This window comes from Meriones unguiculatus, chromosome 12 (genome assembly GCF_030254825.1).
Source record: "Meriones unguiculatus strain TT.TT164.6M chromosome 12, Bangor_MerUng_6.1, whole genome shotgun sequence".
Classification (NCBI taxonomy): Eukaryota; Metazoa; Chordata; class Mammalia; order Rodentia; family Muridae; genus Meriones; species Meriones unguiculatus.
The window spans coordinates 30,840,037-30,900,984 of NC_083360.1; the positions used below are offsets into that span (position 1 = coordinate 30,840,037).

General features: G+C 52.6%; 1 long non-coding RNA gene across 1 annotated transcript; it reads right to left on the bottom strand.

The window, feature by feature from the left end:
- Nucleotides 1-34,571: 34,571 nt before the first annotated feature.
- On the bottom strand, nucleotides 34,572-39,830 carry LOC132646801 (uncharacterized). Its single transcript, XR_009585068.1, has 2 exons — nucleotides 39,374-39,830; nucleotides 34,572-37,958 (listed from the first exon to the last, which is right to left on the bottom strand). It is a non-coding gene; the product is annotated as an uncharacterized LOC132646801 (long non-coding RNA).
- Between the last annotated feature and the right edge of the window lie 21,118 nt (nucleotides 39,831-60,948).

Genomic DNA, 60,948 nt, shown 5'->3' on the forward strand with positions numbered 1-60,948 from the left:
GCGCTCACAAAGGAGGCGGGCGGCCGTGGCTGCGGGCTCTGCGGCAAGTCGGCAAATTCAAAAGGAGCTGAAGCTATTGCCCCAGAGAACATGTGTTCTCGCTTTCTTCTCCTTTCTCGGGCCCTACAGTATTTAAAAGTCAGAATTGACCAGTGTAGCTCCGTGTAATTACAAAGATCCCCTTATCAGAGTCTCTTTGCTGGCGCCTGGAAGAAAAGGCCTGATCCGTGGGCTGTCTTGGCCTCATTTACATGCACGGTAACCCGGTGGCCTCTGGTAATCACCGAGGACTCTCCTGCACTTGGGCGGTTCTTTCTGTCCTGTCTCCAGCCACCATCCTGCCGCAGCCGCTCATGTGGGGATGCGGGGGAGGGGTGGCAATCTGGGATGCCTGCAGCAGCCTTTCAGGCTGGTAGAGCGTAAGTATCCACCACCACCCCCCCAAGCTGCCCTGTCCTCGGGCCTGCTAGGTTGATCCGTGGACAGGTGGCAATGTGGCCCTTGCTTCCGGCCATGGCTCTCTGTGCTGCCGAAGCCCTTTCAAAGCTGGTTATCTGCCCTGTGGCAAAGGGTCCCAGCCTCGCCAGGGGGTCCTGATCTAATTACGGGAGAAGAATGTCTCACCAAAGACCCAACAGCATGATCTCTGGGAATTGTGTGGACCAGGCTAGCCCTGCGAGCTCTGGTCCCAGCCCGGAGGCCTTGGTAGGCCTCACATGGCCAAGCGTCAGGTCTAGGCACAAACAGGAGGAGCTGGCTTACTGGGTGGCACGCTGCTGTTTGCCAAAGTATCTCCTCCTTTCTGGGGGCAGGGCATCAGTCTTGATTTGGCCACGGGGGCTGCCCTGACCCGTCTGCTGGGTGCCTTCTCTGCTCGGCAGCCCAGACTCTGCTGCAGCCCAAACCTGGCAAGAGCGCCACCCTGGCTCCGAGAGACCTACTCCCAATGTGCACATGTCCGGTGGCCGGATCTCCCGGGCTCCTCTGATCCAGAACGGGACACACATTGAAGACACCCCCCACCCTGCAGCTAGCATTGACTGTGGAGACCAGGAATGCCCACCATGTGTGGGGCAGCAAGGGCTGATCTGCTAGCGTGTACACAGCACAGGCGCCTCCAGCCAAGATCACTGGAAGAGAGGCGGAGGCTGGGTGGGGGGCTTCGCTCTGCTCCCACCAGTCCTCCCACCTCTAGGCTCGACAAGAGCCCCCACTCTCCCACCCTCTGGGCTCCGGGAAGCGTCTAAAATTAATTCTTGTTCCCTGGCGCCGGTGACCCCCGATGTACTCGGCCTCCACGGTGCTCGTGAGCAGCCGGCTCCGCGTCTTATCTCCAGAGCGGCCTCATTTGTTACTTCTCGCTGAATACACCCACTCCCATTATTTCTGTAATTCTTGGCAATAACAGCCCTTCCCCTAATGAAACCTGCATTATTGGAAGGTTGCTGTTCTGACCCGGCGGGGATTAGCCATGTACCCTGTTATTGCTACATATGTAATTGTATAATTGATTTTAAATTTTACTTTTGTGTCCCCACATCATAAAGTAAGCAGCCCATTAGCGAGAGAAATATAATTAATATATCTCTATGGGCTCCCACCCCAGGAGAGGCCAGTGGGCTGTGGGCACAGGACTGTGGGGCAAGGATACGCACCTTGGCCACCTGGACCTGTGTTTACCCTGCCTGCTGGCGCCCCCAAGCAGGACGGGGTCCGGGCACTAGCTCTGTGGGTGGCAGCCTCGAGTCTTGACAGACTTGGAGTTGGGTGTAGAAGGTAAGGGCTGGGTTGGAAGGGGAGGGCACCTTGGCCACCTCGGAAGCCACATGCTGCCCCAGGCACCCTGCACCTTGGAGGCGGCACCTCCCTTATGTCCAGACACCCTGGGTTCCTGTTTGTCCCTGGCCAAAATTCTGTGCAGAAGATCCGCAGGCCTCAGGCAGAAGAAATCAGATTCTCTCAGAGGCAGTGAAGTAGACCCCTGCCTTTCACAGGACCTCCAGACAGGCAGTGCCCTTGGGGTGGCTCTGGACGCCATGCTATAGGCAGATAGCATTGGTCCAGTCAGACAGAGAAGCCAGCAGGAGAGTCAGGCGCAGGGAGGTACTTGCACCCAAACACACCTGGGACTCCCAAGTTAATTTCCCTTTAATCCCAGCACTGGGGAAGCAGAAGCAGAGGCAAGCTGCTTTCTGTGAGTTCTGGACTAGCCTGGTCTACACAATGGGTTCCAGATCAGCCAGGGCTATACAGTGAGACCCCATCTCAGGAAGGAAGGAAGGCAGGAAGGAAGGAAGGAAGGAAGTAAGGAAGGAAGGAAGGAAGGAAGGAAGGAAGGAAAAAAGTAGACAGTTCATTCAGTTTTGTGTGTTACCTGAGTGTCCCCACCTGGCTATCCCAACTCTAGGGAAGTCCAAGGCTGCTGTGCTGTTGATACGACAGGAGGTGGGAATTGGTCTTGACATCATCCGTCTGGTATGGGAGGCCCCTCAGTCCTGACCTTCCAGCAAGTATGGCTCTAGGGAGCAAAGCTAAGATGTGGGTCTGCCATTGCTAGGGCATTGTGGGAAACAGAAGTTCCATTAAGACTGGGTGACATGTTATGTTCACAGAAGGAGAAGGGCTGTGATGGGATTTCAGGTAACAGGCATCCCGAGACACTGGATGAACGCTGAAGAACCAGACGTGGAGCCAGACAGCAGGGTTCAGGGGTCCTGCCGTTGGGCTCCCAACACTCTATCATCTCCACCATCAGAGGCCTGTGGAACTTTCTGCCCTACCAGCTGACTCCCACCCCCAAATCTCAAGGAGGTATGGGTAGGCTTGGTCGGGGCTGGGGCTGGGGGAGGGAGAAACTGCCTACTAGCAGCAGTGCCCTCATTGTGTTGTCTAGTAGTCTCAGATTACCCAGAGTGCCGTTCTCCCCAGGCCAGCCTGGCACGATGCCCTTGCCTGATGTGTGGGCCGCGCCTGTCACCTGCAGGAAGTGGACTGCCTGAAGAGCCATAAGTCACACAGGGCAGCGCTTATGAAGATGGCTACTGAAGGGCGCGCTTCCCCGGCGCGGGTGACGCGGTGACAGGATCCGTGTGCAGGCGTCGGCCACTTCATCACAGAGACGGAGAGCCCCAGTGGAGATTGTTCTGCTTAAAAAATGTGGCAACTTGCAAATATGTTTTTAGAAGCAATTTTATTACAAACTGTCCCATCGGGAGAATTATGGGGCTCTGTGTTCATCCCTCAGGAGCTGCAGCACGGGATTGTTAGGGGAATTTATTCCGGGGAGCCAGGGAGGGGTGGCTGTGACTAAGGGCTCTCAGCCTGGGTCCCTCCAGGAACAGCCTCAGCCTTCTACCAGCCCCTCCAGTGCCCTCTGCAGGATGCCTCTGAGTCCCTGGTCCCTCTGTTTTCTTCTTAGTTGGTGCCCCAATGGGGGGGGGCTTGAAAGAAGACTGTGGGATCAGGCGGGGGGCTTGGGCTCTGGAACATGACATCCACAAGTTGCCTCAGAGGAAAAGGGGTGTCTCCCACAGAACACCCCAGGCCCCTTTGCTGGGGAGCTGGAGCCTGGCTGCATAGACTTTGACTCCCTCCTCTGACAGGTAAGGAGTTGAGGCCTACAACCGCTCACGGCTCCTTCCTTGTTCTCGACCCCCTGCCCTCTGGGTAGCAGAATGGTTCTAACAACTGGCCACTGTACTGTCCATCAGATGGACCGCTCTGTAGTGGATGAGGTTTCGGGCTTCCCTCCCCTCCCTCCCCTCCCTCCAGGGTCTTTCTAACCACTTGCTTTCAGACAGCTGCTCATGGGAAGTCAGTGCGGTAAGGAGCAATATCCTGGCCAAGAGGCAGTAAACACCATGGTCTGCAGGCAGCTGGGAAGGGAATCTGTCACAGACCGGCTTGCCTACTCATGAGCAGCAGCTTGCAGCCGTGTAAGGTTTGTTTTCTACGATTTCAGGGCAATTGTCATAGACCAAACAACTGTTCCCGTCACCAACACCATCACCACTGTTGCCGCCAGCGCCACCACCATCATCATCATAACCACTTGCATCTCCACCGGCATCACCAGCTTCATTATCACAAGTGCCACCATGATCACCGTCGTCACCAGCCCCACCAACACCACCGACATGTCCACCATCAGCACCATCATTATCATCACTATCACCTCCACCTTTGCCGCCATCCTCACCATCCTGGGCATCGTCACCAGCGCTACCATCACCATTGTGATCACCATTCCCACTATTTGTACCATCTCCACTATCATCATAACCGTCGTTATCAGCATGGCCGTCATCATTGCTAACGCCACCATTGTCATCGCCATCATCACTTTCACCTGAAATCACTAATGCCGTCATGACTTTTTTTTTTTTTTAACTATCGCTACTATTATTCCTTTTCTGGCCTGCAGTACTTTACACACCCACTTTGTAATAATCAGAAAAGCAAGGTGCCTCAGCTCACATGGGGCCACCCAGCTGACAGGTGACAAAGACCAGGCTTGGGGCAAAGTTTCTTTAACGTCAGCTGCTAACTGAGTTCCTCTCTACAACTCAGGATATTTGTTTGGTGTCCAGCTTCCCTGGGAGACAGGCAGAAGGGAACATGGACCAGCAGAGAACAGAGGAAAAGCAGCCTCCTCCTGAATACTGTGGCTGGCTGCTTCTCGAGACCTGGAGAGAGCTGATCCCACAGTCCCACCTCTTTCCTGTTCTGGCCTCCTACAAGACACTCGGGAGTTTTCTTCTGAGCCAGAAATGTCTACGGGCAACCTTGGCATGCAGAGCCAGCCAGGCTGGTTGTTACCGGATCCCAGCCAAATAAGATCCAGGATTCAGACTCTAAGGGTGATGGCCCAGCATGGGCTCAGAGGTGCAGGTGGGGTTTTGGAGGAACTGAGACTGTCTTGGAAGGCTGCACACGGCTAGAGCAGGTACCCACACTGGCTCTTTCGCTTTGATCCTTCCAGAGCCATGTCCCCTGTGCTGGGGAGCAGACCACCAGGTGGCGCTCACCTTGCTCAGTGACGAGCTCCTGCTTTCTTGGGGACCAGATCAGCTCACAGTGGCTCAGGCCCAGCCAGCGCAAAGGCATGCGGGTCAGAAGCCATGACTCAGCGAGCAGACCCTGTTCTTGTCCAGGGGCTGGTGTGTCTGTCCATAAAGGCTGGACCTGGGTGGGCTTCTGGCTGCCGACATATGCCCTCCTGAGCTCCCCTATGCCCTGCGTACCGGCACTGGGTTCTCAGACCCCTGGAAGGCTTGAGGCGATCTGCTGGAGGGTGCCTGGTGTGGTACCTAGCGAAGGCATGGATGGCTGAACAGCCCACTTTTCCATTATCACTGTCTCCCATTACCTACAGAAACCAGGCTGCTTTTCGTCTGGCCCTCGGGCCAACATTGCCTACGAAAGCGGCTAACACGTGTCCCCTTTAACCAGGGCCATTAATTGATAACACTTAATTAATCTGCCCAGGAGAGAGCTCAAACGAAGATTGTGTCCCTTGGAAGCCACACGTATTGACTTTGTTATTCCAATTAACCGCCAGGCCAGAAGGGTCTCGGGAGAGAGGTTTAACCTTTGCATCACACCGAGCTCGCTGCCGGGCTGGACTGCTCTCCTGCCAGCTGACCAGGCAGGCTTTTCTTGTGGTGCCCACCTGGCCCTCCCACCAGGCTGCAGCCACGCTCCCACTCAGGATTCCGCGTGGGTGGTCACCTCCAGGTCAGTGTGGCTGCCCATTGGAGGAGCTGCTCTCTTGCAATTAACCCCCTTATTTGGGCCTTTTTTTTTCTTCTTCTTCTTCAAAGAGCAATTAGATTTCTGCAGCCTTCGGAGAAAGCAAATGACCCGGAACGAGACACCTTATAAATCAAGCCTTGAGGGTGGGTGAATCCCTGCCGTGGCAGGTGCCTGGCTAAGAGGTTGCCCTGAGTGAAGCCTGTGCCCACAGAGGCGCTGTCTGTCCTAATAGGAGCCCTCTGCTCCTCTAGGGGCCAGGAGTCCTGCCCCAGACAGCCACGCCCTGCTTCACTGTGGGGCCTGGAGCACAGGAGAGACGTGAAACCAGGAAGTCCTTCTTGCCCCTCGCCTCCCACCTCCTCTCCCTGCAGCCCATCTTGGGCACTATTCCTTGTGGATACCCAGTCCCTGTAGCAGTACTCCGGTAAGTATGTTCTTTACTGCCGTGCAATAGAGGTCAAGGGCAGCGAGGAGGGTAATCATCTGCTCCACAAGGCCACAGGGGGTCTGGCCCGCTGTGGCCACAGGCTGCCTGAACACTCCAGGAGCATCCCGAAGATTAGTCAGATGACATTCAGTTGCCCATCCTTGGGCCTGTCACCAGGGTGGAGGAGATGGGCCCCCAAAGGCTTGGCTCACACGCTTGCTCATAGCCAGAGCAGTCTGCTGCAGACTCATCATGGTAGACAGTATCCCCGAGGGGAGGTTTAGCTACTGGACATGAGGTATGGGCTTCTCAGGCTGCCTTCATGTTGGGAGAGGGTGTTGGGAACTCCTGGGTGTCTGAGAAGAGCAAGCTTCTAGGGAGAAGTCTAGCAGGTAAGGCCTGGGGCTGGCCAGGTTGGGTCAGGCCCACCCAGGAGAGGTATTATATCTCCCAATATGGAAAGGTTTTATCCGTTCATTCACTGGTGAATGAGAAATAAAAGATGGTCTACCCGTGGAATATTATTCAGCAATGAAAAGGAGCCTAGGGACTTAGGATCAGCACAGAGGGATGAATCCAGCTACAAATCTGCTCACTGCCTGATGGAAACAGGAGTTTAGTACAGGAGGTCTGAGGGACGGGAGCGTAGGCAGAGTAAGCGAGGGGCAGTGGCTCCCTATCGGGAAAAAAGCAGTGTGCTAGCTACAGCGCTTTGTGAGCATACTTAAATATCTTAATTACATTTGTTTATTGTGTATGCATGTGTGTACACCATGCTATGTGTCTTAGAGAACAACTCACGACAGCTGGTCCTCTCCCTCTTCTAACATGTCGAACCCAGGGTTCGGACTTAGATCATTGTCAGGCTTGCTGGCAGTAACAGGACAGGAGCCTACCGCAGAGGGCCTCTGAAAGACTCTACCCTGCAGGGTATCAAAGCAGATGCTGAGACTCATAACCAAATCTTTGGCAGAGTGCAGGGAATCTTATGAAAGAGGGGGAGTTAGTATGACCTGGTGAGGACAGGAGCTCCACAAGGACCAAATATATCAGAGCACAGGGGTCTTTTCTGAGACTGTTTCTCCAACCAAGGACCATGTATGGAAATAACCTAGAACCCTGCTTGGATGTAGCCCATGGTAGCTCCGGTATCCAAGTGGGTTCCCTAGTAAGGGGAACAGGGACTATTTCTGACATGAACTCAATGGCTGGCTCTTTGACTTTCCCCCTTTCCCCCGAGGGAGGAGCAGCCTTGCTAGGCCACAGAGGAGGACATTGAATCCAGTCCTGAAGATACCTGATAAGCTAGGGTCAGATGGAAGGGGAGGAGGACCTCCCCTATCAGTGGACTTGGAAAGGAGCAAGGAGGAGATGAGGGAAGGAGGGTGGGATTGGGAGGGAATGAAGGAGGGAGCTATGGCTGGGATACAAAGTAAATAACCTGTGATTAATATTAAAAAATAAAAATTATTAATAAAAAAAAATTACAGTGGTGGCACATGCCTACAATCATAGCACTCCAGGAGGTGGAGGTAGGCGGATCTCTGTGAGTTCCAGGCTGGTCTACAAAGTGAGTCCAGGACAGCCAAAGTTCCACAGAGAAACCCTATCTCAAAAACTTAAAAAAAAAAAAAAAAAAAAGAATCAAAACAACAAAAAACAGTTACAGAACTACACAACTTCAAATGACTAACTTTATGCTGTCTTCATTTTAAACTTTTTTTTTTTTTTTGGCTTTTTAAGACAGGGTCTTTCTTTGTGACCTTGGCTATCCTGCAACTCACCATGTAGACCAGGCTGCTCTCTCTCTCTCTCTCTCTCTCTCTCTCTCTCTCTCTTTCCAAGCTGGTCTCAAACAGAGATCTTTCTGCCTCTGCCTCCGGAGTGCTGGGATTAAAGGCATGTGTCACCGCATTCAGCTTTCAGCTTTTAACTCAAATTTAAAAGGCATTAAAAATAAAAGAGCTAGAAACTGACAAAACTTTGAGCAGAATTGTGTGTGTGTGTGTGTGTGTGTGTGTGTGTGTGTGTGTGTGTGTGTGTGTTGCTGGGATGGATGCCAGACTCTCACAACTGGGGGCACAGAGCTCGCCGCTGAGTCACAGCCTAGGCCTTTCAGCAGGTAACTGCCACAGATGGTTCATTAATAGCGATGAACAGGTATGAAAACACTTGACAGCACAGATCATCTTAGTGCATTCACTTAGTGTATCAATTAGATACCAACCACATCCATTAGAATGGCAGAAAGTGAAGACTCAGGCTCTTGCTTGCTGGTGGGCAGTTTTGGAGGCACAGACGTTAAGTAAATGGCTGCTCCCTTTCTTTCTTTCTTTCTTTTTTAATTTACGTGTTTTTAGTTTATGAGTGTTTTGTCTGCATGTTGTCTGTACAGCAACCATGGAGGCCAGAAGAGGGTGTCAGATCCCTTGAAATGGACTAACGACAGTTGTTAGCTGCCATGTGGGTGCTGGGATCGAAACCTACATCCTTGGACAGAGAAGCAAGTGCTCTTAACTGCTGAGCCATCTCTCTAGCCCCAGGGGCTGTTTCTTAAAAAGTTACACATACAGGGGAGATGGCTCAGCAGTTAAGAGCACTTGCTGCTTTTCCAGAGGACCAGATTTGGTTCCCAGTACCCACATCAGGAAGCTCACAACTACCTGTGACCCCAGAGGATGCCTTCTGGCCTCTGCAGGCACCTACGTGCACCCACGTGGTGTACTCAAACAGACACACATCCACATAAGTAAACATAAAATAAGTCTTTTTTTTTTTTTTTTTAAGTTACACGTTCATCTACCGCTTTATTCAGCAGTCCCTGGAGTCGAAGGCACAGATCATCACAAAGAGCTAGTTCAGAAGTTCACTTGTTTTTTTCTGTAAGAGCCCCAGCCTGGAAGGTCCTCATGTCTGTCAACAGAAGACATGATGGCCAGACCGTGCTGCTATGAATGCTACAAGGGATGAAGACCAAAACTGAAGAGGCTAGAGGGCAAAGCCTAAAATCCTAGACAGAGGGCTTGACCCCAGAAGCACAGGGGGTTGTGGCTGCTGGGATGGGGCAGGATGGGGCTGAGGACTTACGGTTTGTGGAGTGGCTGTCAGATCGTATGCCTCTTTCACTGCAGATCATGTCAAAATCATAAGCTTCGAAGATGGAGATTTGTTGTGTATAAGTTATATGTACGTAAAATTAGGCTTTTCATTTTTTGAGACCGAGTCTCGCTGTTTAGTCCAGGCTGGTCTGAAGTCCAAGATCCCCCTGCCTTCACCTCTCACCTGTGGGCCAAGCCACTCCTCCTAACTGGATAATATTTAAAAAAAAAAAAGAAGTTGCCCTGTGACCCTTGGGGGTGAGGGGGGCATGGAGAAAGCTGCCTGGGCCCTGCCCTTTCTCTGTCCAGGAAACACCTCCAGCCTTTTGATGGTCTTGGCCCTGCTTGTTCCTCCTGGTTCTCAGGAGCCATGGGATGAGCATGTACGAAGATAAGAGGGTCTTGGCTTAGTGTGGACAATAAGTACCCTAGGGCAGCTGGGTAGGAGGAAATCCACACAGAATAATGTCCTCATGTGATAGAGCCTGCCCAGGATGGAATGGCTAGAAGGAAGGCCAGACCCCCTGTATAGACTTTGGTACAGGGGTCCAGGCTCTGAGTGTGGCCACATCCTGCCACTGTCCACTCCAGGGCAATCTCTGCTGTTCCTTCCTCCAACATACCAGGGATCCTGTCCCAAGCTGGCTTCGAGCCTCAGCTCTGCTGGAAGCCCTGGTGTGTGTGTCCCGCCCTCCGTGACTGCAGTTTCCTGACTGCGAAGCAAGACTCCAAATGTATCTTGACTAGGCCACCACAGCTCCCCAATAACCCCTTCCCACTCTACCTCTCAGATGGAGGGCCTGAGATCCAGAAGCCTCGAGCTCCCCGAGGTGCTGGCTGAGAGCAGAGAAGACCCGAAGTCGATAGTTGCTGAACTGCTCTTCTTAGGGTCCAGCCCCAGGAAAGGTCTCCAGATAGGAGCTGCCCTTTCCCTTAGTCCTCTCCCTGTCCCAGATGACTTCCCATTCTCCAGCCTAGCTTATGACCATGTTGGGTATCTCCTTCAGTCAGCCTATCCTGCTGTCTGTTGTCCTGTCCAGCCTGCCACAGTCTAGGGAGGCAGGCTTGCCCCAGACAGAGAACAGACACAAAGTGTGAGAAATTGAAGTGACAGGGCTGCACTGATAGCTTGCTGAATGAGTGAGCGATGGGGGCTGGGAGAGACATTTCCATTTATATAGTGCCTTTGCTGGGCTGGGCCAGGGCACTAGCCACAAGTATGGTTCGGCTCAGGCTGGTTCTTTGGCCTCGATGGCCAGACGTAGGGCAGGCCTGGCAGGGTGGGGTGGCTCACAAGGATCTCCCTAGGCCTCTCTAGAGGGCCTAGCCTTGCCCACCATGTCACTCTACGTGATGTTTGTGAAGCTGCAGGCCAGCTGTAGGCCATGGCAATCTAGAGGGCCTGTGCTGCTCATATAGGCTCCTCAGAGCTGCTATGCTCCACACAACTGGGTGTGGCTGGCAGCCAAACTGAGTTTCCACACCTCCCAAGACCTGAGTGTGATGTAGCTGGAGATGCAATCTCTGAAGAGGTGATTAAAGGGGTGCGACCTGGTCCCATATGACAGGTGCCCCATGACAGAGGCAACAGAGACATGGGCACACCCTGAAAACACACTTGTATAGGAATGCTAATTCCAAACATGGCTGCTCTGGCAAGAGATCACATCCAAAGACCTTCTAGGTCTGTTTGATCCAGCTAGAATACAAACACGCCTTTAATCCAGGAGACGGAGACAAGCAGATCTGAGTTCAAGGCCAGCCTGGTACAGAGCAAGTTTCAGGAAAAGAAAAGCTTAGGTCCAGCGTGGTGGTACAGGCCTTTAATCCCAAACAATGAAGGTAAAGATAGTTTGTAGAAGGAAGCACCCATGTTTGAAAGTGATGTCTAATTGAGAGGCAGAAAAGGTGACGAATCAGAGAAAGAGTTGACGTCTAACTCTTACAAGAAGAGAGAGGAAAGGGAAGTTACTTAAGAGACAATGCAGAAAGGAGAAAGACAGTTTTACCAGGAGAATTTTACAGAGAGAGGTTAAATGAGAGAACAAGCTAGACACAGGTGAAGTCAGAACAAGACAGAGAATGAGAAGGAGTCAGAAGATTAGAAAAGATTGTTGGAGTTAGTTTGAGGCCAAGCAGAGCAATTCAGAGAGAAGAGCCAGATTGAATAAGATAGCTAGGAAACGAGTTTGAGCCAGAACAGCTGAGTTGCACCAGCCATCCCAGAGCTCAGTAATAACAAGACAGAGTTATTATTAAGCAGCAAGTCTCAGAAGCTGAAAATATTCTAGGCCTGGGTTAGGTTGTAGGGAGGTTAGATGCTTCCGGGACTAGGCCTAGGTGAGCAGACGGAGGCAGTAGTCCTCCAAGAAAACCATGGACACAAGTGAATAAAAGTTACTTTTACACACGGAGACCATCTACAAGTCCAGGAAAAAAGCTTCGGGGAGCCCAGCTCTGTCTGAGCTGCAAAGACTTCAGGCCCTGCTGCCCAAACCAATTGTGATGTGAGTTCTGTTCTGTGTCAACCCTGAGAGGTAGAAGCATCCACTGAAAACACCTTTGACTGTGGCACTTGAGCAAGGAGATGGAGCATGGCATGAAGAAACCTAAGCCAACACCACCCAGAAAGGAAGACACACAGAAGACGAAATACTTGAGGTGAGCTCAGCAAGAACAACGCGAGAGGGGCTGAAAAGATGGCTCAGCAGCCCGAGCACTTGTTGCTCTTGCAGAGGACTTGTGTTTCTTTCCCAGCACCCACAAGGTGGATCATAACCATCTATAACTCCAGGTCCAGGGGGTCTGACATACTCTCTGATCACAGGTACCAGGTGCACACTGCACACACATACATGCAAGCAAAACACACATATGCACAGAATGAAATAAATCCAAAAATAAAATAGAACAGTGGGAGCCCCATGCAAAGCCAGCTGAGGTGAGAGGCTCCACAGAGGATGGTGGACAAGGAATGAGCAACAGCCATCCCTGGAGAGACGACCAGAAAGCACTGAGGGAGTTTGGCCCTTTGAAGTCAGACAGGCAGAAGCAGATGGTTATTCAGGAATGGACATACCGACAGGATTCCTATGGAGCTAAATGCTTAAGAAGGATAGACAGGAGACAGCAGCGGGGACCTGGGGTACCCTCAGGCAAACCCCAAAACCACAGGACAAGACCATCTGGCCCTCTCGAGAATACAGAGCAGGAAGCTGAGCACACTTGAGAGTCTGAACATGCTGCAGGAGGCCTTTCAAAGCAGGCCAAAGTGGGTGACATAGGTCAGAGGCTAGCCGCCTGGCTCTGCCCTACACCCATCACTCTTAATTCAAAACTAAGCAACAGACAACACCTTCCTTCCCAGGGAACCAAGCTCCCAAGAAATAGTCAGGCACTGTGGAAGACTGGCAGTGGCAGGGGTCAGGGTTTTCTTCTTCCTCTCTAGAGTAAGTGTGTGTATGTTTTAGTCAAGCGTCTATGTTTGTGTGTACAGGTAACCATGGAGGTCATAAGAGGATGTCTGGTTCCCTGGGACTGGAGGCGAAGGCTGCTCTGAGCTCCCTGATGTAGGTTCCGGGAACTTAACTCCCATCTTCTGAAAGTAGCAAGTGCTCCTAACTGCTGAGCCATCTGTCCAGCACGTCCGCCACACCTCACTCCTGCTGCCTGGCTTAGCTAGGGTCTCACTATGGCTCCCAGGCTGTCCTCAGAGTTATGATCCTCCTCCCTCAGCCTCTGGGATTATAGGTGTGTGCCATCACGTGTGGCTTGGTGTGGTCCTGTTTCTCCTGCAGGGAAAGAAGGACACGCCTCCCAGGCTAGCAGAAACTATCTGAAGCCAGTGACCCAGTAAGCTGGTCCCCTAAGACCCTGACCCCTAGCTGAAGCATAGTGTATGAGATGGCTAGACACGGGGGGGGGGACTGAGCGCAGCCTACTGGCTCACCGCCGTCAATCATCTCTGGGTCTTGCATCCAGAGCACCTGTAAGCAAGAGGCTGGGCCACCTTTGGAAGGGGTGTGTCAGGACTCAGCACCACACGTCTAAATCTCTCATAGAGCCGGGGGGGGGGGGTCCTATAGTGACCCAGGGAAGAAGCCCTACTCCCTTCCAGTCCCTGTCCTCAGGCACTGCACCTCACACACACACAGGGGTCCTGTCATCGGAGGGGAGCCACTCTGAAGCTACCCTCTGCACTTCAGGGCAAGCATCTCCCTGACTGTTTGGGACCAAATCCTTTTGTCTAGAGCCTTGAGGAGGTACCAGCCTTCCGTCCTCCAGGGCCTGGACAGCTGGAGATTGTCAGAGCTTTGAGGTCTGGAAGCATGGTCCTGGCTGAAGAAGAGGCTGGTGGTAAGGGGGTCGAGGGCTCAGGAGCTCCCACGTGGCCTCCCTCCTCAGCCTTAGGAGGGCTGGATGAGCAGAAGGCCCCTGGTGGGGACCTCACCAACACTTTCATCATTATCTGTTCCATCTACAGGATCCTCCTTTCTGAATAGGGTTGATGAAGGGAGAGCTCCCCAGCTGGCCGACAGGGGCACCCCCAGCTCGATGCCTCTGAATGGCTGCTGGCAGGCACTGCAGCTCCAGAGCCGTCTCTGCCCCCTGGGAACTGGCTGGGGCCGGGAGGGCCGCGGCAGGCGGGCCGGGGCTCCGCAGCCCAGAGAACGCTATTTAAATGCTCCATTGGAGAGGGATTAAAGTTTACGCAAGGTCACCGAGGGTGTGATAATTATAATCACAGGTTTTTGGCTCCACAATGACAGCCATTTGTTATTTCCACTCGGGCAGCTCCTACGGCCCAGAGCTGGTGACAGGCACCGACTGATTTAGTAACCCGAGCCTGAGCCCCTCCCCTCCAACCGCAGTCTCCACAGCCCCCACTGCTGGGGGCCCGCCACAGGGCCCACACCCCCAGGGGATGGCCAGGTTTATTATGGGATGTAAGGGTGACTGGTTGGTGGCTACTGAGAGAGGAAGGGGAAGTGGGGGTGGGGTGGGGGTTGTATGTATGTGGGGGGTTTGTGGGGTGGGGGGGTTGTGGGGGGGTGAGGACAGAGCTGATGTTGGGTCCACAGATTGGGAGTGGGGCTGCCGAAGTACTGGCTTCAGGCCTCAGTATGAGCCTGCCAACCCTTGGGCCTCAGGTTTTCCAACTATAAAGGAGGATGAAGTAACTGCCTCAGCTGGGGCCACAGTTAGTCTAATTTTTAGGGGTCCCATTAATAAACCTGGGGGACCAATGGTCAGAAATGGGGGGTCTGTTTACTATGTTGATTGCAATGTCACCCTGGGATTGAGTTCACTTCTCCTAGTGGATGTCTGGCCTGGGTCCACCCAGCTTCGTTGTGGTTGTGCCTCAGTCTCCCCAAAACTAATGTGGAGGTTATGGACTTGGGTCTCAGGGAAGAAGAGCCAGGGTGCAGTCCCCCAACCCTTTCTTGCCAGGCTGTGCCAAGCAGGCAGCAGGTGGATTCCTGCATTTGGATCCCTGAATCCCAGCCAGGGTCTCAGTAGATGTACCAGGAAGGTCATGGGCTGAGATGGACAGACATGTGCCAGGGGACCAGTGTCTTCCTGGACCCTGCTGCTTCAGCTTTCTCTTCTAAACTAGGCATGTATCTGTGAGGAGCAGGCTAAAGAGGTGGCTTGCCACAGTCGTGCCTCTGATACCAGGGAAGCCTAAGACCCTGGCAGATTCTGGCCAAGACCCACAAGCCTTGTAGAAGAGGAGAACCCCAGACATCACACCTGGGCCCTGCCTGTCTCCTGCCTGTTGCAAGCTGTGATTGATGCAGCATTTTTGTTTGTTTTCCCAGTCAGAGGTAAGAACGCTTTAATATATATTAAATGGTGATAAATGGGGGTCCCGGCGGCCAGCCTGACGTGGCATTTGTCTTAGAGGGAGCGGCATAAAAAATGGAGGCAAAGCCTGAATGGGAAGCCTGCCATTCCAGAACATTCTGGTTTGGGTATATATGCGAGGACTAGCCACCCTGCTTCATACCCATCATTCAGGCATCACAGTGGTCAGCAAACCTTCCAGCTGGCCCAGGATTCGAGCTGGCCAGACCAAGAGCTCGTGGTCCTAGAGCAGTAGCTGTGGCCCTGGGTCACTGGCCAATAGCTTCTCCTTAGTCTACCTGCCCAGGCTGGTCATCCACCACACACACACACACATACATACCACGAATGTCTCAGTTGCTCTCCCTCTCCCATATAGCACAAAGGAACCTGCCAATTCTTAGACTAGATGCCCCTCCAAGAGTAGGACAGCCCTGGGACTGATTCTAGTGATGCATTCTTGCCATCCTTCCCAGGGACTCTCCAGATCTCTTTCTCCATCTGACCATCAGGCTGCCTCTTCATCTCTGACCCCTTGAGAAGCTGCTCCAGAAGGCCTAAGCAACAGTGGAATGATGGGGACACAGAGTCTGATGGGGACAGATAGCCTGTCAGAGCCCAGTGCTATTGGATGGCGCTGTTGCCACCAACTTCCATACTGTGGGTGATCTAGTGGATGAGGTTAGCCATGCCCTGCCAATCCCCACACTTGGGTCTGTGCCCTGTCCTGACTTGGATATTCAGGCGGGCAGGGCAGGGATAGACTAATTTCACTGGCGTGACAGGAACCAAGCTTAAAGGTGAAGATGTGGGACCAAGCTGTGCCTGTGAGGACAGTGAGAGGAGACCAGGCAGATAAGGGGACTGCAGGATGGGCCGCCGTCCTTCACAAGAAGCCAAGTGGTAGAAAGCGTAGACAGAGGATGTGGGGTCCTGGCTGTGCCGAGGCCTCTCTAAACCATACTCAGGATGCTGTTAGGCTCAGATCCCCAAATCCTACCTGCCTCACACACCAGAACTTCCGTGAGTGTGACTTAGAGTGCCCTTAGGGATTGGTGCTACCTCGAGGAGGAAGCTATGCCACACACATGCTTCCTCTAGGCTAGGCCTCAGTTTTGTTTTTTTTTTTCCTAAGCCCTCCTTGAGGGAAGAACTGAGGTCCCCATAATAGGAGGCGTCTCTGGAGCCCACAGAATGCAGCAGGCCAGGCCGGTGACAGCAACCGGAGACGCTGGGACCTCAATTATCGCTTGTGGACTGGGAAATGTCAGCAGCGTATCCTAGGCGCCCCCAGCACCAGGCTAGGGCCTGAGGCGGCGACAGCCCCACTGTAGAGTGACTCGCTGGGAAATCACGTAATTGCCCATTGCCATGCGGTCACCCTTGACCATCGTGGGGACAGCCATCAGAGCAGTGCCAAATGCAGTGTTCGGGAGCTCAGAGCACCCCCACCCCCACCACCAGGTGACGTGCGGCTCTCTTGGACTCTCTGCTTGCCGGTGCTGCATCATGGGGCTGCTGGGGGGCTGGGCCCATTGGCTTAGGCCCCAGCAGACCGGGCTCAGCATAATAAATGCTTCCCCACGACTCTCCCAGAGAAAGTTGGTGAGGAGGCGGCAGGAGGCAGACCAGTGAAAGTGGGAGCAGATCCCACCATTGAAGGGCAGGTTCTCTGCTGCCTGATCAAGTATGGCGACTGGCCCTGCCTGCTCATGGTCTAGCTCCTGGCAGGCTAGCCTTAACTCTGTTTCAGGTACTGGAGTGTGGAGAGCCACCAGGAAGAAGCCGCTTCAGTGTGGGGACCGTTCAAGACCGCTGTGACTTGTGGCAGTCCTGACCCAGCAGAGGCTGGGCTGCTTGTCATCTAGGGCGTCACACTGCCTCGACTTAGGGTCACACTGAGCTCCAGTGCCACACGGCTCCTGCTCTCACCCTGGCTCAGAGACTCTGACCTTGAAACTCAGGAGAAGCCCTGAGAGGCAGGGAGAGGATGTGCTCTGTATAAATTTCATGCTCTTCAAAGTGACATCTGTCTGCCTGGGGCTCTCCCAGATGCTCCGTTAGCCTCCCAGACACGTTCGCCCCACCCCCGCCCAATCACCGAAAACCAGAAAAACTCTCATCGCTCGCGCTTGCTTCGAAACTTTTAACATCTCCATCTTATCACACTCGTTATTTATGTGTTTCTGTTCAGGGACAGATGAGACAAGACAGAAAATCCACCGGCTGAGCTCCTTCAGCAGAGGCAGAGACCTGGAGGAGAGGCTGCAGGGGCTACCAGGAGGGAGGGACCGGGACACCATGGATGCCCAGTGCCTGGGAACGGGGACCTATGACACTCCTTGGCTTTAATCCTTCATGCCACAAACACAGCCCCATGCTTGTCCCCCGTAACCGCCCCCCCCCCCCACTGTCCTGGGTGACAGCTGGGAGGGCAGAAGAACAGGAAGCAGGCTGGAGGTCAGATGCTCTGGAAGTGGCCTGACGGCCCTTGGCTGGTAAAGCGACCTTGGCAGTGGGCAGAGACCTTGCCTTGACGCCCCTCCATAGCTGTAACAGCTACTCTTCAAGCCCTTGGAATTAGGTGTGATGGGTCCCCAGGCTCACATGAATGTGAGCTGTTTGTCCCCAGACTTGATGCCAAGGGCCACATAGTAAGGGTCCTTGGGGACATGTGGGTAAAGCTTGAATTGAAAGGTCCAGGCCTGAGCTGTGTGGGTCTTATAGGACATCTCATGTGTGGGGAAGGGCAAGACCCCTTAGCTTCAGACCTCCAGGTAATTTAAAGACAGGAGTTACAGATAAGCGAGATCCCTCGGTAACCAAGACACCAAATGACACTTCACGCCTACCAGCCTGGCGGAAGTGGAAAGTCCAAATCATGCCAAGAACTGCTGGGGACAAGAAAAGGGGGGCTATGGGGACCCAGGAACCTACGTGGTCAGTAGGTAGCAGTCCTGAGCCAAGGAGCACCCGCCAATAGCAACTCAAACCTAGCTGGTGTTTTCACAGTGCTGCCGGGGAACAAGGGCCTCAAGCCTACCCAACAAGTGCCCTGCCCCTGAGGCACATCCCCAGCCCAGATTCAGCCGCTCCCTTCTTGTTTTTTTGTTTGTTTGTTTGTTTGGTTGATTAGTTTTGGCTTTTGAGACAGGCTCTCTCTGCAGAGCCCTGGTGTTCCTGGAAATCCCTGTGCAGATCAGATCCACCTAAAGGCAAGCGCCACCGCGTCAGGCCTTCTCTTCTTGTTTTATGAGGCATCCTAGTAACTCAGGCCGGCATGGAATTTTCCATGCAGTGTGGCTCATCGTTCCCGTCTCTGCCTAGGGTTTCCAAATGCTGGGACTGCACTACCATGCCCGGTTTTTACTGTCTTGATTGACAGAAGGTCAATCAGCAAAAATGAGGAGACTGGGGGCACACAGGATTATAGTCCTCATCCCCCTTTTTGGAGGCATCAGTTACTAAAGAAGCCATATATGGGCTCCTGTAGCAATTCTGCAATTTCTCCCTGCAGCAATTTTGGCTTTTTTTTTTTAATGGCATTCCCAGGAGACAGAACAGTAAAGTGTGTGATGGTCACAGCACCTAGCACCACGTGGCATGGGTCAGATGGCAACTCTACCCTCAGTGGGGACTTGCCCTTTAGATGATCCAAATCCCAACTGTGGAATCATGTTGTGTTCCTTAAATTCACATTCTGAGTCCACACTGTGCCCCTGCCTGCCTCGGAGTGGGTCACTGGGAGCCAGGGCTGACCAAGGAAGCATGAGTTGTCAGGGTGGGCCTCACTCAATCTGACAGGGTCCCCATTGCCAGAGAAGAAGGCACGGAGACAACAGTTACCTGTGAGGCATTGCCACTAAGGTACCAGAGACTCCACAGGTGTTCCAGACCCCCGTGCCTCAGGGATGGGTTCTCCAAGCAGGTCCCTGTCCAGAACACAGCTCCTGGCTCCTCGAACATGCTGAATGAAAGCAGCCAGCCACTGTAGAGGCAAGTGCTTGATATTGAAGGACTCTCACACCCCAGGGGACCCAAAAGGTCTTGGCTGGGGGCTTTCCTTGTACTATTGCCATCATGGAGTCTCAAGGGTACCGCAGAACTTTATATCTTTCTCATGTCCGGCATGGGGTTCCAAGCAATGCGTAGTGGGGTTGGAGGTCCCTGATGTTGGTCTCTGATGGCACTGCCAAACTGCCAAACAAGAAGCAGTGTGAGGCCGGGCTGAAGGGTGTACCTAGAACACAAACCTCCCATAAAATTACCGCCCCCAGCAGCACACCCTCCGGCATAGATGATTAGTCCCCCCCATACCACACGGTGACCCAGGTCCACACAGAACAGCCAGGCCAACTGCGCACCAAGCACACAGCTCTGTGGACCATGGCCACTGTCAGCCGTGACGTATAAACTAGAGGCAAATGCTGCCAGTGACGCAGGGGGAGGCCTGTCTGTGTTGGCTGGCTGTGGCAGGTGACTGCACACCTGGCCGGCCACTCTGCTCAGGTGCTGGGGCGAGCATGGGAAGCGACATGGTACAAGGGGTGATTCAGAGGGAGAAAGGGAAGAGTTGGGCTTGGATGCCGGCTCAGACAGGGCCCTTCTATGACCATGGATGATGTCATCTCTTGGCTCGAATCATCCACCTGAAAGACAGGGACAGTGATACAGGCCAGCCCTGCAAAAGGTGGCATGAGAGCAGACTGCCCTCCTCTTCAGACAGGTAAGTGACCGAGCAGGGTCAGCCTCACTCCTGCTCCTCTCAGACACTTCCTACTTGGCAGGTGAGCCGCTCTGGAGCGGGGACAGGCAGGTTCGTGGCCTTGAGCAGGGAAGCGGGGAGAGTGAGGGGTCAACATCGGTAAAAGGGACTGTTGTCTCAGAGAGAGACCAGGAGATGGGGCTAGTAGTCTCATTGATCAAGTAACAGGGCCCCAGCTCCCAAGGTTATGAAAGCAGCTTCCTGTTTAGTCAGCCAAGTGGGCCAATGAAGCTTGATTCAGGCAAGGTTTGATCTAGCATCGGGGGGACGTGCAGAGGTTGTAAGGTGAGTTCTAGGAGCCCGGATGGGCTCAGAAGAGTTCAGGGAGAGAGCTCAGCAGAGTCGTGTGGATACTAGAGCCCACAGCAGTTGAGATAGGAAGACACCCCAACAGTGATGTGGTTGAACCCCATGTCTGGCATGTAGGAGACCAGGCCACTCCCATGGATGGGAAAGGGGGTGTGGCCACTAGCTCCCAGGAAGCCCTGGAGAAGATGGTCCTATAAAGGGATAGCTTGTCATTGCTGTGCACTGCTTGAGCCCAGCCCTTCCGCTTTCGTGAGTCTGGTTTTCCCTCGTGGGGAGTGGGTTGGGTCCGGACTGACAAGGTGACTCAGGGGTTCTGAAGGAACAGTGTGGCAAGGGTCATACTCTGCCACAGATCCTCACATGGCCTGTGGTAGCCCCAGGGGGGAGAAGACACCCCATAGCCCTCAGCCTGTCTTATGAAGGCCAAACCTGGGCTCTGTGGGCCGGAGGCTTTCTCTGCCTAGCCAGGAGCAAGCCTCGCTGTAGCCACGATGGCTTGTCCTGGCCCTGCTCAGCCAGCCCTGTGGAAGATGCCCTGTCATTTAAGGGGAGGGGCTCTCTGCTCCCTGGTGATCCGGCAGCAGGGAGCCCCCATGCGGCCTCCCCACACTGCTGAGGGCCCTCTGTGAGGAGCAGCACCACCAACTGCCGCGAGTTCATTACCTCCTCCAACGCGATAAGCCCTCTGATTGCTGCATTAAGGGGCAGAGCTGCAAGGTTATAAATTACAGGACGAGCTCAAGAGCCTGTCTCTCCAGGGCCAGTGGGAGAAGTTAATTATTTTTATGGGCCCAGATAGGGCATGGGCAAGCGGAATGCCCCAGGTCCTGACCACCTAGCTACTGCCCCCTGCTCCCCTTTCACGGGGACCCGGCCCAGGCTTCCCAAGGTGGCACCGCAGCACTAGGCCGGCCCCTCACTCCTCCTGCCGAAGCGTCGGTTAATGGGAACTTGGTTTGCTATTATCCCTGCCCTGAGAGGAGTGGGTTGAGCTCGGTGCTGAGTGGCCGGTGGGACCATCAGTAACCCTGAAGGATATTCAGCAATCTTTTTTTCCCCCAATTGCCCACCGCAGCCTATATTACAAATACATAAATCATAATGTTTCAACAAAAGCAAAATTTAATTTTCTCCTTTCAGCCGTTATCTGGGCCGGGTGGTATATGGCAGGCTGCGCCCGGCTCATTTATTACACGCGCTGAATGGGTAATGGCAGGCCCGTCGATTGCAGCTAGCTTTGTTAGGCCTCTGAATGTGCCGCGCTGCCGTGGAGGCCCAATCTCCCCGCATCTGTAATAGATACACACGGTTCTATTATTCCTTGCCAGAGCAAAATTAAATAGTTGTGTGTGTGTGCTGGGGTGGGGGCCAGGGCGGGGGAGGCAGAGGGCCAACCCAGGGGGAGGCTCAGCGGCCTCCACCGTGCCCCTCACCGACGCTGCAACCACAGGGGGTCCCTGCCCACCAGCAACAGCTCAGGGGGTGGGCAGCCAACTTCCCCAGTCACAGATACAGTCAGAGGTGGTCTTAGGTGGGAGGCAGCCATCCTGCCTCCATGAGTGCTTGGCTTCTCACAGGGACCCCTGTGACAAGCTCACTTCAGAGATTCAGAATGGGATGCCCGGGACGTTGCTGCTGCCCATGTCAGCTTCGGACCCCCTAGCTGAGTCCTGACCGAGGCTGCAGCGTCTGCCCATGTCTTGCTAACTGTGCCCCTGGGTCAGGGTGATTGAGAGAGGAGTTCTTGCTGAGCTTGCAAAGAAGGGTCTATAGTCTCCCTTATTTCTGCCATTCACCTAGCATGGAATGCCCTGTGTGTCCCAGGGAGGTGAGCCTTGCCCAAGGACCCTGGAGAATTCTGTCAGTGGTACCGACGGTCTGACCTCTGCACCTCTCCAGGTGTGCAGAACTGTGGATGCTGGACTGCACCTCACCGTGACGCTCCAGCTCCAGAGTGTGGCCTCAGGCAGTGGCCCACCAAGCAGGAGCACGGGTTCTAACACAGCAAGGTCATTCCTTTGCCCTGTTTCTTTGGGCATGTCTCAGACACACTGGGGTAAAATCGACTTGGGACAGGCTGACAGTGTAGGCTGTCTTCACTGACCGCTGACCCACTCTTCCTACTTCTTCAGATGGACTTCAGTTTGCCTGGCACTGAACTCATCGCACCCAACCCATCGCAGCCCTTAACATGGGCATGTGACCAGCAGGGTTCCAAGCAGGGGAGGGAGAGGGCCATCTTTGTATCCCCGTGCCCTGGGGACATAGCTGGCCATGCCACACCTATCCTTCTCAGCATGGACAGTGTGCCATTCTCCAGCCTGTGGCTGTCTGTCCATCCAAGTGAGTTTGTTGACCCAGTCCCTCGGGCCCCACAGGACCTCACTGTCTGGGGCTTCTGTTCTCACAGGAAATGGTTGAGGGTCTGTTGGTGCCAAGGACTCAGTCTCCATTCAGAGGAGCTGAGTGAGGAGCGGAGGGAGCTCTGCAGTTCCATGTCTTGTCTGGCTTACATCTTAGGGCCATGGCTCAGGGCAATGATGAAAAAAAGACACTGTTTATGGACACACATACAGTGAAACCAGAATTGGGCAGGTTTCTCAAATGTTACAGCCAAGGCCTTAACCTGCTGCCTTCCGGTGTTTAGATACAGCACAGGGGAGGGGTTAGCTAGCCTTGGTTGAGTCTTTGTGAGCAAGCAGCCTCAGGTTTCATGCGCAGGGGCCTGAGTTTCTGACTAAGCTTGGCCATAGAAAAACATCTAGGTCAAACTGAGTCAGAAACCCACTTCTGACAGGTCTTCCATCTCCCTGGGGCAGACTTGGGCAGTGACAGCATGGCCAACCAAGATGCCCATCCCCATCCCCAATGCCCTATCCCCATGCCTGACTCCTTCAGTGAAGGTTTGGTCTCAAACATGACTGACTTCAATGCACAGGGGGAAATGAGGCAATGAGGAGGGCTGAGGCCATGTGATGGGGTAGGGGCAGGTTCAGGACCTTCTCTGAAGGAGACCCCCTGGGTTTGTCAGCAGCCTGGGTGTACAATGTTAAAAGAGACAGCTCAAAGGTGAGTTCATCTGTTAGATATTGTGAAGGGGCCAGTCCTGCAGATTCAAAGCTACAAGATCTCCACGATACAGGGCAACAATGGGGTATCGAGAGGAGTGATGCTGAGGTTCCAGTACTGTTAGTGTAGCAGAAACAAGGTGTCTCAGACCAGAGTGTATACTGTGGGGCACACTGTGACACACTACAGCTTCCACAACGAGATGTTTTTCCTGTTGGGGTGGGGGAGGTTGCGAGTACGAGTGGAGGGAGAGATGAGTGGGATGGGGGGTGCATGATGTGACATTCACAAAGAACCAATAAAAGATAAAAAAAAAAAAAATGAGTTCATGGTTCTTACACCGTGGAAGGCAAGAGCTTCCCTTCTGAAAAGGTGCCAGAGCTTGAGTTGAACCTGGTGATTGTGTGGAGTAGTCACAGGGTTTATGATAGACATCCAGGGAGCATGCCGGGAAGGAGACAGAAAAGGGCATTATTGCGTGTGGACAGCGTCCAGGGCTCCACAGCCAATGAATGATGTAGAAGCAAGAAGGGCAGAGGCTTCACCCTGAAGACTCCACTTTCAAGGAGTTGTGAGGACAAGGAGACTCAGCCTAGGAGTCAAGGGTAGTAACGGTAGAGGTCATGGGGCAAGTCACTGAGAGCCAATGAAAAGTGTGGCGAGGGCCGGGGCGTGGCTTCCAGGGCTGAGACCTGACCACTGGATTGTGAACCCAGGAAGTCTTTGGCCTTGGCAATGGTGATACCAGTGGAACAGCAGAGAGGAAACTGATAGCAGCAACTTCAGAAGAAGTGGGCATTTTTCTCATACCCAATGGAGACCAAAGGTTATACTGTCATTTTACTGGGGAACTAACAAGAAAAAGATGCCCATACCATGAAGACAGGAAGATCTCGAGACACACACTCAAACTCATTCAAGAAGAAATGAAAATAATGAATCATCCTAGAGGCATTAAATCAAATTCAAACTAAAACCTTTCTCAAAATATAAGTCCAAGACTACATGATTTTTTGTCACATTTATTGATTATGTATACGTGTGTGCACGTACATGTCGGTACATCCAGGCCATGATGCATGTTATGGGGGTCAGAGGACAACCTGCTGGAGTCAGTTCTCTCCTTTCAACATGGAGGTTCTAGGGATCACTCAGGTCCTGATGCGGTACTGGTAATTACAGTGAGTAATTAATACTAAATTAATGAATCATGAATACTAAATTATGAATACTAAATTAATAAATAAAAGTAATAAGAGAACCCAGATAAGAAAGAAAGAACTAATAGATACAAAACAATCAACACAGGAAAAGGGATCCTAGAAGTAGCTGGTAGAACTGGAGAGGAATCAAATTTTGCAAGGCTGCTGGATATAAAACCAGTATTCAAAACTCAAGTGTATTTCTGTGTTGGCTGGCCTCTTTGTTGTAACAAAGTGCCCCACAAACGAGAAAATAAGGGTTTGTTTGCCTTTCAGTTGAGAGATTTCAGCCATGATCACTCCGTTTCTCTGATTTCAGCTATGGGGAGGAAGAATAGCGTGAAGGCAGAAACAGGGGCCAAGAGGCTGTTCATTTCATGGCAAACACAGCTCTAAGGACCAAGCATAACTTTTAGTTATGGAAGTAAGCCCCTGGTGCTGGCTTGCTTCCTCCAGCTGGACCCTCCGTCTTCAAGTCTTCCCATTTAGTGCTGGAGAACCACACGTTCAATGCATGAGTTTAGGAAGGCATTTCATAGTGAAGCTACAACATTCTTCCCCTGTTCCTCCCAAAGCTCATGACCACCTCATGATGAAAAATGCATTTAGTCCATCTCAAAGTCCTTGAAGTCTCAACAGTTCCGTGGTCTGAAGTCCAAGTTCAAGGACTCCCCTGAGACTTAGCACAAACTTAGCTATGAGCACCTGTAGAAATGAAAACAAAATCCACATACTTCCCAGATGGAATGGCTTAGGACAAGCATTCCCATTCTGAGAGAGAAGAGCGAGAGAATATCAAGGAAGGATCAGGCAAAAGGAAAATAGAACATACATTAAATTCTGTACATTCATGGCAGCCAGCTGAGCCGCATGGTATGATGTGGCAGTAATGGGCCTGGGCAGCCTTGATCTCATGGTCTTGCTATTCCATTCCACATGGCCTCCCTCTTGGGCTGGCTCATCTCTCTGCAGGTAGCTTTATCAGCAGTCATCCCATGTTCCCGGCATCTACAGCTTGCTGGGGTCTCTACTGAGTCTTGAATTTCTTCTTCCTCAGAATGTCATACCTTGTCTTCCTAGGAGCTCCTTGCAAGGATCCTGCTCTTGCCACATATTGCTTGGCCTCTCAGGTCTTCCTCTGAAGGCTGGGTGGAAGCCTTTACAACCCTGTAACTCCTCGGTTCTGCATGCTTTCACAATCACCCTTATAAGCTGGGCATAGTGGCACACACCTTCAATACAGAACTCCGGAGGCAGGGGCAGGCAGATCTCTGAGTTCAGAGCCAGCCTTGTCTGAAGAGCCAGTTCCAGGACAGCCAGGGCTCCACAGAGAAACCCTGTCTCTACAAACAAACAAAACAGCAACACCCATTCCTACAGGGGCAATGCCGATCTGCTTCCGAGTCTCATGTTGCAGTGGGCTGACTGTCTGGGCAGCTGAACACGGTGGAATTAATTCGGAAAAGAGAACTTTTTGTCTGGTGTTATCTGAACAGAGCACCCTGAGAGTTCCAAGAGAAAGTCTTTTGAATAATTTTAGCCTTTCATAGTCTTGAACCTGCCAAAGGTGGCATCTGGCCAGTTTCTGAGATGCCCAACAGTCCTTTTGCACAGCATGTGCAGGTTTCTTCTTCTTCTTCTTGTCTTTTTTTTCCCTTTTTTTAAATCAGTTTTTTATTTTTTATATTAATTACAGTTTATTTACTTTGTATCCCAGCTGTAGCCCCGTCCCTCATTCCCTCCCATCCCTCCCTCCTTCCCTCATCTCCTCCCTGCCCCTCTCTAAGTCCACTGATAGGGGATGTCTTCCTCCACTTCCATCTGACACTAGTTTACCAGATCTCATCAGGACTGGCTGCAATGTCCTCCTCTGTGGCCTAGCAAGGCTGCTCCTCCCTCGTTGGAGGTGGGGGTGGGGGAGGTCAAAGAGCCAGCCACTGAGTTCATGTCAGAGATAATCCCTGTCTTCTTGTCTTTTAAGACAATGTTTCTCTGTGTAGCTCTGGCTGTCCTGGGCTCAATTTGTAGACCAGGTTGGCTCCGAACTCACAGAGATTTGCCTGCCTCTGCCTCCTCCAGTGCTGGGATTACAGGGCCACTGCACCTGGCTTGCTTGGCTCCTCTTTAATGTGCTGATCTCTTCAAATAACACTTTTTGCAATCCCAACTTTACACAACCTTTTGGATCAAATTGCAAGGTTTTTTTTGTTTTGTTTTGTTTTTTAATGTTTCTGATCTACTTTTTGTTCCCAGTTCTCACTATAAACCTGGCCAGAAGCACTTAGCCATAACCAGCTTGGATGGTGGTCTTCTTGAAATTCCCTATATTAGACTGATTAATTCATCATCTCTTTAAACCCAATCACTAACAAAATCTTGGGGGAGGGGCAAAGCCTAGGTAAGCCTTTTTGTTGTTGTTATATTGTAATGTAAGTGGCTGCTAGTCCCATTCTCAATAGTCCTATTTCTACCCAGAACCTTCTGAGCACAGTGTTTACATCTCACATTCCTTTAAGCATTTAAATTTCTGAGCTCTCACCAGGATGATCCATTAACCTCTATGTGATGGTCTGAATAGGCATGGTCCTCAAAGACTCATGCTCTTGAATGCTTGGCTGTAGGGCGTGGCTCTATGAGGTGATGTGGCCTTGTTAAAGTGGGTGTGGCCTTGTTGGAGCGTGTCACTATGGAGGTGGGCTTTGAGCACTCCTATATGCTCAGGCTGTGCCCAGTGTAGCACACAGAGCAACATACAGTCTCTTGCCTGTGGATCAAGATGTAGAACTCTCAGCTCTGTCCCCAGCACCATGTGTGCCTGCCATGATGATAATGGACTAAGCCTCTGACTCTGTACGCCAGCCCCAATTAAATGTTTTCCTTTGTAAGAGCTGTGGTGTTTCTTCACAGCAATAGAAACGCTACACATTTGCTCTACACACTTGGAACTCCCTAGCTGGCATTTTCAGACCCTTCCAAATTCCTCCCACAAACCAGGTCCAAAGACACCAGCATCACATGGTTAGATAGCCACAACAGTGCCTCTGCTTCTCTGTCAGCTTTCTCATCGCTGTGATAAACCATCTGACAAAGAAGATGGGGGCGGTGGGATATTTTGGCTCACAGTTTCATGGGACCCAGTCCCTAGTGCTGGGTTCCATTGATTCTAGGCCTATCGTAAGGTCGAACCTTGTGGTGCTGGGAGCTTGTGGAAAAGGTGACTCACTTCGGAGATGACAGGAAGCAGAGACCTAGGAAAGGATAGGGGATGAGGCATAATCTTCAAAAACACATCCCGTGACCTACTTTCAGCTACGTTCCACCTCCAAAAGTTTTCACCATTTCAAAATAGCATCACCAGGTGGGGACCGAGCAATTAATACCTAAGCCTGTGGGAGACAATTCATATCCAGACCTCTGCAGCCAGCACCACACCTGGCAACTAAAAATTTCAGGCAGTATTCACAATGCCATAAAAGTATGAGCCAAGGATAAATCGGATAAAATATGCACAAGACCTGTACATGGAAAAAAACCACAAAATAGTGCTTAGAAAAAAAATTAAACTTTAATAAGTGGATGGATTAACCGTATTCATGAGTAGAAGACTCCATATTGTTAAGATCTCAGTTTTGCCTTAATTCGTGTGTATTTTCAATAAAATAATAAAAAAAAAATCTCAGCAGGCTTGTTTTTTTGGTGGAAATTGAGAAGCTGGCTCAAAGAATGGAAGAGTGCAAAACAACTCGGTAACAAAAGAATGAAGTCGGGGGAACAATGCTGGCTGTCTTTAGCTTACCATGAAGCTACGAGACGCGGTGAAGCTGGGCTGCAGAGGCGGAATCAGGACTCTGTGCTAGTCTCCCTATCTGCCCCTGCATTAGGTATTTGCACGTGGTAGACTGTGTTAATCTCCTGTCCCACCTTCCACTGAGTGATGGGAAACTTAGCAAAGGCTAGCTCCTCCTGTACAGCAACCTTGCATAGTCATCTCCTAGCCCAGGCAACACAGGAGCCCCTGTGTCTGGCTCCGGAGCTCGCCATCCTTTGTTGCCTTCTCTTGCTTCTGCGCATGCCTGGACAACAGAACCTGCTGGTCATGCATTTGGCCATACCTGATGCTTCCTGCTGGACCCCGACGTTATATAATGGAGGGAACATGTGTTGAAACTTAACCACAGTGGTAGAGTTCACAGGTAGGTCCTTTAAGGGTATCTGCCCCCGTGCCAGGTCACAGCAACAAGCCACCCTCTTGGAGGCAGAGAACAGTCCTTGTTGAAGCCACATCTGCTGGGACTTTTCCCTTGGTTTTCTCGGCCACTGGCACTATGGGAAACCTGATGGGAGAAGGAAACGGGTGGTGGGAAACGGGGCCATTTCCTCCCTTCTGCTCAGTGGACTGCTGGGGGAAGGACCTTCAGGACCTGCTCTGCCCTGTTGCCGGGAGAAGTTCACACTTCTCTACCAAGGGCATTTCTGCCACCCTCAGTAGTGCCGCCATAGGAAGAATCTGCCCCACTGGTTCTGGCATCAATTCGGGGAGGATAAGGATCATGGTTACACACTTGCTACTGGTGCTCTGGACATGCCAGCAATGGGAGATGCTCATAGCTCCCTGTCAGAAGAATGAACTCTCGGCTCCGGGGACCTGGGAGACTGACCGCCTACAGTCTGTTGGCTCCCCGGGGACTACCATCATGTGTGCCTATGCCTGGTTAGGAGTCCAGCCAGGTGTCTAATAGAAGAGGCTATGAGAGGCGTCACACATCGGCCAAAACCATCACAACTGTACCAGGGAGGACAGCTGGAGTAGGAGCTGATGTCCACATAGACAAGACCTCAAGACCTCTACTCAGAGCCTCCTCTCCCACTGACCAGGAATGGGCACCCAAGAATGGCCACTGCCACTCCACTGCCATGTCCGGCTTACCCTCTTCAGTGTCTGCCCTGGCTCTGGAGAAGGGTGAGTGGCTGCCCATATCCTTGAAGGTAGATTTTGTTTCTCCTCTTGAGGACAAAGAGAACTCTCCTTTAGGGGGCAGAAGACAGAGTATTCAAGCGCTGGTCTGGCAATCCCTTGGGCCCAGGAAGGCCACACTGCCTGTTACCCAGGATCTCCTCCCAGTGTCAGCCCTGCCCAGTTTGGGGTGGGTGGGGGTTAGTGGAGCCGTTTGGACAAAATTTGAGAGGGGTGTCAGTAGAGCTCATTCCAGGAGAGGGGGCTTCCACTGGGGAAGGGTCTCCAACATGGAAAAAGGGGCTTGCCAGAAGGAGGAAGGCTGGTGTGGTGACAGTTTTTGTCTTTCCAAGACTCCTCCCCCACTTAGGGTATCTCATCCCTCTCTGACGGACTCACAGACACATCTAGAAAGAAGTGTGTCCTTAGGTGAGTCCAGATCCAGTTAAGCTGGCAATGAAGATTAATCACTCCAAGGGGTATCAGATGGGAACCCAGCTCCCTACCCCGAGATAGGAGCCCACAGCCTGGGGATACCCTCCCTCTCACAGTCTGGGTGCAGTATGCAATCACCTCTGTCGAGAGATCTCCCCCACCTCATACCCTAACTTCAGGTCTACCCCTCAACCCATGGTGGCTCTGAGGTAGCTGCAGCCACTTCTACAAATGCACGGCAGCTGGGCAGGCATTCTTCATGTATGTGTATTAATGAGCTTTCTCCACAAGGAGGATGCCAAGCCTCACAGGGACTGGGGCCAGACCCCATTCGCACAGGAGTAGATTCAACCACAGCCACACACAACCTGTTTCCCAGGCAGCTCTAGGTCCTCCCCTGGGAACTCAGGCCTATGGCTGCTGCTGCTGGGCCCCCATGATCAAGTGCCAGCCTGACGCTTTTTGGTGGTGCGCTCACCACCTTCTCACCCTGCTCCCACACCAACCTCCGAACCCCGGCTGATCTTGGGGAACTTGGAGACCCCAGATAGAACTCCTGAGTTGGGGGAGGGGGTGCTCCCAGAGGCTAGGGAAGGCTACCATATCTCAGGCAAGGCCTACTTGCCTCACGGTTAGGAAGCAAGAGAGAATGGAAGGGACTGGAGTCCCAGATCCCATTCAAGGGCATGCCTCAACAGCCGAAACATCTTGCCTCAGCCCCTCACTCTTGAAGGCTCCAGCACTCACAATAGCACTATCATCCGGGGACTAAGTCTTCAATGCACTGGCCTCTAAGGCCCCAAGAAAGGTGCCATTCATAGTCCCAAACACAAGTCAGGCATCTATAGAGACTCCTTCACATACCCAAGCCCGGGAAAGACATTGAGGGGAAACTTGCATGTCCTTCCGTTCTCTTCCAGGCTTCCTGCCAGCCAGGAAAGCCCTGGCCTTTGGAAAGGCAACCGCTGATCTCTACAGGGAAGCTGGGACCCTCCATGACCGTAGGGCACCATGGAAGAGAGAGGTCCTTCACTCACCCAACCCTCCAAGCAAATACACTAGAGTGGAGAAACTGCAGGCAGCCCGGCCTTCTGTGCTACCTGCCCGGAACTCCACAGGTGTCAGCAATGGATTCTCTTGGGACAGAGCCAGCAATCTCAGCCAAGGTGAGTTCCCCAGGGGTGGGAAGCCCTGGAGAGACAAAGGCTGCCCCAGGCAGGAATGGCCATCAAGCACTAAGAAAAGGCATACTGCTGCCCAAGCTTCTAATTTGTGACTAATTTGTTGCACAATGAGGTTGCAATTTTCTAATTGTGATTGCCATTTTAATTTTACTCATGGCTGTGCACCCAACAATGTATAGTCTAGTAATTAAAATTAATTGTACCTTCACCTGCATATTTCTATTAGGCTGTTAAATTTAGTCTGTAAGCTCAGTGATTTTGTTCCCTGAAAGATGCTGAATTCATTTCCCCGAGCCCGCTCTGCCACACTTGCTGACCCCAGCACTGCAGCAGCCTTGCCCTCTGAGGAGGGGCAGCCATCTCTGGCCCAGCACTGCAGCTCTGGTGGCTTGGAAGCTGAGGCCCCAGGGCTTTCTCTGAGCCCAGGGTCTCATTCATTGCATCACCAGCGAGTTATAAAGGTCCCCAAGTCATAAGCAGGGATATCATGAACAACCTTGGAACAAACAAATGGGCTTTTCTTAAAAAAAAAAAAAACAACAAATTAAGCTCTGTTCTTACTGGAAACCATTTTCCCAACATGGTGTCCTGGTGCCCTTCTGTGGAAAGATGGAGGTCGAGCAATGGCTCCCTCAGGAGATCACATAGCAGGACCTGAGTCTCAGGCACAGGCATTACCTTGAGAGCCCTTGGATGCCATTGTAAGGCCTTTCAGCCCTCAGATCTCCAAGGAAATTGCCTCTGCCCTGGAAGTGATCCCAGGATTCCCTGAGCTCTACCATGCCTGTAGGAATAGATTCTGTGACTGCATCCCATTCTGTCTGTTCTGGTGGTTCTCCTCATGAAGGGAATAACAGCAGAAGCTCATGGGACCCAGGGCCATGAAAGCTTGCCCCGGGCTGTATGAGGTGATCCCTTCACCAGGGGAAGTGGCCTAGAGCAGTGGCAAAGAGCATCCTCAGGCAGGTGAGGGGACAATGGGTTTTTGACCAACCTGGAGAAGACACAAGATGTAGTCCTAAGTTCTTTAAACTTCTTCCCTAAGGAAGCCAACATGGCAAAAAGACCCTGGGCTCAAGAGGAAAGCCTTGAAGGCATATCAGGCAGAAAATACCCACCCTGCCTCCCTGAGCCCCACCCTAAGCCCTAGATGGCCCTAGTGGAAATAATGGTGTCCCTGTGACCAGCTTCCAGGGGCAAGAGAGTCAGCTGAGGAGGGGCTGAGTGGGGAGTGTCCAGAGCTTTATTGCTCTTTATGACTCTTTCAAGCATTTCTAGATCCCCAAGCACCTTACACCACCCTGGAGTCTTGGATGTTCCTCTGGTGGACAGAATGTGTCCAGGGGTACCTAGGAGCAAATAGTGATGCAGGGGCCAGCTCTGAAGGGTTGCCAGGATCTCTAGGATTTCCCCTAGCCCACACCGCCCACACAGATAGCGCCTGGGCTGGGCTTTATGGACCCCTGAAGGGAGCTTGGGTAGTATACGCTTGGAGCCTCCCAGCTGCTCATGGAAATGCTGCCCCATGGCTGGTGCTCTGTGTCACCTGAAAGGGTGACATGAACTTTATCACTTCCAGGATCCCAGGCGAGAAAGAAGGGCAAGTGGTGGAGGAGGCTGGATACGACACCAGGAGCAGCAAGTCCCCTCAAGAACTTCTCATGCACAGGGGGAGCCTGCCACCCATAGAGCAGGATGGGCATCTGGAACAGAAGAGGAAGCTGATGAGGCATGACACAAGTAGTCAGAAAAGGATCCTTTGTCCCTTCTCTGGGCAGGAGGTTTCCAATGTGACAGGGCCCAAAATATCCATTCTGTTCTTTCTTGAACCAGACCAGGAAAAGACAGCTGCAACTGTTCTCCAGAGAAAAGGTGGCTTCTTATGGCACAGAGAGAAGTATTGGCCTTCTGGACCTTCTTAGGGAACCTGGGAATATGTGCATGTCTTAGGGTTTCTATTGCTGTGATGAAACACCATGACCAAGAGCAAATTGGGAAGGAACTTTATTTTTTACTTAGCTTCCACTTCCACATTGCTGTTCATCACCACGATGAACAAGTCAAAACAAGAACTCAAACGAGGCAGGAGCTGATGCAGAGGCCATGGAGGCATGCTACTTCCTGGCTTGCTCCTCATGGCTTGCTCAGCCTGCTTCCTTATAAAACCCAGGATTACCAGCCAGGGATGCTACCACTCATTATGGGTTGGGCCTTCCCCAGGTGATCACTAACTGAGAAAATCCCTTACAGATGGACCTCATGGAGGCTTTTCCTCAACTGAGGCTCCTTCCTCTAAGATGACTCTAGCGTGGGGTCAAGTTGATACACAAAAAACAGCCAGCACAATGTATTTCCACTTACTCATCCATCCCTCCACCACCCTATTTAACATCTGTCCATCCATCCATCCATCCATCCATCCATCCATCCTTCCTTCCATCTATCCATCCATCCATCCATCCATCCATCCATCCTTCCTTCCTTCCTTCCTTCCTTCCATCCATCCACCCACCCATTCACCCTCCCACTTATCAGTCTATTTATATAATTACCCACTCATCCATCTACCTATCATCTATCATTCATTCATCCACCTATCAATTCATTCATTCCTTATTTATCCCTTCTTTAGTCATTACCCACCCAAACATCCACTCTTCCACCACGTGAGCCATCATCCATTTATTCACCCTCAATCTATCCCACATCTAGCCATCCATCCATCTATATATCCCCATATACCCTCTGTCCACTCATCTAATCATCCATCCATTATCCAAAATCCATCCATCTCTTCCTATCTACCCCCATATCCATCCACCCACCCATCCATTCATCCACCATCCTTCTATGCATCCACTCATGCATCCATCTATCATTCATCTACCCATTCATCCACATAGCCATCTTCCATCCATCAGCCATTCATCCTTCTACCAACCTGCCATCCATACATGATCCTTCTACCCACCTATCATCCATGCACCCATTTATGTATCTATCATTCATCCATTCACCCATCCACCTTTATATCCATCATCCATCCAACCATCCTTTACCCATCTATCATCCATCCATCTCTGCATCCATCCCCATCTGTCCATTCTTCTACCCATCTACCATCCATCCATCTATCCAACCTTCTCTTCACCCACTCACTAACCCATACTGACTCAGCAAGTGTAAACTGAATCATGTCAAGAAACCAGGCCTATAATCAAGAAACAGGGTAAGAGTTGCTCCTAGAGCCCTTATATTTTTTGGCAGGTAAGACAGATTATAACAAAAAAATAGGTTCCAGGGGCTAAAGAGATGCCTCAGTTTAGTGGATACCACTCTTGTAAAGAACCCAAGTTCAGCACCCAGCACACAATTTGGGAAGCTCAAAACTACCTGTAACTCCAGCTCCAAAGGATCTAATGTCTCTGGCTTCTGCAGGCACCTGCACTCATGTGCACACACACACACACACACACACACACACACACACACACACACACACACATTACAAACAATGAAAACGCATCTTTTAAAATCCCTAAGACACATAGTTTATTTGGCTGGTGTACACTGTGGGAGTCCTGTACAGAAAGGGGATACACCGGAAGAGTAGCATCTTAGCAGAGATCCGGGGTAGGGAGGACACAGCAGCATTCGCTGGAGTGTCAGGGAAGCTGCCTAGAGGCAGAAAGTGCCATCGTGTGCTGTGTCACATCCTCTCCTGCACCTCTAGCTTGTTGGTGTCCAGAGTGGCAGTGAAGGGGGGCTTCAGAAGGGAGCTCACGGAGAGCCTTCCATAACTCCAGGATTAGCAAGGCAAGGCTAGCCCAGTGGAAATTGGGGAGTCAAGGTTGTTCAGACCCTAGGGTTCCAGTGCAGATCACTCATGTTCAATACTTTTCTCTCTCTCCCATGAGAGCCCTTCCAGCATGTGACCCGAAACTCCTGAGGTCAGAGAGCCTGGCACAGATCAGAAATATCCTCACCGGCCTTTACCCCCTGCCTCTCCTCACTCCTACCTATCCCTCCATCAGGGTCCCTCCCCTCCCATGTGTCCCTCGCTAGCCTGGCAGACAGACCCAGAACAACTGATCCAAACGCTTTCAAGATCAGCCATTGCAGGCTGTGGCAAAGGCCTCAGCATCCAGCAGCCACTGGATCTGGGTAAGTATCTGCCCTGTGCCCATTGGCCTAGCATTGGATGAAGAGGAGTTGAGGCAAGGGGTCCCTTTCTGTCTAGGGGTCTGGCAAGTGCAAAGTGATAAGCGCCTCAGGGGGCGTCTATAGCGCCAGTGAACAAATGCAGGCAAAGGATAGGATGGTAAGGATATACAGGGCCATAAGCTCAAATGCTCATAAGCTCAAATCGAGGAATCAAGAGAGGTCTCCTCATCTCGACCAGGCGGGAGAAGGGCCTGGTAGAGAGAGGGTTATGGATTCCTGGGAAGTGCATCCTGGGTCAGGACCTGTGGGACACACACCAGACATGCCATCAGGGGGAGCTGGGGAGCAGTGACGGCATGAGATGCTGACTGAGGAGAGGGCCCTGCTGCTCAGGGCCCACGCTTCTGGGCTGGGAGACCTGTGAGATCAAGGACAAAGCAAAGGCAGGGTTATAGCAGGCCTCGGTCACGCCCTGGCAAGAGAATAGGGGATGGTAATACAGGGAAGGCAACTCTACAGAAGCATTTGAGAGGAGCTGCTGCCCACAAGTGGGGTCCCAGGTTTCCCAGTTAAGGGAAGTTTGCAGGTCTTAGGGTCTCAGGGTCCATCAAGAGCAGGTTGCAGTGATAACCCCTTAACTTGGGTTGCAGCGGGCAGCATTATACTGAGCGTCTGGGGGCATGTCAGCCATTCTGACTTGCGCAGGGCCAGTACCTCAGTATGGGAGGGGGGGGTTGTAACAGGACAGGACAGACATGTGCCTCACTTCAGTTCTCACATGGCTGGAAGACACAGACCCTTGAGGACAGGGTGTGGTGGGAGGCTGACGCCCATCAGGATGCTAACAGGAGGTGTGGGGCTGGCAGCGCGTTAATCTTCCCCGAATTAAAATCTGCAGCACTTCGGTGAAGATTGAGGCCACCGAAGTTCAGCGCAGCGTGACCGCCAATTTTGATAAGAGCGTTTTAAGAGCAGTGAGACGGAGATAAATTGCCTGCGGCTGCAGCGCACTATCGGGTGAGAGCCTCATGGGCAGCCACGGACACCGGGTCGCCCCCACTGGCCAGCGTTCCCTCCCGTGATGTCTGGTGACGTTCGATCAGCCCGGGCAGGGCTGAGCCCCTATCCAGAGGCTCTCAGTGAGCAACAGAGCACGTAGTAAGCCTGCACTGGGGGCTCTGGAGGGCCCGCCCAGCCTGCCAGCAAGATGCTGAGACCGCTCAGTCCCAGTGCGTTCTCCCCACCCCACCGTGATCACAGTCCACAGTGTTCCCAGTTACTGTGAGCGAAGGCACGCTTACCTGTGTGGACACCTGCTGGACACCTGTAGGTGCCACAGCTTCGAGGTTTCCTTCACTCAACAGCCTGCGTGAGCACTCTTAGACTCGGCTAGGGTCTCAGCTCAGTCTTCCAGGTCCAGGCAGCAAAGTCCAGGATGCCCCTATGCAGCCTAGGCCAGCACAGCTGGCCCGAGGTGGGAGGGGTGGAAGGAGACATCCATAATATGGAGTCAGAGAGCCCCTGAGCAGCTCTACTAGGAACCTTGGCATCCTTCCTGGTCCCTACTCATGGAGGCCAAGCAATGGCGTCCCTCCCTACTATACCCTCTGGCTGTTATTTTAAGGCTGTTGTCAGAGGTTCTTCTCTGTTGTGGTACTCACGCAGGCCTTCCCCTCTTGTCTACCCATGAACTCTGTGCAACCCCCACTGCCCTGTCTTTGGGGCCATCTCCATTCTAGGTTCTCCCAAAAGCAAGGAGACTGGGGTCTGATGAGGAGCAGGAAGGGTGGCCAAAGGTGTGGGAGTGGAAGGGGTCTCCAAGAACTGGGATCAGGAGGAGGAAGCAGGGAAGTGGGGGTCCTGGATATTGGGGCTGGGGCCGTCCCGGAAGACGATAAAAGAGTCCAGTCGATGGAGCCTGCTTCACTAGCTTCCGCTCTCTTTCTACAGAGTAGAAACTGGTGAAAAACACCCAACTTTGCTGCCGGTGACGCCTGTCCCGTCATCTCCTCCCCTGAGCAGCCATGAAATTGATATTTAAAACTAATTGTACAGCCCCCTGGGGGCAGCCAGGCCGGTTGTGGGATTGTGGCCGTGCTCATTCCATCTTGCCTGGGGCTCTGTTCATGACCCTGGTGGGAGATTAGGGCTGAGGACTGGGGCCTTATCTCTAGTCGCTCCCCACCTTCACCTGCCGGCAGAGCCCCTCCCGCGCTGCCCGCAGGCCACCGAACTACCTGCTTCTCGGAGAGCAGCACTCCGATTTCATAACATCCAATTACTGTCGCTCCTGCTGTCTGGAGCGCAGATCAAATCGCTCAGCTGCAGAGAGGAGCCCCAAACAGGTCAATCTTCGTTGGTTAGACACGGTGTCCAGCTTGCAGCCCACTTTAGGAGCCAAAGGCAGCAGCTAAGAGGGTCACTACAGCCATGGGAACTCTCCCTCACGATGCTGGGCTCTGGCTGGGCTCAAGTCAGAGAGGAGGTGTCATCGGGAAGTGCAAGGCCCAGAAGGCTATGACCTCTGGGAAGGTCACCAGCACCGACCTCTGCTGACCACCCACGGAGCAGTTAGCACTCTGGTCTTCCTGGGCATTGGTCCAGGTCTGTATATCCCAGCTGACTGGGGTGAAGGGGTTCCTCCAGAATCTGTGTCCACTGGAACCTGTGGAAACAGGGTCTTCACAGACCTCATCAGGTAAGATGAGGCTATACTGGAGCAGGACAGCCATAGCCACCGGCCAGTTCCCCTGGGAGAAAAGACAGCAGAAACAAAGGCAGAAGCGGAGACTGCAGTGATGCCACTACAAGCCAAGGGTGACATGACCTCTCTTTCATCTTTACACTCAGCGCCATCTACCCCCCAGTCATACCATCACTATAATTACCATCACTCTCATCGTCACCACCATCACCACGACGGTCGTCATCTTTACTGTCACCGTCACTCACATCATTACTTCATCATCACCACCATCATCACCACCGAGACCATCTTCGACATCATCATCATTACATCATCATCATCATCACCACCTCTGTCACCACTGAGACCATCTTCGCCATCACCACTGGTCTCTCAGCCAGCTCCTTAATCATCATTGCTGTCAACATCACTGTTGCCAACATCACCATCATCTTCCAAAACCATTTTCTAGCTGTCATGTCAAAGGCCAAAGTCACTAAGTGGCTTGCCCAAGGCCATCCAGCTGACTGTGGAGGCTCGAGTTCTCTCGCCACTCCGTGTCTGCTGACCTGACTTCCGCTCCCTGCAGAAGCACCCCCCCAGCAGCTCTCGCCCCACCCCTGCCACAGACCTGCTGATTTTTCTGGCTGGTGCCCATAATATTTTGCTTGCGGCTCCTGATCCTCTCACTCTCCAGTCAGGCCCCATCTCTATAAGGCCAGAGAATCCTTTTTCATAATACCCAATAAATAACCTGGATTTAATTGAATTAATATCGACAGCATGTAATTGCTCCTTGTTGCTCAAGCCTGCTGAAGAGGGGCGTGAGGGGGTGGAGTGGGGAGGTTATTGCTTTAAAAAATGCCCTCGGCCCCGAGCAGCATTTTGGCCTTATTATTATAGTAATAATGAGGCAGCTGATTTGATCTCTCCTTGCACAATAGCGCAGCACAGCCCCGCTAAATAAACAGCCAAAGTCCTTTGTCCCTGTGGGCTGTTTCTGGGTAATTAAAATCAATAGGGTCTTCCTCGAAGCCCTCCGTGGCCTCATCAAGGCTCAGAGCTTGGGGCTGCCAGGTGAAAGACAAGCAAATGAACTCGCAGCCGGGTAGAGAGCAGAGCTACTCACTGTAGGCTTTTTCCAGCTGGTGGCGGCCTCCTGGAGCCCTTCCCCGGCCCAGGGACTTTCCTGCCACAGTCGCTAAAGTAAAGGGGTGGCTGCGGATTCTAGACAGCTGGGCCTGAAGTCATGTCTCAGGCCGTTCTCCCCACCATCTGGGCAAACATGCTCCCTCCACCCTACCTAGCTTTGGCATGGATCCTCCCCGGCCTCTGTGGCCCTGGCTCAGGGACGGATGGTAGGAATCACACATTGAATGTCTCAGCAGATAAGCATCCGGTGGCCTCCGAACTCCAGGCTCTGCCCTGGGCTCCAAGGGGCTCTGCTCTAGGGAGCTCACACAAAGGGAGGGGGCTTACCTGGCACACAGAAAGCAAGAGTTGGTGTGAGCGTGGGGGGGCAGGAGCTGGGACCCTGAGGCACGGGGCAGATGCCTGACACAGGAGGGCATGCAGGTAGAGGGCTGGGATTCCGGAAACATTAAACCCAGCAACAGTGCGAATACGTGAGCAAGGTGGTAGCTTAGAGTACACGGGCAGAGGGTAGCTGCCCGCTGAGGTGCCGCAGGCGGCAGCATGGGACATGCCCGGTGCGGGGCCCGTTCCAAAATGTGGCTTTGCTCACACCGCACACACTGTGCACCCAGGCTCACGCCTTCCTCCTAGGCTTGCCAAAACAGCTAGTCGCGTTTCCGCTTCTGACTCCAGCTCTGGGTCCTTCCTTGGGGGAGGCAGGAAGTCAAACCCCCTACTCCTGAGCCTTCCCCCTGTTGCTGCTGGTGACTGCCAGGGACAAGTGCTGCCTACTGGCCCAGGGACCACTGAGCTCTCTGTTTCAGCTTCCTGCGTCTGCGTTTAGCGTGTCCGTGGACTTTACTCCCTGGTCCGGCCTGGAAGCGATTAGGTTCCTCCAGCTGGGAGGAAAGGAGACATTCGCTGTGACAGCGCGGACACGACAGGTTTCTTTTCCCAGCAGCTGGTCCTGCAGGCTGCAGTCACCTCCTCCACGACCTCAGGCTAGGGGTGGATTAGACTTCTTGGGGCTTAGGTAGCAGCGGGCTCTACTGACTACAGGCTCCCCTGACCTTGGGAAGCCTTCAGGTCTGGCGGGCTCTAGGGTCCCATCTCTGAGTTTGCCGTGATGAGATCCCTGGAGCCCCGCTCTGCGGGAGGAGGATCAGGCATACAGAAGCCCCCCAGATGCAAACTCTGAGAAGACAGTCAACCTCCAGATGTCCTGGAGGGTGGCCACTGCAGGGACTGCCCTGAAGGGACCCTGGCCTGGCCCAGTGCTTTCACCTATGTTCAGTCAGCCTTTACTGCTGTGTCCCAGTCCTGCAGAGTGACCAACAGTGACCCACAGAAGGACCTGTTCTTTCTGCTCTCAGCAGCAGCCATGGCACCTTTAAGCCAAGAGAGAAGGGCTATGAGGGATCACCTTCTCACCCAAACTCCACACAGGGGAATGCCGACTGGCATGGCTGAGGCTGAGGCCTGGGGCCACTCAGCAGCCAGCAGCCACAGGCAGGGCTGTGCCTGAAGATGGAAGATGGCCAGGAAGTCCTATCCACCTAGAGTCCTTGAAACACTGCAGAGATGGGGGCCGGGTGACTAATCCAGGCCCTTCCTCTTGCCATGGAGCCGGTCCTCCACGTTCCCTCTATTGGGGTGATCGCTACTGGCCTTGGGACAAAGAGGAAGTAGGACAGAAGGTCTGGAGAGCCCAGTACATCGGGCATCCAATGCTGGGTGAGGGTGACATGCCCATGAGAGGCACAGCCGGAGATTCCCACACACCAAAGGGGAAGGGGAAAACCATGGACACAGGAGCCCACTGCTGGACCACCATCCTTTCCCTCTGCTCAGCAGCAAATTCTCTGTGGAAATCTGGGTCCAGCCCTTGGCCTTCTAACCTCACAGCCTCAGTGTCCCTCTGAGACCCCCGGGTGGCCTAGTGGAAGCCATAAAAGAGTCTAATTCTGTTCTGAGTTCGCACTCTGCTGCATGATCTTTTCTTAATTAAATGCAACCTGAACTAAATTGCTTTCCGGGTGGGGGCAGGAAGAGTGCTGGCCAGCCACGGATACTGTTTCCCATCTGGGCTGGGCAAGCAGGCAGCCCCCGAAGGACAGTGATCCATGGACCAATATCCCCAGAGCCCTCGAGGCTGACCTCCCAGCAGTCTTTAGCTGTGTTTTAATTAACTGTCCGCTCACCCTGTCCTGGCAGACACCAAGGAGGGAACAGGCAGAACTGTGGTGTTCACAGCCTTGAACCCCTCCAAAGCTCGGGCTGCAGGTGTCCGTTGAAGCAATCTCCAAGGCTGCTACTTCTGCCCCAGACCTGCGCCGCCTCCAGCCACTTTGGAGCTGAAGCTCACATCCGCACGCTTTTTCTTGAGTTTTCTGGGACCCGGCAACACCCAGGCTGGAGTCATCTTAGAGAACATGCAGGCTCGAAGAACACCCAGTCTCTCCACGGCAGTGGTTCTCAACCTCCCTCACGTTGTACTGACCTCCAAACATAGAATCCTTTCTGTTTCTTCTTCTTAACTGCAATTTGCCCCGTGAGGAAACGCAATATAAATATCTGACATGTGACTTCAAGGGGGCAAGACCACAGGTTGAGAACCACTGCTCTAGGGGTCACGTCAGGAGTGAGGAGGCCTGAGGGAGGGAGGGTGGGGGTAAGTGGTGCCTGGGGAGGTGACTGGAGGAGACTGGGGTCGACCTCAGGCCAGCCCACAGCGCGGAGAGGATAACTTCTTTGTGGATTGTGGGAATGGTGAGCACTGTCCATCCCTCCTTCACCAGGGCAACACCTGCTGTGCTACTGTGGCAAAGAGGCCAGGGGCCAACAGGTCAATCAACCAGACACTAACCGTCCCTTATGGCACCAGAGACTTCCTTCAGCAAAGACCACCTAGATTTGAGCCTAGGTCTAGATGCGGCCAGGGACCTCGGTCCTGTCCTTGCACTCATTCTGCAGAACTTCGTAGGCTCTGTTCTGGACCACACCCTACTGCTCCGGTGTCAGGGGGAAGGACCCCCCCCAGGCCTAGGGAGGAAGAAGAAAGGTTTTAGCTTCTGTGGAACTGAGCTGTGGTGGGGCTCCTGTGGCGGTGACTTTAAGCAGATCTACCTGTACTTAGGCAGAGGTCTTAGGGACATAACGGGGAAGGCAAGGCCGGGCTAAGGCTCCCCGGAGTAACTCAATGAAATGGGCTTTGGGAGGCCGTAGGAGCTCCTCTTCCCTCTAAGGATCTGAGCACTGGTAGCTTGGGTCCACATGACCCAGTGAGCTCTGGACCCAGAACCTCTAAGGACCATGCCAAACCTATTGTTTCAGCACCCAGGTACTTGCTAGAAAGCAAGCATAGACCCTGTGTTTGAAGAATGCTCTCTCTCTCTCTCTCTCTCTCTCTCTCTCTCTCTCTCTCTCACACACACACCAGCTCACACTTTTCATGACTGCCATCTGGTGCACGTGCCCCAGGCCCTGCACACCCACACTTTTGTACTGTCCAGCACAAGTGGAACACTATCAAATGATGAGGTATGCCTCTGATGGGCAGGGACACTCTGGAAATGCCTGCCTGGACGCCAGGCTTTCTGGAGAGGTTTCAGGTGGTAACTGAGCTAGCGGTTCATCTCCCCAAACCTCCAGGCTATTCTGTCACAGAGGAAGAGCAAACCTGGTGACTCACCGGGGAGTGACAGGATAATTCTCACATTTCATCAGCGTGTCACCTCAGCCCATGGGTGGAAAGTGGCTGGAGTCCTTCTCTGGCTCCCCTCCCTGCCCCCCCCCTGAACTCCAACTCCAAGCAGGCATGGACCCACACAGGGGGCGTCCTTGGCTGCCTGGCTCAGGACTAAACAGTGCCCCTTTTGACACAGGCTACTTGGTCCTGAGGTCAGCCTGGGTATGTCCACGAGGTCTGGGTAGGTCTTGCTACCCCAGTGGAGCTGGGTTTTGAGTGTCTCCCCTAGGCAGGGGTGAGTCTTGATTCCCTAGGGGAACTGAACTTTGGGAACTTTGGAAGCAGCCCAGGCCACAGGTGCTAATGCTTCTCTCCCAGCTCAGGCCCAGGGTTGCAGCGGGGCTAGAGCACAGTGTGGGCGGCTTGTTCTTGCAGGGCCCGGTGAGGGCCTCTGCTGCCGCCCACTCTGTGCACCAGGACCTCTGCGGCCATTCCTTCCCCTGGAGACTCAGGGGAATGAGTCTCAGGGGAATGAGACTCAGGGGAATGCCTAAAAGAGGCAGTCAGGGAGAGCAGATACCAATATGGCCATAACTGCACCAAGCAGTCTCTGGAATCCTGGGGATGAGTCTCCCAAAGATGCCCCCCTCCCAGAACCTCCTGGTCCCCAGGCTACCCCACATGTGTCCCAACAGAGCAGGCCCTAGGGGCGGCTGGGAAGGGGACAGCCTCCCGGCGTGGAGACGTTCAAGCAGGAGGAAGGCGGGGGGCTGTGAGGCCGGCCTTCAGAGAAGCTGACCCGTGCAGTGCCGTGAACATGTCAGCGTGACTTCCTGAGTCGAGTCCTCTGGTGAGCAATCAGAGCCCCTGCCAAGGTTCAGGAGCGGGTGCAGCAGCGGCCAGAGGGGGAGGCCTCTGCCTTCATGCTTTATTCTCTGACAGTATCCATCTTTCCAAATTGATTTTTGATATCCATAGTGACCTGGAAGGGAGACACGGCGATAACTCTCAGAAAGTGGAAAACAATATTATCGCCACAAATATGAATTACTGGCCGCCAGGTTAAATCTACTGTGCGATGAATTATGTGACCCTGCACTCCTATAATTCTCAGGGATTTTATAGAGTCGTGAGAAGCCTGTGGACGCTGACAAGCACTTAACAGCCAGAACTGGTCCCCAACAACTCTTGGGGCCATTTGATTTAGCCATCGGGCACTGCAGGCCACTGCCTGCCTCGGAAGCAGAGCTGGGGCTTGGCTGTTCTCGCTCATCTGGGACTGGGGACACTCAGAGGTGCTCCCAAGTAGGAAGAGCAGGACTGGCCATGGACTGTCTTCCGGAGCTTTGGTCTCCAGGGGGTCCCAGGGCCTCACTTGCCTTTGAAGGAAAAAGTTCCTGCTGCTTTTCCCTTGGGGATAGTCAGGGAGCCCACCTGGCTTCGGTGGAGGGGAGACAGCCCGGAGACATAGCAGAGACCGAAAGCCAAGCTGTCAGGAGAGATCAGCTGAGCCTAGTTTGGAGTGACCACCACAGGAGGCCGGATGGGAGCCTGGCAAACAGCACCTTGACCAAGTACGAGGGGGTCCTCGGGGGTGTGTGGGACCAAGAACGTAGCCCTGGGCCCTCTAGGGAGGTCAGCACTGAGTCAAGCCTCAAAGGCTGTCCACCGCATCGCAAAAGAACAAAGGCAGTGAGAGGAGACGGGGAAGGGAGCAAGTGAGTTAATGAAGGAGGAACTGAGCAGACGGGTGGACAGGAACGTCCATGCCAGCAGCAGGAGCCTGGCGGCCTCTGTGTCAGGCTGGTGAAAGAGGTGCTGCGGACCTGAGTCCGGTTCTCTGGTGCCATGCCACCCAAATGTGTAGGGTGGCACCCCCAAATGTGAGGGGTGGCACCTGTGGGACTCAGGGCAGAGGGACAGCGAGTGGCTTGAAGGTTGAATTGAGCTAAAGTCATTGAGGCCCTAGAGTAGTGACCACATCCTGGATGACTCTGTGCCCAATACTGACTGAGCAGTGAGCCATCTCCCTCTAAGAACGGCCAAGGGGAGGCAGCCGGACAGGGCCTGCTAAGAGCCAGGGCTGAGATGCCTTTCCTGGTCATCAAGTTCCTGTTCTGCCAGGCTCTGGAAAGGACAGCAGTAGCCCCCAGCAGGTTCCTATGTCACTTGGCATCTCTGTAGGCCAGACCTGAGCTTCCTCTGAGCTCCAAGTCCCTGCCAAGAGAGCAAGCTTAGTCCCATCCCAAAGACAGAAAACAGCTGACCAGTTGGGGACCCTCATCTAGGGCAATGGCAGAGTTAGTGGGGACAGGTCTAGGGTGTGACAAGGGGAGACACCTCTGTTAACTCTGCCCTCTCTAGCCAGGTCCCCCGGCCTCAGAAGGACGACCATTTGTCTGGGCACCTGGAGAGTCCCCAGATGATGAAGAGACAGTCCCAGAAGCAGCTGAGGCCAAGCCTGCACACTCCCTGCAGGGTATCACTCCGCTGATGGGAAGCTACTTAATCCCAGAGCCTAGCGCACTTTCCTGTGCCGTGGAAGACTAGCTTTGCACGGAGAAACTTGGATTTCGGCTTACATTTGCTCACGGCATCTCCAGCCTTCTCCCAAGGGCCCAGGCTTCACTTCCTCATTCCAGGGACACCCAGTGCTCTCTCCATGTCTCTGGGCTCGGCGCCAGCACTGCCTATTGGATTAAGTACTGCAGAGCCCAGAGGTTAGGGCAGGTTAACTCTTCTCCGGGCTCCTCGTGCCTGGAAGGAGGGATTTCCGGGCTGCAGAGGCCTGACACCAGTGATAGGAGGCAGTGTGTCTACTGGCTGACTATCTCCCACAGTGTGGGACAGTAACAACACAAATGTCATTTAATTTCCATGACAAAGTGCTGCCATTATGGCAAGCTGACAGAATAAAGCTCCGGGCAATTTCTGAAAATTATTTAAACAATGTAATGAGTTAAATGTCAGTGCTGGCTAATTATGTTTATGCTAATTGTTAATTAGCCCTATAATGGAGACAGTCTTAATTAACAATAGTTATGAGAGTGGGAGGTGGGCTCCCTGGGGTGGCACCAGACCCATTCCTTGTGACAGCTCTGAGAGCCAAGATGTCCTGGATAGGGTTCTGGGGGGGTGGGTGTCCCCCAGACAGGTGTGGAGCAGAGCCCACTGCATCCACTCCCTCCAGCAGGAAAGTGCCCTCAGTACACCGAGATTTCCTAGTCTACCCAGCCTGCCCCTGCTGTTTCACCCCTCCTCACTACCACAGGATGGGGAACAAGTGAACCCAGCAGCCACGTCATTGATCAGGCTCTGTAGGAGCTCATGCAGAAACTAGAGTTAAGACCCTCCTGAAAGGATCACGGTAGGAGGATGTGAGGGGGAGGCACATTGCTCCCTACACCAAGAGAGGGCGCTTAGTTCCATGCCAAAGACAGGAAACAGCTGCCAGCTGGAGGCAATCGTCCAGGGCAGTAGCGGGGTCAGTGGGGCAGGATCACTTCTCCCTGGTAGCACCCTGTCCATGCCGGGGGCTGGGCCTGGCTGCTGCCGTCAGAGTCGCTATAGAACCTGCCACTGTGAATGCCCTCCCACCCAGGGCAGTATCAGGAAGGAAAGGAAAGCACCCCAGCGCTGCCTGAGGTGTTGGCTTGGGCTGCAGCGAGCAAGTCTTTGATATGGACAGGAGCAGAGAGCAGAGGGGACCTTGAAGACTGGGCCAGGAGGTCAGGAAAGCATCAAGAGGGCTAGGCGTGCTCAGAAAGCAATTCAGCCTAACGCTCAGCTGAGCTGGGAGACGGGCAGCCTTGAAGGGAGGCCCATGGCCTTAGCCTGATGCCCATCACTGTCCTGTTTGAGTATCTTCCCTATCACCCAGAAAGGTGCATCCGAGCAGTTCAGAACCATCCTTGGGCACAGAGTCCTGGGACGGGTGCCCTACATGGGTCAAGAGGGTATGTGTACCAGGCCCTGCTTCTGAGAGCAACATGAGGCTCCCTCCACTCTGGCCCTGGAAGTGGGTCAGGATCTGTAGGAAGGATTGAGAGGTAGGATGAATGTCCAGCCAAATGCCCCAAGGATGTGGCCATACCTCTCCATTACTGTTCTTGGGCCCTGAGGCCATCAAAGACTCCCAGAGGTAGGGTATCCTTCTCTGCTCTTGACACCACTACCCATCTGCACGTGGTCCCTGTTGGCACCCTCTGACCTTAGTTCTGGGCACAGTTACCCTTCCCAGGACTATATTCACCCAAGCCCCTGTCTCTGCCATGACATCAGCCGGGGAGGAAGGGGCCTCTTAAGGTCCCTGCCCTAATCTGAGTCCTCACCTTCTCTCAGCCTTCACAGATGCTACTGTCCCCATGTCCTGGGACCTCCAGTATGCTAACTGGTCCCCGAGAGTATGAGTGTAATGTCCTTCACAGACCAACAAGGTGATGGCCAGGAGCTGGGCAAACAGGAGGTGACATTTTCAGAGCACCTAGCAATGCTGTCTCCCAGTGAGTGTCGGGGTCTTGTTCCTCACCAGTCCCTGCTCAAGGCCCACACATGCTCCCACACATCAAGTACATACAAACACACACAGCACCCCAAAGAGACTAACTCTCACTCACCCTGCAACTCACAGCCCCAACCAGCGCCAGGGCTCTCGAGTCTCCTGGGTCAGAGCCATATTCTACAAGGGGCTCCTAGGGCCCGTAGGGATGGAAAGGCATGCCCGTGCTTCCAAGTATCCAACCCCAATCTCGGTCCAGGCTCACTGCCACCACACACTTCAAGATGAGTGACAGGGACAGGGAGGTGCAGCCCAGAAGGGGACGTGAAAGACGGAGTGCTGGACCAATTTCACCACAGGAAAGATAAAACCTGTGCCAGACAGTTCTCTAAAACTCTGCAGAGCTAGAGGCTACGATGACGGAGGCGGAGGTCGCCGGAGGTCGCCGCTGGCGTTGGAGAGAGCAGAAGGGCTACAAGCGAGGGTATTCAGGTAGCATCTGGGGGCAAGGAAACGTCTCTCCTACAGCCTCCGGAGCAGCCTGGCTGGCACTTTTTGGCATCTTGTGCCCAGAACCCCAAACTCAATAGGCGCAGGACCCTGTTTTCTCTTCCTCCCCGAGATCTAGCAGCTTCCACCGAGCATGGTGTGCATTGAGGGGGTGCCACTGTGTACACAGAAGAAGAGCCACTCATGTGGCAAGGTGCACGCTCAGGCTGACCCGCTGACCACTTCGCACCAAACACGAGTGGACATGGCTTCTCCTTGTGATTCAGTGGCTGCCACAGTGTCCAGTCCATAGGAGACGGAGGTCCGTGCTGATGGAATGTGGTCCTTGCCCCAAGGAACTCTGCTAGACAGGGGGAACCCAGCTGTGACCCCTTGCTGCTTGAGCAGCAGGAGCAAGCAGGAAGCAGACAGGGGAGGAGGCGGGAGGAGCTGAGCTGGTTCCACTAGTGGAGAGCCACCACAGAACTGGACTAACTCAGGGAAAAAGGAGATCCTGGTAAGCCCATCGTGTCCCAAAGCCACAGGCCTGGAGCAGACACAGCTCCAGACCGAAGGAAGTGTGACCACGGAGAGGGCGTCCTCAGTCAGCTGTCCATGTGGTTCTAAGACGCCCAAGTTAGAGGATGGGCGGACAGAGGTGCAGGGATTCACGCCCATCCTGAGTGGCTGCTGCAGCTGCTTCCCTCTTCGCATTCCAGCCGCCTTGTTTTCAGCCATAAGCCTTGAGCCAGTCCTTAAAGAGGAACCTTTCAGACCAGCCTTGGCGGCACCTTTAACCCCAGCACCCGGGAGGCAGAGGCAGGCGGATCACTGAGTTCTACATAGTGAGTTCCAGGACATCCAGGGCTACACAGGGAAGCTTTTCTCGAAAAACCAACCAACCAAACAGCAAATAGGAACCTCCCAGAAAGGTTTAATGTTTAAAGCTTTTTTTAAATTTTCCTTTCTTCTCACAGACAGCGTGGCTGAACTCTCACTGACTTGGTTTTACAAGGTGACATAACCAGGTTTCCTGCAACTAGGCTGGCAGGGAACTCGGAAGATTTTATCAGATGCCTCAAAACTACCCGCTAGCCGACTGGCAGGCTCGATAATAATTGGTAGGGTACCGTGATTATGGGATGGATTGCCAGTTGGGTTATCTACTGAAGAGACCTGTCCGCTTAGTACCAGACAAGTTTGTCCAAGCCAGAGGTCCCAAGTTTCTTTTCCAATGGAGAAGCACAAACTGTGCATTTATTTATTTGTTCACTTTACACCCTGATTGCAGTCCCCCCCTCCCTCCCCTCATACCGCCTTCTCCATTTTCCCCTTCTCTTCTCAGAGAAAGGGAGCCTCCCCCACACCATAAGTAGCAACCCATACCAGCACAGCAGGACTGCATTTGTATCCTCTCCCACTGAGGCCAGACAAGGCAGCCCAGCTAGGGAGAAGGAATCCAAAGGCAGGCAACAGAGACAGTCCCTGCACACGCACGTGTGCACATACGTGTAGAGACTGGAGAGCAATTTCAGTTGTTATTCTCAGGGACACCATCCACCTCTATTGTGACAGGGTCTCTCACTGCCCCGGAACTTGACAACCAGGCAAAGCTGGGTGGCCAGAGAGCCCCCAAGGATTTTCCTGTCCCTGCCTGCCCAGTGCTGGGATTGCAGGCATGCAGACCATGATGGTATTTTTCATAGATGCTGGGGAATCAAACTCAGGTCCTCATGTTGGTAAGGCTTTGCCGACTGAGCCATCTCCCCAGCCCCTGTAACTATTTCAATAAAACATAAGTGCACAGAGAAACAAATCTGTTAGGCATTTTTAAATATGTGTATCAAACTTCTTTCATTTAAATATAGGTTACGTTGTGTACTTTATGGAATTCAGTAACTTTCAGTAACAGTGCAGTTGTCATTAAAAGATAATGGATTTACAGATAAAATGTCCTTCATCAATCAAGATCTCAAAAGAGAAAACAAAAGCTCAAAAAAGAAAGAAAGAAAGAAAGAAAGAAAGAAAGAAAGAAAGAAAGAAAGAAAACAGGAAAAACAAAAAGGCGAGTGGGCTAACAGATGAGAGGGACAAGGCCTGGGCCCTGGGCCTCCCGCAAGGGATACAGCGAGGGACAGCATGAGTAGAGCCTGGGGGAAACAGCAGGAAAATGGAGCCACCAAACGCACTCCTGGCTCTGGGAATGGGATAACAATTACAATACAGGGATGGGGAAGCAGCTCAGTGGTTACACTGCCTGCTCTTCCGGAGGACCCAGGTTCAACCCCAGAACCCACACGGAGGCTCACAGCTGTCTGTGACTCCAGTTGCAGGGGGCATTTTCAGGCTTCTGGGTACCGTATGTATGTGGTGGTATATAGACACAAATGGAGACAAAACACATAAAATAAATAAATATCTTTTAATTTAAAAAAAAATGACCTGTATGAATGTGTGTCTGTGCGGGGTTATGCGTACACGAGGGCAGATGTCCTTAAAGGCTGGAGGAGGGTTTTGAAAACCCGGAAGCTGGGATTACAGGCAAATAGTGAGTTGCCCAAAGTAGGTGTCAAGAACTGAACTCAGGTCCTCTGCAAGAACAGCACTCCCTCTTAACCACTGAGACATCTCTCCAGGCTCGAGAGAAATTTTCAGAAGTTTACAGAATAATAAAAAGGGGGCACGGAGACGTCCCCACAGGTACCTGCTTCCTGGGAAAGCCTAGAGACCCAAATTCAGACCTGCAGCACCTACATACAAGCGGGGCACAGCTGCACACGCCTGCAGTCCCAGCTCCGGGGGAGTGGCTGGGGGAAGGTGGGGGAAGATAGAAATAGGAAGATCCTAGGGGTTTATTGGCCAACCGGTCTAGCCTAAGGTGAGATCAGACACAAGGAGATATCTTATCTCCAAAAACAAGATGGAGAGCAATTGAGGAAGGTACCCAACGCTGTGTGTACACACAAATTTTAAAATGAAAAAAAAAATTATTTAAAACATTTATAGAGGCCAATTAGCACTGACAGTCTAAACTTGAAGAATCTAGGCTCTAGGGACATTCTGATGGGGGTGGGGTGGGGGAGAAAAGAAAAAAGAAAGCAGCATTGAGTCACCCTTACAGAGGAAAGCCAGACTTCCTTGGTGGCTTCAGTGAAACAGGGTAATGTTTAAATGTCCTTAAGAAAACTGTGCCCAGACAATACCTTCTAAAGCGCCCAACAGCTGCTTCCTGCCACAGCCAGCTCGAAGCCCATGCTCCATCTGAGTGTGGGGAAACCCTGAACAAACTTGAGCAGGTGGCCAGAGGACAGAACAAGAGGAGAGAGTGGGGAGCGAGCCTGTGAACCAGGGCCCGAGATGGGTGCTGGCAGCAAGAGCCTAGCAGACTCCCCAGTGGAAGAGAGGACAAGGAGCAAGAGCAGCCAGGGTGGTCAGAGAGCGGAGAGGGCTGGCGCCAGCTGACTCCAAGGAGGATGGCCAGCAGCCTTGCCACAGGCTGGGGAGAGAGGACGCGGCACACACGTGTCCCACTGCTAGACCGTACCCACAGACACAGCTCACATCTGACCTGCCAGATAGTCCAGACCAGACGTGACGGGCTTCCCGCTTGCCTTGGCTGTCTCCAGGAGTTTACTCTCCTCTGTGGGAGCACACAGAGATCCCCCCTATTTTCTGCCCACCGACCCAGGTTGCTGTCCCCCAAATCCCCATTCTACATCATTTCCTGAGTGTGGCCGGGGTGGCTGTGGAAAGGCGGGAAGACAGGACTCCTAGACAGCTGCCAGGGTGGGCCTCGGAGCCAGAAAGGCCGCGTCTTTGGTTAAAGACGGTGGCTGTGGCATCCACAGTCCTCATATCCCGGCAACAGGCCCAACATCCAGTAAGCCCATTGCCGGAAGTTCCTGGGGACTGCCTCGGCATCTTGGCCGTACACAGCAAGCAGCAGTTGCAAAACAGCAGTGACAGAGAACAGGACCATCCCCACAATCCAGAGTCAGGACCCTCTCTTCCCAGATTCTCTAATTCCAGAGCCAGGCAAGACAAGGTTTGAGGGCTCTTGCAACCCAGACTGGAAGACAGAATGCCCAGCACCCTGCTTGTTAGTCTGTGTGTTGTGTAAAAGCTACTGGCCCTCATGCTGGGGTGTCAGCTCCAACCAGCCTCACCTCCCCAACAAGGCCAGTCCGTGTACTGGGGGATGGACCTGGGGAGCAGAAGTCAGAGAAGGCCAAGGTAGACCCAGACAAAGAAGAGCTAGAGCCTCCGTGTTTGGTACCTGATCTGGTCAGAGAGACATCCAGGTGATCCGAGGAACTGTGGGAGGACTCAGCTTTCCGGGAGTGTGCTGCTGGGCATGGGGTCTGGTCTGTGGAGTGCCTTCTGTTCAGGGTCAGTGGACATTTGAGGGCCTGGGACTCGGAATAGTTTGTGGTGGTTGCTGGGCCCAGGAGACCAGGAGCAAGGGAAGAAGACGCTTCAGTCACAGTCACCCCAAAGGGGAACAGCGATGTTTGAGGACAGGGAAAACACACAGAGAAGCAGTGAGGGCAGAAGCTACGAGCTTGGGTTGGGCCCCTATTCCTTCAGGAGCCCAGCGTGGGGCTACAATCCACTGTGACTCAGAGCCACCGTAACACAGGCACCCCCAAGGACCGGACCCTATCATCAGTCCGTCCCGGCATCCCTCTCAGAGAATGAGACCTCAGATGTGACCCTGGACAGCGTGTGTGTGACTTTGACTACACGAGATTGTCTCAGTGCAAGCCTGTTCCGGTGTGTTTATCTGAGCGTGTGTGTGCTTAACCACACACACCGACCCGAGTGTACCTAGGCAAGCTCGTCTGAAGCCATTCCTGAGTGCGCAAGCCTACCTAAGCATGCTTGCTGGTGTGGGAGCATGTGGGCAGGCCTGTGTGATGCGCTCCCATCTGCACATCGGCTGCCTGCGCTGTTCCAGGCGTCACCTCAGCTCTGATACTTTGTAGCTTCTCTTTGCTACAAAAGGCAATAAACCCCAGTGCCTGCTGGCTGCAGGCCCCTTGCTGCAGGGGATTGATGGATCCGAATTGACTCCTGGAAGCATATCCATCAATTAGAGCCTTGCCCTGCTCCTCTGGTCCCTCTTATCGTCCTTCCCTAACTGCAAAATCAAAATAACTGTGTCGGGCATCGATGTCTGCTCAGGCCCCTGGTTGTTGCTCCTCTTCTATCGCGCATCCTTCAGAAGGGCCCCGACTCCACTCCCCGCACAACTCTGGGAAACACGAACAAAATCCAGATTTGAAGGCGGATGGTGACAGGCCCCTCGGCAACTGCCAAGCAGCAGGGACTCTTAGGCTGCTGTAGCGAAGCCAAGGGGGCTCCTTTGGGTTCTGACAGTGTCCCCTCTGCTGAGAGCACGGGACTCACGGTGGACACTACACACTTACGCTGTGTGTGCGTGTGTGTCCGTGTTTCTGTCTTTGAGTTGTGTCCGTTTCTGTGTGTCCACTCACCTTTGTGTGTGCACGTGGAAGCCGGAGGTCAACACGGGATGTTTTTATCTGTCGCTCCTCCACCTTGTTTTCTGAGACAGGGTTTCTGGGAACCTGGAACTTGCCGCTTCAGCTAGACCGACTGACCCCGGGATCGGCTCCTGGCAACTCCTGAGGAAGTGTGGAGCTGTGGAGGCATGCCCCCGCCTCCCCCCGGCTTTTATGTGAGTGCTGGGATTTTGGACTCACGCACATGCCAGCGAACCGCCTCCCAGCCCTGCTTTAAAGTGAATACTTTTATTTAGTTTGGTTGGTTGTGGGTTTTTTGTTTGTTTGTCTGGTCTTTTTTCTGATTTTTTTTTTTGGTTTGTTTATGGTATAAACTTAGATCATGAATACGATTTCCAAATGTAAACATTTCTTTGCTACAAACTCCCTCTAAGCACCACTATAAACTGTGTTAAACACTGTGTGTGTGTGTGTGTGTGTGTGTGTGTGTGTGTGTGTTTTAAGTAGTTAAAAAGGTTTTCTAAGCCAAGCATGCATGTCTGTAACCCCAGTCCCTAGGAGACTGAGCCAGGAGGATGGAGAGTTTGAGACTGGCCTTGGCTATACAGGGAGACCCTGTATTTCTCTAGTTTTATCGGAGACTTTTTTTTTTTTTGATTCATGGATTATTTACAAGTTTGTTGCCTAGGGTTTGTTTTTCTAATGTATATGCATGTTTTGCCTGCATGTATGTATGTGTGCTGCCTGTGTGCATGGTGCCTTGGAATTGGAGTTACCGACAGTTCAGAAATGCCATGTAGGTGCTGGGAATTGAACCCAGGTCCTCTGCAAGAGCCTCCAGCGCTCTCTACTACCTAGCTATCTCTCCAGCCTCGTACTGCTTTCTCTCTAAGACGGTCCTCTACTGCCGATTTCTGACTGTATTGCATTATTCCCAGAGGTACGCCCTATAAAATGTTGCTTCCTTTAACTCTGTTAAATTTGCTTTGTCAGCTTTCGAGGGCTCGTGTGCAGTTGCTGAGGGCCTGGGTCTTGTTGTCAGACGTGGCATAATCTTTGTGTGTGCTGCTCAGTGCCCACCCTTGCGGGCCACTGTCTGGCCTCTGTGACAGGCTGAGGCTCCGCCATCATTGCAGCCAGTTCTGCTTTTGCTTCGTGTATTTTAAAGGCCTGTCATGGTTTGTAAGAAGCATTTTTAAGCGTTTGTTTTTATTTTAGAATCTTGTTTGTGAAGTGACCCTTTCAGTATTGTGCGATAGCTGTTTCCTCGGATGGTCTTTCTGCCCTGAAGTTTATCGAATCTGGCATCAGCAGACACACTGAAGCTTTCCTAGGTTTGGCAGTTCTTTTTGCACCCTGAAACTTCTAATTTATTGGTGGAGTTATAGTCTTTCCTCTATTTTTTTGAGTATATGTATGTACACGCTCACATGTATGTGGGTACATGTTTGTATACAGCTGCGTGTGTGCGTGTGCATGTGTGTGCGTGCGCGCAGGCCAGAGGTCAACTTCAGGTGTTGTTCCCAGGTGAAATACACTTTGCTTTCTATTTTAATTTATGTATGTGTGTGTCACATGTGTGCCGATGCTGTCTGGAGGCCAGAAAAGGTGTTGAGTAGTCTGAGTCTGTCGATACATGCACTTAGGAGGCAGAGTCAGTCTGACTCTGTGAGTGCTAGGCTAGCCTGGTCTACATAACACGTTCCAGGCCAGCCAGGGCTACATAGTGAGAGCCTGTCTCAAAAAAGAATAGGTGTGCACCTAACTGCCTGCCAGACACTTTATAACAGGAAGGGCAAGCCTCATGGGTATTGTCAGATAAGTCAACAATTCAGCCCTTCTGGTGATGCCCCAAGGTGTGGGCACACTGAACTTGGATTTTTCTGCCCACACGCTGAATAGGTGGGATGTCTGAACCTTTGGTCATGGTGACCATTGCTTCTGTGAGCAGTTTGCACGCATTTCTGTGTTTACAGGTACATTCCCTTTCCAGAGGTATCGGGAGGTGGAGAGCTCGGTCTCCAGGCAATTCTGCGTTCAGTTGCTGTGGGCAGTTTCCATACTGACTCACCTTTTTACCATCCTCAAGCGCATGAGGGTCTCTGGGGTCACCATCCCTTCAGTCCTTGTGTGCCCTGACCCTTTGGTCCTAACCCTGTGAATGGTGTCTCATCGATGACTCAGGACATCGAGCATTTCTGTTGCTGTTGTTGTTTTGAGGCAGGGTTTCTCTGAGTAGCCCTGGCTGTCCTGAACTCCCTTTGTAGACCAGGTTAGCTTGGGACTCAGGGGTCCACCTGCCTCTGCCTCCCATGTGCTGGGATTAAAGGTGTGTGCCACCACTGCCCAGTGACAATGACCATCTTTTCGGGCATTTATTGGCCATTTGTATTTGTCCCTCAAAAAAAAAGTGTCTGTTCTAATCCCCATCGCACCCCCTAAAGTTCCTGCCACCTCAGACATGTAATCTTCAGGGGCCGCTCAAAGCAGAACAGGTGTGCGCACGCACTGACGGCACTGGCAGTGTGGCTTGATGGTAGAGTGCTTGCTTAGTGTGTACGTGTTCCTGGATCCAATGTCTACACACAAGCGAAGACGTGGAGCTCAATGGGCCAGGATCGACTTGCTTTTGACAAGGGCATTAAGACTCTTCAATGGCCAAGGAAACCATTTTCTAAACAAACGGTGCTGAGATGGTATGCACATCAAAAAGAATAAGGTGGAGCCCTCACACATAAGTAGAGCCTAAAATGAATTAAAAACCATGTAAGAGCTAAAACTATAATGTTTTTGAACAGAGAGATAAATCGCCATGGTCTCAGATTTGGCAGTGACAATGAACAAGAACTGGCTTTTGTGAGATTAGTAAGCAGCGTCCTTCGGATAGAATGATGGAGAAAATGAAGAGTGGGCCTAGAGAGACGGCTCAGCGGTTATGGGTGCTGGCTGCTCTTCCAGAGCACCAGGGTTCGATTCCCAGCACCTATATGGTATATCACGAGCTTCTGCAAGTTTAGTCCCGGTCAAATCTTCAGGCCCCGCATGCACATGGTGACTGGACATGCATGAAGGTAGAGCGTCCAAACACATAAAATAAAAATGGAAAGGGGTGTTTTTAAATGAAAATGGAGGGTGGCTGGGGCATGGCTCCATGGTAGAGCATGCGTGCTCTCATAGAAGACCTGTCATTCCCAGTGCCCACCTCAGGTGGTTCACAACTGTCTGTAACTCCAGGTTCTGGGCATCTGAAGTGCTCTTCTGGTCCCCAGGGGCACCCACACTCATGTGTGCATACCCCCCCACACACACACTGGGATGTAGCTAAATGATGGAGTACTTGAACAAGGCTCAGGTTAAATCCACAGCACCAAAGAGAGAGTAAAGGTGAAAGTGAGCAAGGAATGACCAAAAAAACGGAGGGAATAATATATCCGGCAGGGAACTGTATCTAGAATAGAGAAATGATTCTTACAGTGCAGTAATAAAAAAGAACAAATAACCCTCTTTTAAAATGGAGACCTCTAAGCTGGAGCATGGCACAGTGGTGAGTGCTTGCCCAGCCTTAGAAAGACCCTCAGCCTCTGGGAGGCAGAGGCAGGTGGATCGCTGTGAGTTCGAGGTCAGCCTGGTTTGTAAAGTGAGTCCATGACTGCCAGGGCTACACACACACACACACACACACACACACACACACACACACAAGAAGGAAAGAAGGAAGAAAGGAAGGAAGGAAGGGAGGGAGAGGGGAAGGAAAGAAAGAAAGAAAAAGAAAAAAAATAAAGGCTCAGTGAAATGCCATCAAGTCTGATGACCCAAGTTCTATCCTTAGAGCCCATGTGGTTAGAAGGAGAGAAACTGATTCCTACAAGTTTCCCACTGACTTTCACATGGCTGTGACATGCCATGTAGTTGCTTGGAACTGAATCTGGTTCCTCTCTAAAAGCAGCCAGTGTTCTCAAACACTGAGCCAGCCTTTGAGAGAGACAGAGAGAGAGAGAGAGAGAGAGAGAGAGAGAGAGAGAGAGAAAGAATTTGCATCCACGCCTGGGGTGAAGGGTGTGTGTATGTGAGTGCAGGTGCCCATAGACACCAGTAGAGGGCAGCAGATGCCCTAGGGTTAGAGTTACAGGTGGTGATGAGACCCCAACATGGGTGCTGGCAACCAAATTCAGGTCTTCTGCAGGAGGAGCTTAGGTGCTGAGCTACCTCCCCAGAGCCAGAGTTCTCAATTCTGTGACTCTGTGTCATAGAACAGAGACTGGGAAGGATGAGTTCTCTTACTTTACTCTCCTTTTTAAACATTGTTTTGGACATTCTTGGTCTCATTTGAACCACATTTTCTCCTAGAATCCTGAAGGGGGGTCACTGAATTTGAGATCAGTGATGATGGATAATGGCTGCCATGCTTACACCCCGTGGAATCTTTCAACTTGTAAACTCAAGTTGTCTGCCCCTCCTAAGGCCTTCTTCTGCCCCAAACGTTTTGTGATTTTTTTTTCAGTCCTTGAGTTTTGAACATCCTCAGGAGAGTTTATTCCTAATGTATTTTATTCCTTTTGATGCTACTGTAAATAGAATTATTTCTCCAATTTCATTTTCAGATGCTTTATTAACTTACGGGGTTTAAACTTCATTTCTTTGATTTGCAATTTCATCTTTTTTCCCCTTGTGCTAAAATTCTTGGTTCCTAATGATACCAGCATAATTACTTGTATGCTTCATCCTGAAGCATACCTGCAGTAATTTCAAATAACAGTGCCAGTGTTTCCATTAGCCATGGGATCATCAAGTGCAGGATTTCTGTGTGCAGTTTGTTTTTACACTATCCTGTTTGGTGCACACATGCCTGCATGCACATGCGCTCACACACACGCGCACACACACACACGCTTAGACATGATTGGGTTTTTTTTTTTTTTTTCTGTACATCTCAGCCCATTAGTTCCAGTTTGCAGTAAATTTTTGTGGATTGATTTCCCTTTTTGTCCAAGTTGTTAGGCTCACCCCCCGCCCTTTCTTCTGAGGGAGATCGTCATGGGGTCAGGTGGAACCTCTTCTGGCTCTCCGAGGTCCAGGAGGACATGTGGAGGCTGATCTTGGAGTCCCATCCAAAGGAGGATGCTCTGCAGGAGACCAGTGGGTCATTCCACAATGCCGGGGCTGGGATTCATCCGGGACTTCATCCATTTTCCTGCTCCCCGTCAGGGGTGTGGTGGGAAGCTTGTGTGAGCACCGCACAGTCAGGCGACAAACCCTTGTGGGTCACTGAACACAGCGCTGGCAGATCACAGAATTTCATCCCCTGCGCTCAACCTCCAGAGGGAACGCAGGCAGCCAGCCAGGCGGGTGTTCACAGGCCTTATGCAGAGGTGGGGCGAAGGGGATGGGGAATGTGACCGTGAACGGAGGTCAGAGCAGCAGGTGGCCTCTGGTGGGAGGGGGTGGTCAAACAGCTCCAGGAAATATCAGGGTGGAAGCTAGAAACAGGGACAGCCTGGAGCAAGGGCTGGGGTCCCTAGGGCTGAATGGAGCCACAGTCTACAGATTCATCACTGTGACCAAGTCTCCAGGCAGGCCGGGTTCCTTTGTGTATGCTGAGGGTGGGGTCAGGTGAGAACAGTTGAGACGGGGGAGGGGCCCGGGACTCTGGAGCCACGGGGAGGCTTTGCCACTTTGGGTGTCATGTCTAGCCGTGTGGTTGCTCTGAGGAGATAGCTAGATGTGTGTGTGTGGGGGGGTGTCGGAAGCTTAAGTGAATGTTGGATTCTGCATCACTGCAGAACCCACAAGCATTCTGGGAGAACACCGTGAAAAAAAAGATGGTGGTTTTCAACTCCAGGAACAAGCAGGGGGGTGTAAGTTCACAGCTCACATGTATCCAGGAGGGCATTCTACCAAACGCAAAGATGAGAGGGAGGCCACCAACTCAGAGATCACAGACATCCTGGCGTGCTACGTGTGCAAAATTCAACAGCTGAGCTAACTCACAAACTCAGGCTTCCCCCAAGAACTATCACCTGACTAGGCCGGTGCCAACAAATGCAGCTGAATTTGTAGCTTATGATTTTCAAAAAGAGAGAAATCTCAAGGCACTGGTGAATTTTAGCTCGGAATGACTTCACCTACAGCAGGGTCACCATCTCTACAGTCACTGGCCGTGAGTGTGTTTGCACAAAGGGCAAGGTGGGACCTGGGGGGAGGGGACAGGATCTGAGCCCGAATCCACAGAATGTAAGGTAAGATTGCTTAGGGTTGACCCCTTGGCCACCGTCAGAGGTGCCTGGTAGAAACTGGAGCTTAAGCACAGCCTCTGTGGGAAGCACAGGATGAGTCAGCATGGCAATTTCAAGTTTTTGTAGATAAAATTTATATGCCCGTGTGTACGATGTGTGTGTACATATAAATTCTACAGTAGCCACAGCAAGCATTTAGAACCTAGACAAGCACATGTCTTCTTAAGGAGCGTCCATCAGACCCTGGGAAATCACCGCGTAGGGTGCCAGGATACAGAGAGCCTGGTCACCGTGTGAGTGCTGGTTTTAAATTCCCGCTGGAGAGCACTGTCCACTTCCTAGGCCAAGCAAAGGCCTAGGCCTGGCAGAGAGGTGGGAGGGGCTGCAGCCCTGAAGAGGACTTGTGTTCTTCCAGGAAGTTCCCTCACTCCTCAGAAGACGGCCCTTCTGAGCCCCAGAGCCACTAAGCAGTGGTGGCTCACACTCAGAGACTGGCCTCATTTCGGGCCTCTCTAGAATCCCAGAGGCGAAGGGCTGGACTCACCAGAAAAGCCTGAGAGCCCTCCTTGCAGTGGCAGAAGGAAGGAGTGTATTTTCTGACAGCTGCTGATCATAACGCAGCAAGCTGCCAACCCTGTGGCCAAGCCTTGCTCCAAATCGGGGTTCATGTCCCAACTCTAAGCACAAGACAGCTGTGCTTGCTGAAGGACACACTTTGGGGGAGGGGGCAACAGAACCAGGGGAAGCCTCCATAGGGTCCTCTGGGCAGTTGTGGTATTGAGACAAGCCAGCCAGGGTGGCCTTTGAAGGGGTAAGGATGGATGAATGAGAGCCAGAGGAGGGAAGACTTTGGAACAAGGACCATCTAGTGCCAAGGTCCTGAGACAGGAGCGGGCTTGGTTCATTCACCAGAAGCACGGAAGTCTCCTGGCGTGAAAGCCCGGGGCTGGAGGCGGGTAGTCAGTGCTGTTGTGGGCTGAGGTGCCAGCTTGTGGGGAGGGGTGCCTGAGGAGCACACAGGACTCCTCCCTCAGAGGACACACCTGTCGAGGCTTTCACCTCAGAAAACAACAGGAAGCAAGCCCGGGCCGTAGAAGACAGCCAGGGAGCAGGCATGTGCCTGGCCAGGCTGGCTCTCTGGGCACTCCGTCCAGCCAGCCCCAGGAAGCCACGACAGGCATGGCTGCAGCCGTCTGGCCCGCTGACCTCGGTTCTGAGGGGCCAGGCTTGGCCAGGACCCAGGCTGGCGACAGGGCCAGGCACAGGCGACAGGACGCCGCAGGCCCCAGCACCGGGGGGACCACGGCACCTGCCCCAGATTAGATTCCCCTTTCTCATTACCGCTGTAATGGGTCCTTCAGACCTCATTCCAGCCCTAGATATTATCTGACCCGTATAATTAATTAATTATCGCCCAAATATTATAGATTATTAAAAATAGCATAACTAATAGTGTAATATCTCAAGCTGTCGACTTTAATAGTCAACATTGTCTTGGCGGAGCTTATCAGCCTGGGACACCCGGTGAG